The sequence below is a fragment of the Bactrocera neohumeralis genome, chromosome 4 (assembly GCF_024586455.1).
Source record: "Bactrocera neohumeralis isolate Rockhampton chromosome 4, APGP_CSIRO_Bneo_wtdbg2-racon-allhic-juicebox.fasta_v2, whole genome shotgun sequence".
Taxonomy (NCBI): domain Eukaryota; kingdom Metazoa; phylum Arthropoda; class Insecta; order Diptera; family Tephritidae; genus Bactrocera; species Bactrocera neohumeralis.
This window is the reverse complement of record NC_065921.1, coordinates 14446641-14518729: the sequence shown is the minus strand read 5'-3', so window position 1 is coordinate 14518729 and position 72089 is coordinate 14446641. Positions and strand designations below refer to the sequence as shown.

Genomic DNA, 72089 nt, shown 5'->3' with positions numbered 1-72089 from the left:
TATGCTATATTTTCATATATTTTTTGCTGTTGTGGGGGTGGAAAATGTCTTCCGCATCCTGATTGTTCCACAAGTCTGGACCTAGAATGCATCCTTCTGCTGCTCCTGACGTGACCGCTATCTGTCGTGATCCCTTCTTAGTTTGGTGCAGCAGTTGTTCAAGCTTTTTTCGACCGCGTCGATCATATCCACTCATCTAGCGCTGTTGAAGGTATTTCGGACACTTTTCATTATGCCATCTACGCTGTGCGGTTTCTACCCTTTCAATGAGGGATTTTATAGCTCATAGAGTTGATCTGCCGGGTCTAAAGCCGTGTTGTCTGGGGGAGAGTACTCCAGCTTCGTTGATAGCCGCTTCGAGTCTGGGCTTAAGTAGCCTTTCATAGAGCTTTCCCGCTGTGTCCAGCATGGCTAGTGGAAGGTATGCTGATGGCAAGTTGGGATCTGCTTTTCCTTTATTGATTAATACTAGCCGTTGGTTTTTGCAGGGTTCAGGATCAGGTCGCTTTGCAGCGATTCAGAATATTCAGAATTTCTTCTAGGATCCCATCCGGCCCGGGTTATTTGTTGGTCCTGAGCTTGTCAGGTAGTTGCAGCTCGTTTAGGATATTTGCGGGAGTCTTAGGGTATGGTCTGGATCACTATGGAATGAGCTTTTCCGTACATATTTCGTGCTCAGATATTAGTTGGTGCTAGTCTAAGCCTATGGTGGGACTCATTAAGAGTTTTAGCATCCAAATGTAGAAATTTTTTCGTCAATTCTTTTGGTGCCATTATTTTGCACATTTTGTGCTCAAAAATGTATGCTTATTCTAAAACATATTTTCAAAACAAAGTGCTATTACCTGTAGCAGTAATATGTTCAAATTTTATTTGTCATACGCTACGCTTCCGAATATGACATGAAATGAAACTAAAATGAAATTGAACAAAATTGAAAGTAGAACACTTCTGAGTTGCCTTGAACATGCTTCGATTAAATTGACCCCATACAATCCTTGCATGCCGGTGAAATGACGAAGCTTTGTACAATTTTTCATTTTTATTATTTTCTAAATGCAACGGACAGATATTTTACTGTTATTTTTACTGAATTTATGTCAAAGTTTCGAAAGGCAATATTCAATAGCAACGCTTGCAGCAGCAACAGAATTACTTAAACTGACATACAAACATGGAATCACAAAAGCAACCGTGTATTTTGTCATGCATAAAGCATGTGCATGTGTATGCGTGTATGTGTGAGAGAGCACAAAAGTGCATAAGTCGATATTCATTTATAAATTCATTCATTCACAATGTTATGCTCTCCATTGAGCCATTGATATGCCTGCGACACATTGATATCAATTGCCATATAGGCATGCGTGTGTGTGCGTCTGTGTGGCGTATGCTGTGACTGCAATTTGAGTGCAACATGTTGCAATCTTGATGAAAACTTTTACGCAGATCACAAAATTGTTTTGAAACGGAAATTGAAAACAAGCAAAACAACAACATATGCAAAGTACAAACCCGCACAAACACTGGGGGCACACATACATAAGCAATGCATGTTGTAAACACTTATTTACGGTTATGTGCACACAAATATTGCAACGCGTCAGTTTGCTTGCCTTTTCGCTGGAAATATGAGTTTGTAAGGGAAGCACTTCCTTGTGTGTGTGTGTGTAAGTATTAACAAATATGTATGTATATATGTGTGAATGTGTGCGTTTGCTTCTAATACAAGTTGGTCGCCTTTTGCGGGCGTAGAGGCACATGCCACAAATGAATGCAGTTATGAATATGCCGCAAATGAAATGAAGTTTTCCAATTTGCAATTACAAGGTAAGGCAAATGGTTGCTACCCCAGTTGAAATTCGTTTGCGATAAGCCTTTTACAGTTATTGAGTTTCGGTTGATAAGTAAAAAAAAATAAAAGTAAGAACCAAATAAATGTATGGCGCTGTGAAGGAATATAAACAATAGTGAGAGAGAGAAAAGGTGAACATTTTTCCTGAGAATTATTTTTTATTAAAAAATTAGAAAATCTAAGAAAGTTGTCAAAATTAGTGTTAACGAAGTATTAAGTGAAATCTAAGTACCTAAATACTAACCCAATTGTTGGACCAAGTAACTTTTGGTAATTTTAAATAATGTCATGAAAAGCCAAATCTCTAAACATTTATTCAGAAATCTTTACAATAAAATGACCTAAATCCCGATACTCTTAAAACAGCCATAATTTACAGTTGAGTGCATATCAAATCCTCAAATAACCATTTTTTCTTCTGTATTGGCGTGGACACCGCTTACGCGGTTATAACCGTAAATTGGCGCCAAATTGGAAATACCAAGTGTAGCCAGCTCCTACTCCATCTGGTCTTTCCATCGGAGTGGAGGTCTTCCGCCTTTTCTGCTTCCCCGGCGGGTACTGCGTTGAATACTTTCAGAGCTGTAGCGTTTTCATCCATTTGGACGACATGACCTAACTCGCGTAGCCGTTGTTTCATAATTTCGTGAATTAAGTCAATGTCGTCGCATATCTCATGCAGCTCATCGTTCCATCGAATGCGATATTCGCCGTGGCCAACGCGGAATGGACCATAAATCTTCAGCAGAACCTTTCTCTCGAAAACTCGTAACGTCAACTCTTCAGACGCTATCATCATCCATGCCTCTGCACCATATAGCAGGACGGGAATTATGAGCGATTTATAGAGTTTGACTTTTGTTCGTCGAGAGCGGACTTTTACTTCTCAATTGCCTACTCAGTCCGAAGTAGCACTTGTTGGCAACAGTTATTCCGCGTTGGATTTCGAGGCTGACGTTGTTGTTGGTGTTAATGCTGGTTCCAAGAAGGACGAAATTATTTACGACTTCGAATTTATGACTGTCTACAGTGACATGGGAGACAAGTCGCGAGTTCAATACCAGACCCATAAGGTTGGATTCATTATTCATTCTGGAGAAAGCAGAATTAACGGCGCGGTTGTTGAGGCCAATGACATCGATGTCTTCGGGATACGCTAGCAGCCATACACTCTTCTCTATTTAGCACTGCAGCTCGAACTATTTTCTCCATGAGTAGATTGAAGAAGCCGCAATTTGGAAGCCGACTTGTCTGTAACCTGGTTTGGTATCGAACGGCTTGAAGAGGTTCTTCCCGATCCTGACAAAGCTTTTAGTATTGCTCAACGTCAGTTTACACAGCCATATTAGTTTTGCGAGAATACCAAATTCAGACATAGCTTCATATAGGCAGCTCCTTTTCGTGCTGTCAAAAGCAGCTTTGAAATCGACGAAGGTGGTGGGTGGTCTTTTCCAAGATTTGGCGGGTGGTGAATATCTGGTCAGTTGTTCATTTACCAATAATAGGATATTCCCACTTCATTATCATGCGATGTATATGTAGTAAGTTAGGTTAGGTTAGGCAGAGAGATCGACCCTTACATGAGATCTCACTTGGATAGCTTAAAATGACATCCCGTTATATTCCATAAAACTCCTATATATTGATGATAAAGAGCTTCATAATTTGGCAAAGCACATTAGTAATGTCAGTTACAGCTTTGTCTCCTGGTTCGCCGAACATATGACTGCCTAGATGTTTCAACCTCAGTTTTGTAACATCTGGACAATGAAGCAAAAGGGTTTGAATGTTTCTACCTTCCCTTGTTTCATATAACTTTCATAACTTGCGTCTGATAAGATTTTTAGCCTTATCGCAATACCCAGTAAGAACTCCTACACTTTTGCAAAATGAAGGCATGCGAGTTTCATTGGTCCAGTGCTTGAACGAAAGATAACAGCGGAGTTCCAAGGCAATCCCAAGCCAATAAGAGCAGGGCAAGGGTGCCCCTTTTACTATCTCATCAGCTTTGCAGTTTCTAGCGATTCCGTTCAGATCAGGTACACTTATGAGTCTGATAATCAAATTGCTGTTTTTAGTGAGGACAGAGACTACTTGACAAACTGTGAACGTACAGTTATGTACACTAAAGACAACATTAAATTTCTAACTTCAACAGAAAACTGATTTAATTGCTAATAATTTTTGTATATGAGTTTGAGACCTCATGATTAATTTTTGGTCGATGAAGAATTTATTGTTTATTTTATGAGCTTCATTTATAGCAAAGTTTGAAGATTGAAGTCACTTCTTTTAGGTTTCAAGACAATATGTTAAAAGACTGCTCTGAAGGAACCATAAGCTTGACTACGGAAACATCTAGGAAGGTCGTTCTGGATCAGATAGAAAAGGTGCTACGCTCATCTCCGGATGGAAGGAGAATTCAGTAAGGAAGTGATATCGTCACTTCTCAAAAGAAGGAAACGAAAATACATGAAACATAGTGGTGACTTAGACAATGCACGTCTATAACTGTTGAACGCAATATCCAAACTAATCATGCATAGCGTCGTTTTGTACGTTATGTCAAGAGCTTTCAAGGATGTATAGTATTGTCAGATACTAGCCCTGTAGCGCTTTATACATAGCCGCAAAATTCAAAAGGCAAAAAGGCGGAAGGGAGATATTTTCCAACCTAATATATTTAACTGTGGAGTTGGAGAAAATATGTGACCGAATTTTTTTCGTCGAACTCCTCTATAGACAATGTAAAATAACCCTAAAAAACTAACATATTTAATAATTTATAGTGCATAATGATGTCAATATTCGTAGAGATTTCTGTTGGGGAGCTGGGAAAGAAAATTCTGGACTTTTTAATCGCAGTCTTCTTCGCGGAAGAGAGTAATAGTATTGACTTCATCAGCTCGGACAAAAATACTTGAAAACTTTTCACCTTCGCTATGCAACAACTAACCTTTTTCGTGGTGTGTTGGATTAGTTAGGAAACCCTCGCTTCGCAAATAGCCCAACAGATAAAGCTCAATCCGGTGTTTATGCATGCCGCAAATGGTGTAAGTCGTGAGCCACTGCGCGTGTACGTGCCACATTTAGGCAAAAATACGCGTGCACGTACTGGAACAACGCGACTAAAACAACAACAACAACAGTAATAACTTTAGTGCCAGTTACGCGAATATCAATTTTGGTAAATACACACACACATACATACGTATATGTGGCGTAAGTGGTAGCTAGCAACGAGAGCTTGAAGACTTCAATGCACACCTGATCTCTACAGCCGTGTAGCACCACACATACATATATGCACACATGCATAATATATACAAATAAGCGTATTTGCAGTCGCCGTTTGTCTGTCAGCGGCGTGGCACACACTATAATTTGCCGCTGTTGCAAGTGAGTACGTGTTGCCCCAACACTGTTTGAGCATGTTTTGCGGATAAATAATTATCGAAGGATTTTAGCGACGTGCCACACGCACACATACACCCCACACACGGTATGCCACAATTTGGGGCAAACCAAAATGTTGCCGCATGCAGCGGTGCTTGTGTGTTGGAGTGGCTGCGGCAATTATATTGCTGTGGCATACTTTGCTTGTTGCCTTTGTTGTTGCTAATAAGTTTACTAACTAGAAATTTGTTATTGCAACCGGCAGGTAAGGTTGACGCACGCATTGCGGAGCACGCATTTCAATACGAGTATGTGGCTACCACATCTGTATGTGTGTGTGTGTGTATGTATAATTATGATGATACGTGCAACATTGAGTATCCTGTCATGTTGCTGACGTTTGCTGCTGCTGCTGCTGTTGCACGCATTTATCTAATGAATTCGTGTGCGTTGAGTGAGGTTGGCCGAGTTGGGTTGGTGGGTACGTCATGCTCATGTTAGCCTTGTTGTCAGTCAGCTGGGAGGGGTACATGCGTTGTGGCAATCTCGTGTGCGTTTAAGATATAAAAGTTTATGTTTTTACTTGATTATGGCAGTGGTCATAATTATATTGAAATATGAAAGCAACTTTGTATACAACAACACACGGTGGTAATGGCATGCCACAGCACACACACGTCCATAAGTTTCATATATTTGTTGGAAAGCGTTTGTGGCTCGTGGCAGTTAAGTAAACATGCATGCACGTGCAACAAGACAAGCTAACTTTTAATAAGCTTTCTCACACCTTTCCACCATAATTAAATGGTGGGTTTGACGGCAGCACTGGTTGCAGAATTGAGCTGTAAATATTAGAGAAATCGTTGTGTGAGACAAAGTTTAGTAACGCCATATTCAGGGGAGAAGGAGCTCTTAGTCGATTGACAACTAAACTTTTACTCCATAACGTTAAGTGTCTTTATATTTTCAGAGATCGTTGCCTGAATATAAAAAAGTGTTTTAATAGAGGATTAATAGCGTAATTAGTAAATTAAATTAAAAATTAAAAAATGTTTATTTCGGCAGCACCGAAGCTACAGATCCACTTCTTAAATCAACTATATGACTTAGTTTGTTTGAAAGCTACATATATCCTTTAGTGGTTCGACCTGAAGAATTTCTTCGAAAATTGTGCCTTTGTCTTGGGCAATAGTCCCTGCCAAATTTCGTGAAGATGTCTCACCAAATCAAAACATTTTCCGTACAAGAACTCGATTTTGATTGGTCAGTTCGTTTGGCAGCTATATGTATAGTGGTCCGATTTGAATATAATACTCGTAGCTTGTAGCCTTACCTTGGGTAATAATTTGTGCCAAATTTCAGAAAGATATTTTTCAAAATAAAAGGTTTTCGAAACAATGGTTTGATTTAAATCGGTGAGTTTGTATGGCAGCTATGTGTTATATTAATTCGATATTGGCAGTTCTAACACATGAGCAGTTTCCGTGAGATAAAAGCGCATGTATAAAATTTCTGAGCGTTAACTCAAAAATTGAGGGACTAGGCAGTAAAGTGCACATGGCTAAATCGACCCAGCTTACCATTCCGATCATTAGTCCTGAGGTCCTTATCGGCATACCATATTTTACTTCTTATACAAGAGAGAATCCGAAAACAGTTTATCTATCCAAAACCCCAAAAAACATAGTCTCATCATCACAACTTATTTTATAATGAACTTTCTGAACTTTCCAGGCTCAAAAAATATGCTTAGCTAAACAGTGTTGTAATGAATTTTTTCTCTCTCTAAGAGACACTTTGATTCACATCAGATGAATTGTATGAAAGTGCTTATTTCTTTTTTCTGTGAACGCTACTATAAATACATTAAAATATTTGTAGTCTCAGAGTATTTTTGCCTTTTTCAAATCTTAAGAAAAACCTCTCTGATAAGTTCAGACTTAGAAGCAATGAAGATATAATGCTCAAGATTAAGGCCTATTTTGAAGTAAAAGGCAAATCCACTTGAAGTATTTAAAATCATATCCAAAGCTTATGAGAGCGCTATAATCTGTATACAACTTCGATGGTAGCGATGTACAAGGTGCTTTCCAAAGTAAACGGAACGAACGGAACAAATTGTTTTTTCCAAATCAAAGTATTTTATTCAAAATAGTCTCATTCTGCTTCAATACAGCTTTCTGCACGGTCCAAAAGCATGTCGAACGAGTGTTTTAGCTCGTTGGCCGGTATGGCCGCCAGTATGCCGGTGCAAGCCTTTTGAATGGCCTCTACGTCTGCATAACGCTTTCCTTTCATGGGAAAATGCATTTTTCCGAAAAGGAAGAAGTCGCAGGGTGCCATATCAGGTGAATACGGGCAGTGGTTAATGGTTAAAATGTGATTTTTGTTCTCTTTGACCTCTTTAATGATGTCCTTCGAATGTTGGATTCGGAGTAATTTTTGGTCATCAGTCCATTTGTGCGGAACAAACCGTGCACACACCTTTTGTAAGCCCAAATGTTCGGTCAAAATGCGATAAATCGATGTTTTGGAGATGTTCAATTCCATTTCCATGAATTTCAATGATGATTTCGGCTGATTTTTGATGAATTCACGCACAGTTTCGATGGAATTTCTGGTGATCACGGATTTTGATTGGCCCACATGTTGATCGTCATTTATGTTCTCACGACCACTTTGAAAACGTTGAAACCACTCGTGCACTCTGCTACGAGATAGGCAATCATCGCCATAAACTTGTTTCATCAATTGAAACGTTTCGGTAAAAGTTTTACCAATTTTAAAACAAAATTTAATGTTTGCTCTTTGTTCGAAGCTCATTTTCGCACCGATAACACAAACATACAGACACTTAAAACGCAATAACTTCACTTCCAATCGATGAAATGTCGACTGGACAATCGATAAAGATAGCAGATTCTAACGCATCAGTCGACATATAGATTCAAAAGGTCCTGTTTACTTTGGAACACACCTTGTATATAAAGGATTAAAGCCCAGCGTCAACAAACTGATTGAGCCTCGACATGAGCATTTCTGAACCGTTCGATACCAAACGAGGTTTCAGACTTTTCGTTTCGGGTTAGTGGTGAACGAGGGCAAGACGAAATATCGCTTCTCATCAAACAAACCGTCGTCGCACTCGCAACTTGGCCCGCACGTCACTGCTGACATCCATCTTGGAACCTCTGTTAACAGCAAAAGCAATGTTGGTCTCGAAATCCAACGCAGAATAACGCTTGCCAACAGGTGCTACTTCGGACTAAGAAGGTAATTGAGAAGCAAAGTTCTCTCTCGACGAACAAAGGCCAAAGACCGATGACAACATCTGATGAGTCGATGTTAAGAGCTTTCCAGAAAAAGGTTCTGTGGAAGATTTGTGGTCCTTTGCGCACTGGCAACGGCGAATATCGCATTCGATGGGACGATGAGCTGCTGAATTTAATGCACTGTTCAGTATTTCATTAATATTTAAGTACATATGTAAATAATTATATACGAAAATTAAATAATATATTACAAATAACAGAGCCACAATCATCCCCAGCTGAGAGATCTCTCACATTAGGAAAGGCTTCCCCGCCACATTGGCAAATGCAAATTTAATGACCTTTGATCAGGATTTTAATGGCATAAAATAGACGTGTCAATGCAGACCACAAATGCGACCAACATGCATACGCATATATACATATACAGATATAGAATATGTGCAAGGATATACAAATTTAAAGTCCATAAACCATATATGTATGCATGTTTTATATACGAAGGTGTATCGTGTGTTGGTAAACACCCGCTAAAGCTTGGAAGCCGTGTCACGCATCTGCTTATTAATTAAGTTGCACCACAGGGAATAGATTTACATATGTACTTGTATGTGTGTATATATGCGGCTTGGACATGTGTAAAAGCACACTCGTTCATTAATAAATTCATATCACTGCATTTAAGGGGGTGAGAGGGCAAGCGGAAGTGCATGGCAGTATTTTACCTGACAGTCGAGCTACAAACATGCAATAAATACTATACGAGTTTGTATGTATGTGCACATATATAACTGTATAATTCTCTCAGACAGGTTGTCTAGTTCGGCACACTGATAGCCGGTGGGTGATAGTGCCACGCCCCTTATTACAGAGCTTGTAACTGTGAATGCAAATGTCAAAAGGCATGAATGTAGTCTAATACAAGCTCACACATACATACATATACATAAGTAAATGTTTGCGTACTTCAGTGCGTAAACGTAGTATTATTGACCCACGACCCACACACACACACACTTACAATTTTACCCTTTGTTGGCATTCACACATTTCACTATTTAACACATTTGCTTTTTCACCAAAACTGATGACACAAATTAATACAAAACATGCTTTTTGGTTGTTGCAAAATATGCAACACAATGTGCCTTGCAACTGCAACAACTGCCATAAACATGCACTTCAATTGAAATGTGACAAAAGTGCGTTATGTTCGCCATTAATTAAAAAAAACGAACGAACTGTATTACAACAAAGAGGCAGTGCAAAGGTATAAATAAACAAGTGATTTGTGATTTTTGGCGCTCAGCGGAGCAAAGAGCGCGGAGGGTTGTAAAATGCCGCTTGAATGCAGAGATGGTTAATACGGTCGAAGTTTGACAGCTTAGTATTCGATACAGAGCATGAGCGAAAGGAGAGCATAGTAGAATTTCCAGTTGATTTAATTAAATTTATAATATTTAATGGAGTGATTTAATATTCTTTATAAGCAGGCGCAGTTATTTTTGCATGTAATCCACAAACAGCCCGAAAAATAAGAAAATGTTATAGCCTCAGATGGGCAATTCTTTGGATAATACTATTATATTGTTCACTAAGTAATTTCGATTGATGTAAACAATTAGGCTAGCTTTCGCGATGCCCAGCTTCCCAGTAATAGAACTCAAGAAGATACGGGATTCTACCGATAGCGGTTCTAGCGCGCCTTTCCTTGCTAGCTCAACAGCTTTACAGTTTCCTGCGATTCCGCTGTGGCCTGGCACCCATACCAGTCTTATCATAAAGACACTCGATGCTATTGATAGCGAGGTTAGGCACTCCTCAACCAACTCTGAACGCACTGTTAATGAGTTCAAGGCTAGTATCGCCGCTCTGCTAACTGAGTGGATTGTCACTTCTCTGAAGGAGGCTGCACTTCGGAGCAGTAAATCTACTTACCTTAATGGTTGGCACCTCGACCTAGAAAACACTGCAATATTCGGGAAGTCTGAAACTGGAGTTGATAGAGAGCTCTTGACAGTAAACCTTTCCACCAGCCTCGCTGCGACCTCTACAACGGCTTCTTCCCACCCACAACTCCCTCGCCGGAGTTTAGAGAAAGAGCCTCTAGAGTTTGGTTTAGCGAATCCATGATCCTGACGCTTTCGCAGCCATACACTTTCCAGCGATGTCCACGGGCAATATGTGCAAGATGATGAGGGCCGCCCGTTGAATGCTAACGCGTTTCTTTGCAAGTGTGATATTTTCAGAGCCTTTCACAAGATAGAGACTCCATAGAACATAATGGGCTTGACTAAGGTGTCGTAGAACTAGATGACCATTTTCGGTGCGAGATACCAATACCAAAATTGGTTTGCAAAATTTCGTGCCAGCAATTTCAATCTTGAGGATACGTCAAGTCCGGGAAGGACGATGTGGATAAACTAATGTCGTTGGTCGGTGCAAATCATCGATTAAGAACTTGAAAGATTGCTGAAAAGTCATCAAATGTCTAAAAATTAATGAGTTTTTGGAGCGCATTGATACTGGCGATAAAAAGTTGGTTGTTTGCTAAAATGTAAGCCCCAGGAGACTATGGTACATAAAGAATGAAACGGATGAAGTCACTTGGAAAGCCGATAGTCATTAAAAATGGTTATGTTGCCGGTACGGTGGGATTTCAAGGTAATCGTTTACTTGAGCTTTTGCTCGACAATGCCATATCATGATCTGCTGGACAAATTGAGTACAGAATTGATCAATAGAAAAGGTGTTGTGTTAAATCAGGATAATGCCAGATCTCATAAAAGTTTATTGACTCACCCAAAACTTTTGCAGCTTGTATATGATCTGCTATCACACCCATCGAATTCTTCAGACTTGGCACCTTCGAACTATTACTTGTTCCGGTATCTGCAATTGAAAAATCCATTTCAAATTGAAAACGAACGCGCTCATATAAACCAGTTTAATTGCTAATCCACGAACACTAAATGTCATTCTATATCTATTCACCAATTCGCTTAGTAGCCACCACCACCAATAACAACACCATATACGCTCGACTCACGTCATTCTGACACGTAACAAATTACCGAACGCCAATGTCAACCATCAATCAGCCGAACGCAGCAAACAGCTCAAATGCGATGATCAATGTGATCGCAAAATGATCACAGCTGGGGAGAGGTAAAACAGCGCAATCTCAGCGGCAAATGTGACGCGTATCGATTTCAAACGCTAATCATTCAATAAACACGGAATGACGACATTTGACACCACAACAACAAGCAAAAACAAAAAGTGCGGGAATAACAGGAATGCCGAGAGCCTTTATGGAGAGATCGAAAGTTGAAGCGGAACCGCACACATGGATTTATCTAACGTATATAACTAGTATAAATGTATATACATGCATACAAGAGACTATAGTCCATCGATCAGCCGGTGAAATGAGTGGAATGAGTACCCGAACGGCATCGAAGCTGCGCGGCAGTACGCGTGGAATGTTTGCCTCTTGTATGCGACGGTGTTTGTTGGCTTAGACTTGGCTGAGGTGAAGCCGCGTTTTATGACAAGGCAGACTACGTTGAAGTTGGTCGTAAGACAAACCACTGATGAGACAGTTGAGTGACAGTTGGTTAGAGCGTCAATCAGTTGGTAAAAAGGCGGTGACTTCAATCAATCGTCATAACAACAATATTATTGATGGCATATGACGAACTGGCTAGTTACAATGACTACATTTACATATGGCAAAGCCGTCTCTTTGCGAAAGCGGCTTTCGTTTTGTTTTCTCTCCATTTTGTTTGCGTATTTCTTTTGCTAATTTTTCTACTAAAAATTTATTTGCCTTACAACACCTTTCACTAATCAAATGTTGGTCGTTGCAGTGGCGCCACCAACACTCAACTCATTTACATATTTGTTGTTGTGGCACTACCGAGTAGTGTGTGGCATTCAGTTGCATGCAACTACTGTCTGGTAGCAGTGACAGCAGTTGTCAGTTATTTGTAGCTCGACAGGCGACTCACTTGAGTTTTCAACAATTATTTGTGTCTTTTAGCCTTAAAAAGTAGTGACTTATCCATACGACACAAAAAAGGTTGACAATTTTTATTCATCCTTTAATAGGAAATCATTTAAGTTGATTTGATTTGATGAGTGCGTCCAAATGAGATTTTTTAACTAAAATTTTTTCCTTAAGATATCAAATGGCTTTGTATGGTTCATAACTTTGAATATTTCCAATTCGATTGCAAGCTTTGTTCCTCTAGCTTCTCAGTTCTATAAATGTTCGGAGAATTGTTACGATCAAATCGTTTTCTATCATCTGATCAGATTTGACCCGGACTGACAAAAATAAAAAAAATACATTTTCACGAAATTTAAAGCAAGCCTTTACAACTTCCTCTAAAATAAATTACTATAATCTAATCGTTTTTACCATCTGATCAAATTTGACCCGGACTGACAAAAATAAAAAAAAATCCTTTTTTACGAAATTTAAAGCAAGCCTTTACAACTTCCTCTAAAATAAATTACTATAATCTAATCGTTTTTACCATCTGATCAAATTTCACCCGGATTGACAAAAATAAAAACATACATTTTCACCAATTTTAATAAAAGTCTTTATAACATCCTCTAAAATAGGCTCCAAGACAAGCATGGCAACGTTTAATAAAATCTCACTTGCTTTAAGCCTTAGCTGGAATGTTCTTCATCCATCTTATGACTTCAGTGACTTCAACAATTTTAGCGCTTTTTCGCTTTCCTCAAAGTTCTAATGAATTATTTTATAAATTTAGAGTTCTCAGTTGCATTGTCAAACATCTCTAATGCGACCTTTAATCGTTTTTGGTACAAGTCTTGCATCTTTCATATCCAAACCAGTAATCAAAATGCATCTTTCTGATGCCAACACGACGGTTGTTAAACCACGTTTACTTAACTTTTCGGATGTCATTTGCATTAACAGAGTTTGCGATGACTTTTCGACCTTCACTGAATGCTTTCTGCCACTCAAATACTTGTGTTTGGGATTAAAATTACTTCTGCAGCATTTTCAGCGATCGCGATTAGTCGCAAACAGGTTACTGAGAGTTACACACTGATTGACATACTTATGGACATCGAACTTCACTTAGTCATAAAAATTTGTACCAAGCAACGGAAAAAATGTTATCGATTCGGGTTGAGTGCACAGTTTATATGGACCAGTCCGGGCTAAAATTGATCAGATGGTATATCAGACTTTATCGACCTTTTATAGTTTATATTTTCACAACAGTTTCTGGCTTTCCAAAGTAAAAGCCAGGATTGGTGAACGTGTTATCTTACGAAATGGCCCAGTCAATTGGCCGCCTCGAAATCGAGTTCCATACATAATGGCATCGAATGTTCTTTCACAGGAATAAAGAATTTCATTAATATCCCAAACGTTTGTACTAAACTTTTGTAGCGTCCTTATTGAAAACCCTCCTATAAAGGTTTTTAGGTATTTCTCATTAATTTTGAAAATTTTGTGGTATAATTTCTTAATATAGTATAGATCTACGCATATTAACCTGATTCGTTTTTCAAAGTAAAGGCACTTATCTTCTTATGGTTAACAAGGGTATAACTGATTCACCTGCCATTTATGGGATGGTGCAATATAATATGAGTTATGATTCTACCTGAGATTTACATAATGAGGTTAATCATTGTCCAAACTTTTTTGGAGAGTTTCCAAATTCCAGTTAAAGAGTGGTAATTAATTTTTTTTATATTCGAGAGATTTATGTAGGGGTGTCTAAGAATCTATCGCTTACCTCACCGTATTATCTACTCTGCCACCACTGCGATTAATTTATTTTTAAATTGATGCACAATTTTTGATTGTTTGGAGCTATATTAATATTTTTCGCTTTCTAGATATCACATGAGCATAAATTTTCATTTGCCAAAAGCGTAATCTGCCTGCCAATCAAACTATGCAACAACTGTTGCAACCGGAAAATGCAACTCTCTTCAAATCATAAAAATTAGTAGCAACGACAGCTGTACAGTGGCTGCAGGCTGTCATCCGTCCGTCAGCAGCTTGATGATGAGCCAGTGATGCTTTTGATTAGCTCCCATGACTTGCCACTTAACAGAGGAATAGCTTTCTGGTTTCGGTTAGAGCGCTGAGTTAACTACAATTTTTGCCACGCCCATTTTCATCAACTCACTGTACGAGGCAGTTCCTAGTTTTTGGTCTCTTTCCAAATGGGGCGTGAGTATAATTTATTTTATTTTATTTCGATATAGTTGTTAAAAGTTTATTTAAAATTATGTTTATTAAAACTATAAATCCATAACTACACATGCCAAGTAATCTTTCGCTACACTAAAAGCTTACAAAAACTAATCCAGCAATCCGTACGCACCATCATTTGTTATGCCTTCAATTTTGTGGCAGTCAATCTTTTTTCTAACTCAACGTTGATTTGTTTAGTTGCTACAACTATGTCATCATATTGTCACAATCACTACAAATATGGCCACATCTTGTTGCCATATTACCTGCAACTATTAGTCATTCTCACCTGCTTTGCTGACTTGTCTCGGCAGTTGACTTTAGACACTTTGCATCATTTTTCAATGTCGACTTTCAGTTGCGTAAGTGTGTGTATGTGTGTAGGCGAATCTGTTTTGGATTTGATTTGAAGCCACATGCCATGTTGTCCTTGTAGGTTCTAGGAAATGACAGCGATCTTTAAATCAGCACTTAAACTGTGTGTCTTAAAAGCGCAAATTTGATTATGATTGTGGGTTGAAAAGGTTAAGTGGCATAATGTTTTAGTTGACATAAAGTTTCTCAAACTGATTTTACTTAATATTGAATTCAGTTGATATAAAAATCAGTTAATTCTTGAAATCAAATGACATCATTAAAGAAGAAACCGTAATTGAGCCAAAACAATTCAATAAACCTCTAGTTCCGGTCCCGGAAGGAATTGTCTTAAACTAGAATAGTTTTTTCCCCCAGACAGACAGATCTGTCCTCACAGTGCAAATTTGATTAAAGAGCAGTCTTCATCCTAGCGACCATAAAACGGGTGATCCAAGAGAAACACTTTTTTCAACAATCTTCTTTTGTCAGATCACGCGCGAGTAGTGTTAAGCTGTCATATCATTTTTGTTCAGTATTCTTGGCATTTCATCATGGAAAGACTTATCCTGGAACAACGTTAACAAATCGTTTAACTTTGTTAGGAAAATTCATGTTCTGTAAAAAATGTGTTCCCGGGGGCTTCGCTCAACTTAAATCCAAAATAATCGGCCTATTCAGCGAACTACTCGCAATACCATAACCTATCTTGAGACCCAGCATTCATTACTGAATAATATTCGACCAAATAGACCACGACCACCAAGCAGTGAAGAATATATAGCAGCAGTAGCTGAGAGTGTACACGAAGGCCGTGGAGAGTCTATTCGGCACCGTTCACAGCAACTCGGACTGACGTATGGATCGACTTGGTGTGTTTTATGTCGAGATCTTAAATTGAAAGCGTACAAAATGCAGCTTGTGCAAGAACTGAAGACGCTTGACTTTCCCAAACGACATCGTTTCGCTTTATGGGCTCTTGAAAACTTCCAAGAAAATCTGACATTTTCGAGCCAAATTTTATTCACCGAAGAGGCCCATTTCTGGCTCAATGAGTATGTAAACAAAATTGCCGTATTTGGGACGAAGAGCAATTTGAGGAGATGCAAGAGTTGCCATTTCATCGAGAAAATCAACGGTTTGGTGTGATTTGTGGGCCGGTGGAATCATGGGTTCATACTTGATCAAATATGATGCCGTTGAGAACGTAACCGCCAATGGGGACCGTTATCGCGTCATGAAACCAACTATTTGATGCCTGAAACTGAAGCTCGTGATTTCGGCGACATTTGATTTCAACAAAATGGTGCCACTTCCTATACATCGCATCAATCATTGGATTTATTGGGAGAACATTTCGGTGAGCAGATAATTTCACGTTTTGCCGGTCGATTGCCCACCATGATCGTGCTATATCACACCGTTAGACTATTCTCTGTGAGCATATGAACAGTTTAAAGTCAATGCGAACAATTTAGCTTCGATTCAGTCTTTGGAGCAAAACATCACGCGTGTTATTCGGCAGTTATCAGTTGAAATGTTTTAACTAGTCATGGAAGGTTGGACTCAGCGGATGGACTATTTGAGATGTAGCCGCGGCCAACATTTGAAAGAGACAATCTTCAAAAAATACATAAATGCCAACTAATGTCCGTATGAATTATAATAAATATTCGCCATTACATTTGATGTTTCTTTTGTTTTTTCTTTAAAAAAGTATGGAACCTCGAAATGGATCGCCTTTTACTATATAATTCACAAATTTTTGGAAATCGATAACTATTTCAGTATTATTCGTGTTGTTTGCAAAAAAAAATCGATACAAAATCATAATATTCTTCCTTAGTTAGTTCTTTGTGGAGCTTATAGTCTGTATTTCGTGGAAAGTTGGTGTGACAGTCTGTTATGGAACCCTTAACATATACATATATTTTCTGTATGCAACTTTTGGCGCTTTTTGGCGTCTCTTGCAAGCTAGACGTCTGGATCATTTGCTGTTCCTCGAGTTCGTCAATCCATCTTGATCGCGGTCTTCCTTTTCGTTTAGTGGATAATACTGTGGCCTCTACAATTTTTTTCAAAGCTTTCCTGTTGTTCTCTTACGCTAGTGTAGCTTCAAAGATTTTTTTGGAAGCTTTCCTTCAACTTTAGAATGGATCTTAAAAATATTACACCGTGACTTTGAAGAGAACTAAACTTATGTTTTAACGCAGTGTTGGATTTCCAATCTCAGTCAGCCTCAATAGGCAAACAATTCCTACTGCCCTCTCTTCTCACACTTGCCACGAGTAAGTACCGTTAATATTTTAACTGTCACGCACAATATCACTGCTCAAGTGTCTAATTTCATATTCTGCATTTTAGATTTCAATTTTTCAAAACAAATGCTAACAAAAGCAACAACACGGCGTTGCAACAATTGCTTTTTATTGTTGTTACGACTATTTTAGTTAACAAAAACTAAGAACAAACAACGATCGCTTGCTGCAACCAACATGCAACAACAAACACTTTTCCGCTGACATTGAATTATGAGCGATGTGTCGGAAAACACCAGCAACAAAAGCAACATGCAACATTTCTGCGCATAATAAGAGTATCACGCAAGTGTTAAACGCACACGCATGTGGCAAGTGCAGGATTGTAGCACACACAGTGTGGGGTGCGCTTGTTGCAAGTACAGAACCTTTGCTCACCTTGACAGCTAGTTGCAGCTTTTCGTTGGTTGCACGTAGGCAAACAATCACAAGTTGCACGCACACACGCACATACATTTCCTTTCATCTGCCAGGTTGCGGCAACAATGAAGTGTGGCCGTGTTGCACATGCAAATTTTCAACTACCCACATATTTATCTAAGCTTCTTCTTCTTCCGCTACGCTGCATGTTGCAATTTTTCGTGTATTGTTGTTGTTGATGCCACTCCTGCCACAATCGGTTAGCCTACGCACTTGCCGCCTTACATTTGCAACAATAATAGCACTTGCACCAGTTGCCGCTCTATGGAGGCTAACTCGCCACAAGCAGTCAAATTGCAAACCATGTACTGTTAGTTGTTTTTGTTGACGTTGTTGTTGTTGTTGAGTTGTTGTTGTTGAGAGCGGAGTTGGAATTGCGGTTACCAAGTGGCACATCGCTCAAGTTGAGTGTCGCTTGCAACAAGCACAGCGGTGTGGCTGGCTGATGGCGCTGCTGTGGCAGGAAGTTTACTTGCAACATTAGCAACAACAGCAATAATAATAAGAGGAGTGTTTAACAGCACTACACGCAACCCATATTGCCGCTAAAGCTGACCTGAGTTGCGGTTGCCTTGTTTTGTTGCATGATTGCACTTCCAATTGTTGCTGTTGCCGCTGTTGTAGTTGTTTTTGTTGTTGTGCAATATGCGTTATGGCGCAAATTTGTCGTTCGCATTAAACTTATGCCAACATGGCGTTGATGGCGTTAGCGGCATACAAAAGTTCGGAGGTGCTTGCAACACAAACACCTGCAACACTGCCACATGCTGTTGCGATAAGCTGAGGTGTAATTGAATGATCGCAGGCAAGCAAATTTTGTTTGCATAACTACATAGTGAAATTTGTTTTTGTTGTTGTTATTGTTGTTGTAGTTTGACAGTTAACACGCCGTGAGCGCAAATACCTTTGATTGATGACTTACGCTTTACGACTACGAGGCCTCAGGGACCCTCCACTCGCCTGCCCACAATGCCACAAACACTTGTTGCAACAACAAAGTTACTCACTGTGCGTATACCAAATAACCGAAATTCCGCAAGTAACTGTACAGCAATTCAATTGTGCCACAAATCGCCAATTAAACGAAAACTTCGATGAATTTTAATTGTGGCACTTGCAACAACACCCACATTGCACGGTTGCGCATGAATAGTTGTATGTTGCACATAACATTTATTGCCTCCACAGCTATTGTTGCGGCAAGTAATAATTGTACCGCTGGCGTTGTGTGTTGTTGCATGCCACAGCGGCATATTTTAATTTGCAACATTCGCAATGCAAATATCGGCAAGGCAAAGAAATTTTAATGGCCAATTGAAGTTGCCACAATCAATGCGCTAAGCTGCTGCGGGCCGCCACTACTATGGCTTGCTTTATCCACACTGCTGTTGTTGTTGTTGTTTGCGTGGCAATTATTGGCTTGGTGCACAATAATTTAGCAGCGGCAACGATTGTTGCAAGTTGCTTCATTATCGACAGCAAATTGAAACTTGAGATTTGTGTGCTTGCGCCGTGCCACACTGCTCCACACCGCTCCAGACCGCGCCGCATCGGGCGATTTGTGTATTTTGTGGCAATTATAGCGGTAAATTGCATGCAATTGCGGCAAGTTCATTTGTTTGCTTTGCGTTTGTTTATTTGCGCAGCCAACAATGTGGATTAGCCTATCGGCGCAGCAAATGGGGCGTTTACCGGCATGACCAATCTGCCACACACTCACACACGCACTCGCAGTGGCTGGCGCTTGCCGCCAAGTCTAGTATGGCATGCGGCGTTGTGTGATGACTTTAATGAAAGTCGCGGCTAAATTTCTACGTAATGTATGTACACTTCTATGTTTATGTGGCATGTAATGTTTGGGCAAATAATTTTGCATACACACATACGCACACATGTATTTGCATTTGCCTGCGCAAAGTAATTTGCAACTGATTTTTAAAACCAGATTACCGCTGCAGGCATTTAAAAGTTGGCCATTCGCTTTGCATTTGCGAAATTAACCGTTACGCCAATTATCCGCTCGGCCTTCGCAGCCGACAGCAATATGCGCCGTATAGTACAGTCTATTGTGTTGTTGTAAATTTGGCTATGCACGTTTGCATTAAGGAATATGAAGGAAGGAAGGAAATTTAAAATTTTGACTTATAAATTTCAAAGCGAGATTATTATATATCCCCCAGAAGGTTAGTTCATCCATGTCAACACCTCGATAATTTTACCGTTTGGTTTTAGCAACACTAAGCTTAACTAAGGTGGCTTCAAGGCTCAGGGAAGCTGGGTGTATGACTGGGTCCAAGTTGCGATATTCTGAAATTCTCGCCAATTTCAACTGCATCTTGAAAACTTGGATCTCTTTGTCGAAAAGATTTCTCCTGGTGGATTTTCTCTGCTCAATATACCGACAATATTTGGGCGGGACGAAGATGCAAGAGAAATGGCGCAATGAACTTTTGAACGGATAATTTGAAGCTCGGAAATTAAAAATTGAAGAAGTTTCGTCAAACTTAGTTTCAGGCTACTGGATCACTGTAATGATTTTGAGGAAGAAGTGGCTGTCACTAAGATAGCAGTAGCTCGGATCGGAACAGTTTATAAGTGTCTGCCCTCAATGGCATCAAGCCACTTCATTATTAGACTCAATTGAGTACTTAGCCTGAGTGAAATCGCTGAAAACTGAAAAAGCTGGTGAGTTAGTAAGAGGCGACACTTTTATCCTATTTTCATCGGAGTACGAAAGAGTTAGATCTTCTCTGTCCTCTTGCGATTTAGTACTGAATATATGGATTTTATGTGAACTTAGCATGCGCAGGTCGATTACCAAATAAGATGTGACTGCAAGCTGCTTCTGGCCTAGCCTAGAACGCAGAAGACCTATTGTACTACTTGCTCTTAGCAAAGTTCATCTTGCCGCAATCAAAGAAGTTACTGCACATTGTCCAGTAGAACGTGAAATCATTTTATAAACATATCATCAGAAAACTATCCGAATTTGAAGCCCTTGATATTTTAGGATATTCTTAGAGTTAAAGCTTTGCAAGGAGCCACTTATTTCTGTTCTGTGGCATTAAAGTTCTGTAATCAATACAGAAAACTCCAAAGTCAAAGACTTTTGGGGTTGTCGGCAAATCCTTGGTGACTTCTGAAGCAATTATAGTCCTCAATCAATCTTTCCTGTTTCTTTGAACCAGAATCCGGTACTAAACCTCCTTCGTTCCAGAAGTTGACAATGATTGACCATAATTTGAAATATCAAATTAAGTTAAATCCCAATCCTTTGGTCTCTACAAGTTTCACTCTCACTCTGTCAATGGATCAATTTTATACCTTCAAACTCGGAGAGTACGTCATTTTCGTAGTCGATGAGTTATGTTTCATTAAACTGAACTTGATGCAATCGTCATAAGGTTTAAACCATTATGTTTCAGTATACGCGATACTAACCTTTCAAAGAGTATGCAAATCTTTCGTGAGATTTTCTTTGAATATAACGTGTTAGAGCGTTACAAATTAAAAAAAAAAAAAAAATCAGCTTGGGATATCAATGAAATTCTTTATTCCTTTGAAAGTAACAAACGCTAAACCCAATTTACGACGGTTTTCAAGCATAAATGATAATTTCATACGAAGTTAATCAATGGCTAGCTTGTTGGTATAAATCATAGATTTGACATCGCCTCACGGGGAATAGTCTAATGGCGTCAAATCGCTCGACAGAGGCGACCAATTGATTGAGCCATTTCGTGAGATAACACGTTCATCAAACTTGGTTTTCGATAAACTGATTGTGACATTCGCTGTGTGGCTTGTGGCGCCATTTTGTTGGAAACCATATATTGTCCAAGTCCATATCATCCAATTCGGGTTCAAAAATATTCGGTTATCATCGATTTCCACTCACAGTAACGTGCCGGTATTGATTATCACCGAAGAAGTACGGGCCAATGACGCCGCCGGCCCATAAACCGCACCAAACCGTAAGTTGTTGGGGATGCAATGGTGACTCATGAAGTGCGTGTGAATTGCTGCCTGACCAATAACGCATATTTTGCTTATTGACGAAGCCATTCAGTCCGAAATGAGCCTCATCGATGAAGATGATTTTTCGATGAAAATCCAAAGCGGCTTCAGTTCTTGCGTCAATTTGGTCTTGTAGGGATGTAGGCCAAGATCTTTTCTCAAAATTCGCCACAACGACGTCACAGAGATGCCCGACGCTTGAGAACAACGTGTGGAAGACTAACTTGGGTATTCCTCAATAGATGCGCTAGCGGCAGCTTTACTCTCTACACTACGAGCACTTCTTTGTCGCACTGGCACGGGGATATTTTGTATTGTGGTTTCAAATTTTTCCACTAGACGCTAAATTGTTGATCAGACAGGATGATTATGACGACCATAAATTGGACGTCGCGCTCTTAAAGTTGAGGCCACTTCGATTGCAATGGTAGAGTCGGCTGAGACTTATAAAGAATTCTTTCAGAGAGAAAATCTTATCTCTAGGTTAACCACTTAAATCAAAAGAGTGTTGGTTAGCAAGAGGGTTATCGTGTCTATTCCTGTCTATTAACTGCATCGAAGTCAGTTTGTCGATTACAGAAGAAATCTTGTCCTCTATGCAATTGTGTATTATATAAACATTTCAAGTTCCGGTTGAATTTGCTTTTTTTATTATACCACTCTATGCCATCGCGTCTTTAGATCAACACTTATTAATGGTCTTTAGACCTTCAAGCAAATCTTTTCCAAACAAAGTGTCTCTGTTAACTAAGTTTTGGGTCACTATTTATAATTGTTAACCGAGAAACCAATGGAGGAAAATATAATAGTGTTAAATTCAAGATTTACATATTATTAGGTTCTGATCGTACTAAAAACGAGAGAAATGGAACCATTAGCTGTTCAGTTACATATTAGATTTCACATACTTAAGAACCTATAACTGGGAGGAGAATATGGGAAGGTAAAAGAATGTGAGAATATTCTGCTCAATAATCTTTAAAGAGCAAATAATGACGGCCCCGATGTTAGACTAAATATTTTGTAAAGAAATGTATATATTTCATTTAAAAATCACAGCCAAATGCTTACACAAATTGAGGTTAAGGATTTTTTAGGCTCTTTGCGTTTTTTATGCGCTTCTTACCAGTCAATCTGCAACTTTTCGCGCGACCTGTCACTGCGGGCCGCGACCAATTAATCTTCGGAAATAATCACGTTAAATGTTCTGCCAAGGCGGCAATGGACAACAAACGGCCGACGATGAGCTTTAGACAAGGGCCGATGAATGGTTGCGGATACCTACACTTATACTATACTTTGCCCACAGCTCATGGAGTGCGTCGCGTTGTGCGCTGGACAGCGCAAATTAATCGCCTAAGGCGGAGCAGCTGTGTGGGGAGAAAAACCTGCGACACGCAAAAGCGACATAATTCTCCGACGCCGAGCGACGGACGTTTCTGTGTATTGTGCCGTTGAAGAGCCAACAAGAGACATCGCTAATCGGATGTTTTAGCTAAACAAAGCAGAACAAGACACTTGGAGGCAAAAGAAGAGCAGTAAAGGAGGAGGTGTGTAAGCAAAGCAAAGACAAACAGGCAGACTGACGTCTAGTTAACAGAAGAAAATGTGGTGGACAACGCGGAGTAGCGTAACGAAAATAAAAATGTGCCTAATTGAAATGACACACGTCACCGAGGCTTGGCTTGGCTTAGTTTGTCCGCTGCCAGCATGGTCACTCTCCATGCTCCTTGCGACAGTCAGGCTGGGCGCATAGCGCGCTGATGATGACGTTGCCACTTTGTATTGAGCAACAAACCATACATACTCGTGCATTACCGTTCTGCGATGATTAACACTTGACGAGTGCGCCCAACGAATGACCAAAAAAAACTTTCTGTGCGCTTTGTATTTTTGATTTTTTGTTTGAGGGGAAATAGAAAAAAACTGATAAATGTGGCAAGTGTGCAAACAATTCATGGCCTGTAGGCGTGGCTGGCTTTCCATTTAATTTCTGTGGTTGTTTTTTTTTTTTTTTGAACACTACTCCACCCTGTAAATTATTTAGAAGCGTTAATCATTAGCTAAATAGACTTTATACTTGTATTCCAAGTGGATATGCGGCTGAGTGGGTCTGCAGATAATGAAAAGCAATTATTTCGTCACTTTATACTAAGTACATGTTAAGTCATTGTAGCGACTGAAATCTAAACATTGCATATATCTCTGCTTTTTATTATTTTAATTCAGTATTTCTTCTAAGTGATTCAATGAAATGAGTTTCGACTCTATTGTGTTTTCCCATCTCGAATTATCATCATTGATACTCCATATACTTTACGTATTTTTAGTAATTATAATAATTTAAGTCAGTATAAGAAGACTTGAATTATAATGATTTCTAAAAATTCGTGTACTGAAGGCGCAAATCTAAGATCTAGATTCTAGATTCTAGATAGAATATGGGTTAGAAAAGAAACGGGAGGGTCACTTAAGCGAAAATATGCGAAGAAGTGATATATGGAAACAGTTTTGTGCTCCGATATTTCGGACAGAAGTCAAGCGCGAAAAGGGGACCAAACATTGTTTGAATTTATATTGCGGACAGAAATCGAAACGGTCCAGAGACTTCTGTGAAATAAGTACTAAATCGAACTAAGCGGTCTTAAGTGTCGAAAATCATTCTCAACAGTTTATAGGGGAGTCTAAGTGATGACTATAGATCAGCGAATAAATTTGATTTTACTTCAGGATATCGGTTATATTAATGGTCCCAGCAAAGTGTATTCTAAAATCCTCCTCATATAGACTGCATCCCTGTAAATCTGGGCCACGTCTCTCAGTGGGGTATATTTTCATTCCGATAATGCACTCAAAGCTGGTGAAAGAGTATTTCACTTGATTAGTAATAACGTCAGCAACTTCGATGTTAGACCTATTTGAGTGCCTGGTCACAGCGGTGTCTCTGGGTAGTGCAAAGCGGATGAGCTCACAAGAAAGACCAGCACTTACGCAAATTACATCAGGCTGGTAATGAGTCGGTATTATCGTGCCCACTTGCGTTCCTGTATTGAATATCGTCCGAGCTTAGCGTTGGTCAGCTACCAGCACATGTGCAGTTAAGAAATCCATCCAATCAAGAGCGGAACGTTAGACGTTCTTTGAATTATTTGAACGTAGCAAGGCTCATCTCGTCGCAAAGATAGAAGTTCTAACTGGACATTGTGGGGTTCTAGACAAATTGGAGTGAGATGGAAACACCTAGACAGTTTATCTTCCACTATCAAGGCTTAGCTAGAGTAAAGTTGAAGCAGCTTGGTCCCTTCTATGAACCAGGTGGATTGGTTAGAATTGATTACAGTCGCCTCAATAAAATTGTGGTTGGCTAAACACGTGTTATTGATGTGCATCGGACATTTTGTTCCATACTTAAAAGTTCTGGTCATCACAGCGGACCGACGTTTCAAAGTAGAATCATTCGTGGTTCTACGAAAATCAGCTTGATTCTTCTTTAAGGCCGACACATCCGAAGATGTAATTGTCCTTGCTTCCGCACCATATAGTAGGACGGGAATCATGAGGGACTTGTTGAGTTTGGTCTTTGTTCGTCGAGAGGGGACTTTACTTTCAATTTCCTAACCATTCCAAAGTAGCACCTGTTCGCAAGAGTGATTTTGCTTTGGATTCCAAGGCTGATATTATTGTTGGTGTTAATGCTAGTTCCAAGATAGACGAAGTTATCTACGACTTCGAAGTTATGACTGTCAATAGTGATATGCAAGCCAAGTCGCGAATGCAAAGACTATTCGTTTGATGACAAGCGATATTTTGTTTCGTTCACTACCAGACCCATTTGCTTAGCTTCCTTATCGAGTCTGAGAAAGCAGAACTAACGTTGCGGTGTTTGAGGCGTACGCCAGCAGCTATACACTCTTATAGAAGATTGTACCTACTCTATTGAGCTCGGCAGCTCGAATTATTTTGTCCAGCAATAGATTGAAATATCACACGATAGAGAGTCTCCTTTTTTTGATTCCTCGTTTGGTATCGAACGGCTCGGAGAGGTTCTTCTCGAACCGTACTGAGCTTCGTTATTGCTCAACGTCAGTTTACACAGCCGTATTAGTTTTAAGGGGATACCAAGTTCAAACTTATCGGCATAAAGGCTGCTTCTTTTCGCGCTGTCAAAGGCGGCTTTAAAATCGACGTATAGGTGGTGTGCGTCGATCTTCCTTTCACGGGTCTTTTCGCAGATTTGGCGCACGGTGAAAATCTGGTCGATTGTAGATTTTCTAAAGCCATACTGATAACGTTCAATCAGTTTGTTGACGGTGGGTTTCAGTCTTTCACGCACTACGCTAGATTCCCACGGAAGATTGGGCAGAGTACAGTTAGCTTCCAATCGTCTTTAACCTAAGCAATGACTTTCAGTGACAGTAGAAGCTTTTCCAGCTTCTTCCTAAGTACATTTTTCACTAAGCTCCTTGCTTACAATCTTCTCTTAGAATACAGGTTTTCAGCATAAGTGGAACCAATACCAGAACAATATAAGCTTGACAAAAGGTGCTAAAAAACGGTTTGAGAGAAAGCACATAGTGGTCGTAGACTTGAATATGGATTTCTAAGTTCTGAAATCTCTAGAAAATATTTTGTATTCTCAGTTCTTCGTCTTGGAATTTGGAGCAACTATCTGTGCCATGAATGCTATGAATTTATGGCTTGCAGTGAATCGCAAGCTGATTGGTAATTGTGCTATAACATAATTTTCTAAAAAATGACGCAGCAGCTGGTGGACTCGACCCAACATGCGCCTTGTAGGAGCTTAAGCCCTTGGATTTATTGTACAATTTTCTCCTTTCAAATGCACGTGTTGCCTACAAAAGCATGTCCAGATCAGCCGCGAGAAGGCGTTAAGAAAATTGTATTTCAAAGCTGGAACAACGGTCTGTTGCACGTGAGTGACGCATGCTTGTCTACGCACATACAGACACAATGCGTTTGGCAATAACTTGCAACACTGAATGACAATGAGTGCAAATTTCGACATGTAAAACTGCCAGCCCGAGTGACCAGCGGGAGCAGAAGAAGAAGAATGGCTGGAAACAGTTGTTGCAACATTTACAACAAATGGGCACACCCACATCTGCGCGTCAAATGCTGCGTGGGTTAAACGGTCCGTACGGCGTGGCGCAGTGTTGTTAATCCTACGTGCAACATCTTGGCGCAGCAAGGAAGCAAAGAAATGCTGTGTGCTTATGCTTAGGCAGCTGGTGTAGCCACGGATGCAATGGCAGGGACGGCGAATGGTGGCATCTCCACTTTGCGCGCGCTCACTCGCCCGCCTGGCACATTGTCAATCCGCGTCAGCTTTAGTGGCATTTCGAGAAGCGTTTAAGCGCGAGACAGTTTTCACAGCAATAAATCAAAGTGGAAAAATGTGCGCACACACAAAGCCATGTTGCACCACTTTAAATGCGCCATTGTGGGTGCCTAGCAATGTGCGTTTTTGTTGTTGTTGTTTTTGTTTGCTCTGCTAGCTGTACGGCGTTAACAAATTATGGCCATGCGCTTGCAACATCGGGCGATTGATTATTTGCGGGCGTTGTTGCATGTTGCGAGTGACTTTTGTCGCAGACAATTGGCGTGGCGGCAGCACGGAGGACACGAGGTAATTATGACGGCGGAGATTTAAGTAAACGCTGGAAAATCATTGCCGTCAGCTGGCGCACACGCTGTCTGGCTGTCCGCCCGCGCGCAATCAGAGCTAATCGCACTGGGCGGGCGCTAGTTGAGGACGCTTGCGTGCCACACGAGCTTTGACCACCAGCTGGCCGCATGGCAGTGCCCTTCTCTAGTTGACACAGTGGTTGGCATGAAAAGCGCATGCGCAGCTGCCAGTCAGTGTGTTGGCGGCGCGCGTTTTTGGGTGGCATGCAACATGCCACACTTAGCAGTAAATGTCCGCGCGCTATTTGTGTGTACAACGGCATGTTGCATGCCACAACGCCACAGCTGCCAACTGACAAGCGCGAAGTGGACACACTTTTTCGGCGGCGCTGCGGGCTCCGCCAGCAAATAAAAGGGCAGTGATTTTTTATTAATTAAAAAAATAGAAAAAACAACAAATTTTTGTTACAAATAAGTGGCAGCATTTGCACTAGTACATTTGTAACACCACAAACACGCCTTTTTAAGTTTCGAATGGCCGGCGGCGACACTTTTTGTGGTGTTGTGGCGGTTGTTGCAACATGCCCGCCTTGCATTGTCTCTCGCTTTATTTTCGAATATATTTTGGCAAATTCTCGCGTCTTTCGGCGAATTTTTTTCTGTTACTAATAACGAAATCACGATTCACCATCATCGTCGGGCATCGTTAGCCGTCTAACTGTTAGTAATACAGGTAAAAATTGCAGCAACAACAATTGCAACGGCGCAGAAATACGAAAAGTAATGGCAGCGATAAATGTAATTGCCGTGATGTGCAACATTTTCATGCCACAGGCGCTACCTGTCGATCGTTGTTAGCTGATATGTCGCGAGCGCACATTTCTCTTTTTGTGCACACCAAGTTGTTGTTGTTGTTGTAACTTTTCACTCGCCTTACCCGAAAATCTTGGCTTTGTTGCGCTTTTTGGCTTTTACATGCCAGCACAACACACATATTTATTTATCTATGTATACCACTTGACCATTGTTGCATGCCACCGTCTCGCTGTCTCATTATCCGAGTTGGTTGTCTTGTTGTTTTTGCCTGTAAAATCAACAAACTTGTTGCCACATTGCATTTGCATGTTGCAAATCTCTGCGCCTTGACTATTGTTGACTGTTGTTGTAGGCCAGTGAGGTGGGGAGCGAGCGGAGTATTTTTCTACTGTAATTTGTTATTTTATTGCTGTTAAGTTCGTTTACAACTATCATTTTCTGCGCCGCAAATTTTTCACTGGAGAAAGGTAAAAATTTGGCGAAATTAAATTAAGTGGCATGTTGTTGCTATTCTGCGAACTGAGAACCCCGGGTGTTGTAGATTGTATGAGGCAATGTATTTTGATAATTATACGTCGCGTAGCGTGTATTTGTGGTCCTACATATGTATGGTATATACTTATGAGTCTCATGAGTTGCATTTTGTTGTTGTCCTAAACAGCTATGCAGGGATACTTATTGCAGTGACGGTTGACTTATTTACTCAGAAATGGGTATTTTAGATCAGGGTAGGTCATTTTGAGCGCAAAAGAAAAACAAAACCATAGTAATAAGAAACACATTGGAAAAGGAAGATAAAATGACAAAAATGGAAGGAAAAATAACATTTGGGCGATCTGAGCTCAGGAAGACGGAGGGAAGGGTTTTAAAAGGTTTAAAATGGTCCGAAAAAACTAAAAGTCTTATGGAAACAAGGAAAATGCATAGGTAATACAAATATTTAACTTTGAAAAACCGTGGTATTGATCCGTTTTCACACATATTTGGCACAAGAGCATTATGTCAGCAAAAAAAAATTCTTCGCGTATTTCAACTGGAATTCACAGACTGACCGATATGTTCAATAAAAAAGCAGGCATATGACGACAGTGATCCACATAAAGCCACGTCATAGCCGCGCTTCTCTAAGTTAAGAAGAAGCTCAGCACAGAACAGGCGAACTTACTTTTGTGGAAATTCAATTGGAGTACCCTCAGCTCTTGGTTTTGGACCATCAGACTGCTGACTGTGTTTTATCTCCACCTCCACCTCCACATTCTATAGGACAAGTGAAATCACCAAGATCTCTTCTATGCCGAGATGCTTTTCACTTCATCCATCTCCAACGTGTTTTTTTTTTACCGTTCGCGAGGTGGCGCTTCTTGACTTCGCTTCTGTACTTCGCGAGCAGAAAATGCTCTGCTACCTTATTCCTTTGGAGGATGCAACTTTGGCTTCGATTTTTGTTGACTGATAATACCCCCCAGCCGCTAATCGGAAGGTCCGGATTCTGTCGTTGTAAGAGCCGCAGAGCATGTTTCGGGTCCATCACGTGAGGGATAGTTATTTTCGCTTTTTGCACAGCGATGGAATACTGCTGCGATCCACCACCTCCAGTTTTGCTTCTTCCCACTGGTTTGGAGGCGTTCTGATAGCTTCCCTTACCTATGTTAGCGTCAAGCCATCATTTCATTTCAATATTTTGACTCCTAAGCCATCTTGCTCCATAAAATGTCGGCACGGGTGCCCTTGGTGGGGCGTCAATTCTCAAAAAAAGGGCTTCTAATAATTTCATTTCCACTATTTTCCATCGCTTCTTTGACATTTGTCCCAGCGGGTCGCTGTGATCTATGACCGGGACGGCCAAATGCAGTTTCGCAAACTCATTGGTTGCGGCCGCTGCTTTGGACGTCGTCGGTTTGTCGTTCGCGTGCTTAACGTCTAGCTTCCCGGCTACTCTTTGCACTTCCTCTTTTTCGTGGACGCCTTTGGTTCGCGATGAGTATGAGATGGATCCGAGACATTACACCAATTACGAGTGGCGAGGTGTGCCTGGCCGTTCTTCACCTCCTCTCTAGCCCAAGCCAGCCGTTTGACTTCTGCTTCCTTCAGGCTGGACTTGCCTTCGAGGCGGTTGCGTAATCCGATCGCCGAGAATTAGTAGTTTATGAGATTTACTACTGTGATAAAATTGAAAAGTTCATTGAGCAAACTAAAATTTGCTTTACAGCATCAAAATTAATATAATCGTATGTCGATATAAGCGATCTATTGTAGAACTGTAGACTTACAGGCGACCTCAAAAAACACTACCAAGAATAATTGCCAAGAATGTTATAAATACTAATATAAATATTATGTTATTGTCGTATTCATGATACAGTAGAATACAGCACAATAGTTCTAATGAATTGAAAGTACGGCAACTGTCTTTTTAAAGCTTAGAATTTTCGTGGTCTGTATTTGCTTACAAGTAAAATTTTTCTCTTAAACTACAAACATGTACCTACATATACATATAAACGGAAAATTTCTTTCTATAAAACTGAATGATCTTTAGTATAGATCTCTAGACATATATGTAGGTCTTTGCGAGTGAATAATAAAATACTAAATAATATTCTAAAAGAATCCGTTTCCCAAAAATATATGTTCCGGAAATGCTTTGACAGGAGCTTATGAGTTCGCTCTGATAACATCACCTTCGGAAACAGATAATCATTGGACACCGTGGAAACACTTTTTCGAAACGAGACGAGAACTTAGTGCTCAAAACAACTTTGTAACACTTAGTCGTAGGTTTTTCTTTGACTCAAGACATTATGATTAACTCTTTGGTGACTTGTTATCACTTACATTTCTGGAGCGATTAATTACACCAAGAGCGGAGTGCCTAAGTTTAGCGTATATTTATCGCTTTATTTAATAACTATGTAGATTTACATATGTATACGTATGAAGCTATTAAGCTGCACTGAAGGTAAAAAATGGTCTCTTAAATGCAAAAATATCCTTTCTCTGTTTCCAACTTTCCATACAAACTCTTTCGCTACACCACAAATCTCTCTTTCGCTCTCTCTAAGGCTGGTTTTTCTCCATAAGTTCGGCCACCAGCTCCAGTAGTATGGGAAGACTTTTATGCTCGAACGAACCGACCGCACGTTCGAGTTGCTGACGCGACGGTCGCACATTCTCCGTGCCACTTTCCTGTGCGAACATTTCGGCTGTGTAGTGAAAGCCATGCCAATGAAAGTACTCCATGATCAGCTGTTGCATCATCTTCAAACGTGGATCTTGTCGTTGTTCCTGGTCGTCTATCTCACTAGACGCTGGTATACTACTGCTAGCGCTCAGCTTACTTAGGTCGGGTAGTTTGCGTCCCAGTAATGTGGTTTGACCATCATTCTTACCTTTCATCATGGCCACCATTTTGGTTTGCAACATGCAACGCACTTCCTGTAACACGCCATCCTGTTCGAATTTCGTCTTGATTGTGGCATACAACTGATTGATAGCCTCTTCCTTTGAGATATAATTCTTTGACATTTTCCCTGCCGTCCGCTGTACTACTGTTGCTACTGGTAGCCACTTTTCCGGTTCGTCTCCACTTCTCCGATTTGATTGCTGATTTTTATACCGCGTAGGTCCGAATTGAGCTTGGTTTCTTTGGTGGATTGTGGCGTCTTCGATGATTAATTGTTGAGTAGTAGATGTGGGGAAATTATAAAAGCGTGCAAAATGAAATAAAATATAAACACTTTTGACAAGCGCCGACAAATTTCGAAGTCACACAAAAAACATTGAATTTCAATTTACGAAGAATTTTCCGAATATTTTTTTTATTACCTATTTTGTTTTGATCAATTGCTTCGGTTGTTCGGTAAGTACTACTTATTGAAAGGTTAAGTTTATAATTTTTTTTAAAGATAATATTTAATTGCATGGAGAGAAGAACTTCCATATCGTAACTAAAGATAGTGGGGTTGAGTGTTCTCGATGATCCCTATAGACGCCAGAGTGTGAGTTTAATCTATGGATATACATACTATGAAATGTCAAATTCACTAGACTTTTCACTATCACTGCTACTACTGCTTTGTTCTTCCCCCAGCTTAAACCCATGTTATAGGGAGGTCATATGATCCAAGACCCTGGTTTATTTAAACTGCTCGAGCAAAACGAATCCATTAAGAGATTAGTTTAGTACAACCTTTTTTTCTGTTTGTTTGCGTTTGATCTTCATATGTTAGGTTACGTTAGGTTAAAAGTTCGATCCTTAGAGAGCTTAAAACGCCGATCCGTTGTGGTACCCAAAACTTATATAATAGATCATAATATCCTCACAAATCACTTTGAGCCTATCAAAATCTTCTGAGATGAATCAGACAACTCGGCAGTCTTACTTTCCGGGAACCAGGAGACATAGCGCTTCATCGGTTTTGAGGATATTATGATCGATTATATAAGTTTTAGGTAGATTTGGCTGTGTCTCCTGGTTTCGGAAGCTAAGACTGCCAAGATGTCTCAGTCTTTTAAAGGCTGGAAAACGAGTTTACCGCATGAATGCTTATAAAGCAGTGTTCAGTAAGAACTCCTACGATTGCGGCAAAATGAACTTTGTTCAAAGTAAGTAGTTCAAAAGATTTCGCAGACACAATGGAGAGGGTTGTCGACCAAAACCTGCTAAGCGCACGTGAGGTCTATTGGTCTTGTGGCGGAACAAAGGATGGCAGTCCAGCTTTGAGCACACAGTTAACGACTTCAGGGCTAGTATTGTCACTCTGCTGTCGGAGTGAATGCTTATCTCCCTGAATGAGGCTGCATTTTGTAGTCTGAGAAAATACTAAAGTGGTCCAGTAGCCTACAGTTAAGATTGACGGAAAAATCATTACAGGAAACTACCCCTCCCACTTTCACTCCCAGCTTTGACCCTTCCTCACATCCACCTCCACAAAACCTTCGTCGGTATATGAGCAAAGCAAAGACCACTATGAATAGCCTCTGGGACGCAATAAACTAATTTTTTAGGGATGCAATGCAGTTGAGGGAAGAGTGAATTTCAGCGTGTTCTTGTCCGGTCTCTTATAGCTGGAACACACCTCGCAGCAATGCATTTACTAGCAATCTCCATGGTTGTTATAGGCAAAATGGCATTAAGTTTTATTGCTGCTGCAGTTAGCAGTGCACAGGAGATGCCGTTAAGAGCCGCCGTGTATCCTTTTCGAGAGCCTTCCACCAGGCGAATAAACCATAAAACGTCAATGGCCTGACTACGATTGTATAGTGCTGGAACATCGCCATTGTTTAGAGTCCCCACCTTTTCCCTATAACTCTTCTACAGCAATATTAGGCAACCGATGTCTTCCTTACTCAGTTTTTAATATTTGATCTCCATTAAAGACTTATTCTAACTAACAAGACCTGAATTTATGTTGAAACTGTGCAACAATCTAGCGAATTGTTTTATAAAATTGAACGGTAACCTTAAACAGGTTAATGGAAAAATACATAGATGAAGCGATGCGTGCTTGTATTGTTTCAGAGCCTATTTTGAAAGCGAAAATAAAGACTTGTATTACAATAAATTAAAAAAAATTTGTAAGTCCGGGTCAAATTTGATCAAATGGATACAGATCCATAAAACATAAAATTTGTCAGTGAACTCACAAAAAGAATATATTTGTTGTCTAATACAATTCATATGGCATCGCCAAGTTTTGAAATATTTTTATAACAATTTAAATTCAGAAGTCTATATACCATATCAAATACACAAAATATTAGAATAATAAAATGAGCATTAAATTCATAATCAAAGGTAATAGAAATTGATAATATTCTTTTCTCTCAGAAAAGCCACAGAATAGCTTCGTGCGAATTGAAAAATTATCCGACAGCGATGAGAAAATCTGCCAGCATCTTTTGTGTCTGACAGCTGTCAGCTGTCAAAAATTGACCGCCAACTAACATGCAAACAGCTGAGAATGACACGAGGCAAGCGCAGTAGGGCGGCCAATAGAAAGCATAGAAGACGATCGTAAGAAAGCGGACAAATGGGAAGATAAATACAAATAAATATCTGCCAATTGACAACACGGAGGAATAGCTGTGCCAGCTGTTGCCGATTCCCAGCGAATACAACAGCAACAAACACAACGAAAGTAAGTTGCAGCCGAAGACACGCCACGTCACAGCCAAGCAGTTGGCGTGCAACATGTGAATGAGAAAATGTGTTGATGGCGAATTAATGCAGCAACAATGCCACAATATATTGTTGTTAATATTGTTGCTATTGCTATTGACAGCGCTCATTGGCGGCGGCGGCGGCCCGCAAAGGCAGCAACGCGGCGCATATTGTCAATAGCGACGCAAATACGGACTTGCAACATTGCGTATAACAGCGGGTTGTTGTTGTTGCTGCAAGGCGTGCATATGTTTGGCGGATGTATTAATATGCTTGTGAATGTGTGTGTGTGTGTGTCGAGGTATGAACAACTTACTTAATAGCGTTGTGGCATGCAAAAAGCTCATAATCAACTATTTAAAAGGCGGCAACAACGCGCCAACTTCATCTGCAAAATAGTGGCGAGCATACAAAAACAACTGTTAGGATAAGCATGTATGCTTGCAAGCTTATATTTGTCGGCTTTTGTGCGGCCGTTGCAAGAATGTGTGTTGGTTGCGCGTAGCGAATCGCTTTGTTGCCGCTTTCATGCTCCGCTCTGCCGTTGTGTTGCTTGCCTCGCAGGCAATATGCCATTTTGTTGTTGGCCTTGCTTTACACACTTCTTCTGCGCTTTCCTGCTTATCTTCATTTCATTTAATTTTCTGCCAAATAAAGCAAAAAAAACGGGAAAAAACAATTGAATTTTATTGTTGGGTGTGTGCGCGCATCCGATTCAGTTTAGCTAAAGTGTTGTTGTTTTTGTTGCTAGAATATTCTCTCTTGGATTTTTCAACAGTTATCCGATACACGTATACATATGTAAGTTTATTTACATATATACACACATATCAGCTCATGTGTGCTCTCTTTTTGTGCTGCTTATGCGGCCTATAAACGCCTTGTCACATAATTTCGCCTTAATGACCGTGTCGCGCCCCAGTTTTAGTTGTTGTCTGTTCCCTTGAAATATTTTGGCAATCAATAGCTTTGATTTTATTGCCCTCTGTTGTTTTTTGGCGACTTGAAATCGAATTTCGTTCCAGTTGTCTGCTAGTTGTTCGTTATTTATTGCCATTTCGGTTAATAACTGTTATTATATACTGACCAGAGAAGTGTTGGCATTGCGTTTGTGTGTCTAATAGGATAACTTTGATTGCTTATTCGTTAGTTCTTTAGGTCTTGTGATTTAAGTTGAGAATTATTTTAGTGAATTATGGAAGCTTAGTCATCGAAACAGATCTTTATATATTATACATCTGTACATATGTACATTATATTGAACAGGAGGTACAAGAAGGGAGACTATAAAACATCTTCTATGCGAATGTAAGGCTTTGATTCGGAAAATATTCGCAACTTTCAGTCGAAGGTTTCTTGCCGATGTTTCGAAGTTTGATGTTTTGTACTGATGAACTTCTTCAGAACAATACGGTGGTCAGAAAGGAGACAACAGAGCGAAGGAATTTTTGTCCCGCTAGTATCATAACGAGCCTCCTAAAAGTCTGGGTGCGACGTCAGTAAAGCACTCTATTCCCCTACCTATCATACCACTTTGGGGAAGAGCTTCTCACCCTAACAATGAATGAAAATTTTGAAAGAAAATATGGCTTAAATTTTCAATATAATCTCCATTTAGAGTGATGTGTTTATTGTAGTGTCCTCTGTCCAATCCTCAAAAAGGGGGACAACACAATCTGCGCCAAACATCGTGTGATAAATTTCATTAATAATAATATTAATAAGACCTTTTTTATAGCAGGGTGAAGTATCGAAAGCCGGAGTGCGGAACTTTGATCTGATAAAACCTATCACACTCCCAACCATTGGCTAAGTATCACATCGTGGACCATTTCTAGGGTAATATGTGAAAGACTGAAGCCCCTCGTCATTAAACTGATTGAAACCTATCAATATGGCTTTAGATCTTGAAAATAAAGTATCGACAATATTTTCGCAATACGCCAAATCTTGGAAAAGACCCGTGAAAGGAAGATCGACACATACCACCTCTTCGTCGATTTTAAAACAGCTTTCGTAAAAACGAAAAGGAGCTGCCTCTATGTCGCTATGTCTGAACTTGGTATCCCTGCAAAGTTAATACGGCAGTGTAAACTGATGTTGAGCAATACCAAAAACTCTGTAACGATCGGGAAGGACCTCTCCGAGCTCCTTGATACCAGGCGAGGTTTCAGAGAAGGAGACTCCCTACTGGAGAAAATAATTCGAGCTGCAGAACTTAATCGAGTAGGTACAATCTTTTATAAGATATTGATATCATTGGCCTCAACACCCGCGCCATTAGTTCTGCCTTCTCCATAATGGATAAGGAAGCGAAGCAAATGGGTCTGGTGGTGAACGAGGACAAGACGAAAAATCTTCTGTTATCGCATTCGCAACTTGGCTTGCACGTCACTGTTGGCAGTCATAACTTCGAAGTCGTAGATAATTTCGTCTATCTTGGAACCAGCATCAACACCAACAACAACGGCAATTGAGAAGTAAAGTCCTCTCTCGACGAACAAATTCCAAGCTCTACAAGTCCCTCATCATTCCCATCCTGCTATATAGTGCGGAGGAATGGACGATGATAACTTTTGATGAGTCTGCGCTACGAGTTTTCGAGAGAAAGGTTCTGCAGAAATTTTATGGAGCTTTGCGCTTTGGGCACGGCGAATATCGCATTCGATGGAACGATGAGCTATATGAGATATACGGCGACATTTACATAGTTCAGCGAATCAGAATTAAGGCGGCTACGGTGGCTAAGTCATATTGTGCGGAAGGAAAAGAACACTGCAGCTTTGAAGGTTTTTGCTTCAGTACTCGCCGATGGAAGCAGAGGAAGAGGAAGACCTTCATTTCGTTGGAAAGACCAGGTAGAAAAGGAGCTGGCAACACTTGGTATCTCAAACTGGCGCCAATTAGCGAAAAGAAGAAATCGCGTAATCGGTGTCTACGCCAGTAAATAAGAAGAAGTTTGTTGTAGCGGACCTTCAACGTTACGATATTGGTTAGAAAGTGTGAAGCTACGTTTGTTTTCATTTTGACTTCACCATTATCAGTGAAATTTATTTTCCGAATTACTTTCTACGTCTGGGAAAGAGAAAATAATCGTTGAGAGCCAAATCTGACGAATACGGTGGGTGTGGACTAGTTCATAAGGTAATTATTTTAAATTATAATATAATTATTTGTTATATCAGCAGCTGTAGGATCGACTATATTCAAGAAACCGGGCAATTATTGCACGCATCCCTTTTTTGTTTCTAGAATGAATTGATTCATTTTTATCTAACACAATTTCAAGATTTTTCGGTATGTTTTTAGCTTTGCCGAATCTTATGATGTTTCTTAATTGGGTGCATCATGTCCGATGGTATCGCTGCAGCTAATTTCAGAAACCACTACTTAATTTCGTTTAATATGCTGGCGCAGATTTTCCGCAATACCTAACAAGACAGGGAACCATGTTTTATCAGATAACGAAATTCACTTTTTCGATTGCAAAGCCGAAGTAAGTGTCACTAAGAGACCAATAAGTTGAAATCAGTTGCATGTAGTGTGATGATTTTTTGACAGTTTTTTTGTTCAGGCTACAATTTTTCATTCTGATTCTGATACAGGAATTTCCTTTGGACATCTTTAAACGCCGATCCGTTGTGATACCTAAAGCCCTTTGATCATAAAGACTCTTATACATTTGTTATGGCAGCTAATATAAGTTTTGCCTGTATCTCATAGATCGCTGAAAGTACGTAGATACTCTGATAAAAAGTATTGTTTTTTTTTTAATTGGCGTTCGTTAAGTCCATCGGTAGTGTAGACAATTGTATCCACGACTTTGCTCGGTCTAAATCAAAAGGCATTTATAATTATACATAGCTATGATAAGTACTAAAAACTATTATAATATCTCTAAATTAAATAAAACATGACATATGTATGCTTATGCATTTTTCGCTCACAAAAATTAATTATGCAAAGTCCCAGCTATAAGCATAATTTTTAATTTGACAAAAACATAAAAGTTTTGAAAGCAACTGTCATCAACGCAAGCGCTTTTTCTTTTTTATTTCCATTATTTACATTTTAATTGAATACTAAAATTATTAAAAATGCTGAAAAGCAGTTAGAGCCACTATATGCAGCCGCACTAACACACACACACACACACACATATATTGACGCACACATTTACACACAGATGCATATCTGCAACTTAACTAGCTGCCGGCAAACAAGATTGCACAAATCAGTTGGCTGTCAGCGCCGCTTAAATGAAAAGTGTTAAAAAGCTTAAGTATTGTTGCAAGCTCATATGCTTACACATATGTATATATATATATGTATGTATGCATGTGTTAGTATTTAGAAATTAATGTATGTAAATACAGTGGCCAACCCAAAAAGTGTTGTTTTCACGCCAACTGCCAAACGGCGATTGTAATTTGACTTAATGCGATTATTCGAGGTGGAAAAGAGTGAGAAAAAACAATCGACAACGGCAAACTTTTAAATTAATGAAAATGTATTTGTGTTTAATTATACGGCAAGCAGTTGAACGCATTCGTTGCGGCCGATTAGTTAGCGCAACTTACTTACTCACCAGCTGCCGAGCAAATCGGTGAGGTGTTAAGATGGACGGCGTTGGGTTTGAGGTGAATGGGTGCATGTATGCATTGTATTTTTAGTATACAGTGGCGTTGAAATTAATAGTACAAAGGCAAGAAACGCTATTCATATTTCAAATAGAAAAGATTTTCTTACAAGAACTTGCTTTTGATCGGTCAGTTTGTATGGCAGCTATATGTTATAGTGGTCTGACAATGACAGCTTTGTAAAAAAATTAGTACCCACTTGGGGAGAAAAGAACATCTGCAAAATTTCAGATCGGTCTCTAAAAAACTGTGGGACTATTTCGCGTATGTAGAGACGAACGGATATGACAAAATCGACTCAGCTCATCACACTGATCTTGAAAAACTAGTAAGACTTTGTCCACAATTTTAAAATTCTCAATTTATTCCTCAAAATCTATATCCGTCTCTTCAAAGTTGTCCCCCTTGGCCCTAATACCCTTGCGCCAAAATTTCTTTCAATTCTCGAAACAGTTGTTAAAATCAATTTCCGGAATAGCCTTCAATGCCTGTAGCGACTCAGTTTAATGTCTTCAAGTCACACGGTGTCAAATCAGGAGAATATGGTATATGCCGAAAACTCTCGAAGAACCAATGCACACAAGAACCGGTGCTTTACATGGTGCAAAAATCAAGGGTTGTCGGCCCTTAATTCCGGCCTCTCTTTAAAAAATGCTTCGCGCAAACGACGCATAACACTAAAATAATATTCCTTGTTGACAGTTTGGCCAGTCGGAAGGAATTCAGAGTGCACCACACCTCGATAGTGAAAGAAAACTGCCACATAACCTTTATTTTTGACGTGTTTTTTTCGGCTTCGGCTCACCTTTGCCACGATATTCGGTGATTGGAAGTTTGTTTCTGGGACGTAAGCACAGATCCCAGATACGTCGCCTGTAATAATAGCTTTCATGACAATCGGCAATAATTGTTCCGCAGACGTAAACACGACAGAGTTTTTCGAAAATATTGAGTGATTTTAAAATTTATTGGCTTTAACTTTCCTTATACCCAAAATGGCTTTACCTTACCCTTCCCATATTTCAACGATGCCAGTATCTTTATCTTTTTTTTCGTTACTCAACCTTCAATTCCTCAAAATTCTCCCGAGAATTCGGAAATAATCTGTATCAAGTAAAGCTCTCATAGTAGCAGTTCTAGTATGAATTACTTTCTGTACCTCTGACCTCAAATTCTCAGTCGGTTTGGGATCTGTCTGCGGAACACGGTAAACTATTATATCGACGGAAGGATTACCGAACTTGAATTGCGTCAGTTTTCTACTGGATATGGTTTTAAAAATTTTCCATTTCGGTGATACTGAAGAGTCTTAACATGTGCATTGATATAGAGCTTCATTTCAAGTTCAGGGACGCGCTAAACTTTTGTTTCAAGAAATGTTAAAGAAATATAATTTTTAAAGAAAATCTAAATCTGTTTCAAATTCAGGAAAGCGAACTTTTTTACTTGCATTTTTTAACAGAATAAGTTAGGAAAATCATAACTTTTCTTCAAGATAAAAAAAACAAAGACAAGAAGTAATCACTGTGCTATGTTTTTTGTCAACACTGTAAAGGCAAACATATGTTTATGGTGGCAGAAAACTAAAAAAAAATATTAGAAATTGCGATGTTTAAAAACAAATTAATTATTAATTTTCGATTTAATTTATTTTGTCTTTCATCGACCACTGACTTATTTTTGTTGAAGTTTCAAAAGCAGCTACTTATTTTTTTGAATCAAGCGATTCTTCTAGCAACCAAATTTGCATTCAAATTCGAAATGAATTCGTCAGCGGCAAATTGAAATTTCAATTCGATCTGTTTTCACGGCCTATAACTGTTGAAGCGGATATGCGCGTAAGCCACTTGCAACACATACATAAATATTCCTGGTATGCATGTGTGTATTTAATTTTTTATTTTATTTTTACCTTCGCATTTAATTACAAAACAAATTGGTGACAGCTCAGTGAATTTGAACAAATTAGGGAAAGCCATTGATTACTCCGAAAAGAGAGGTGTGTCATTCGAAGCAACGCTGCAGTGCCCAAGTGACAAGAGGCTTGTTCTAAAGAGGTGTGAGATTGCATTTTAATGCTTACTTATATGCCTCATTACGTAACTGGGTAATGTCAACACGTTTGTTAGAACTTTTTAGGGGGGATGCATATGTGGGATGTGTTAGAGGTTTTTTCTTAAGCTGCACTTACTTAATTTTTATAATGAGTTGGATGCAATTGAGCGCTTTATTGTAATCATATTTGGTTCAAAAGTTTTCCTCAGTTCAAATATATGAGAACGGACAGTTCGGCAGGAATATGATGTAATATATATTTGAAGATCTCTGTATGATTGCCCACATTTTTCTTATTTGCAGCAACAGAAGGCTGTCGCAGAAGACTTATCACAGAAGATATGTAGCTCAGTTTTTCATATTATTAATAACTCTGCACATCTAAGGTCTAAAATACGGGAGGTCCAAGTTGAGATACTTTTTCAATAGCTTTTTTTGACAGATCACGGGTGAAACGTGTCAAGCTGTCATGGATTTTTTTGGGTATTGTTTGACATTTTATCATGGAAAGACTTATGCCTGAACAATGTGGGCAAATCGTTCAACTTCATTACGAAAATTCACGTTCTTTGGAGAATGTGTTTCGTGCGCTTCGCTCAACTTATGGTTAACACAATCAGCCTACTGAGCGTATTATTCGAAACACTATCACCCATCTTGAGGTCCAGCATTCATTATTAGATAAAATTTGACCGAATAGACCACGTCCAGACGCAGTGAAGAATATACTATAGCAGTCGTGTCTGAAAGTGTACACGAAGACCGTGGTGCGTCGATTTAGCGCCGTTCGCAGCACCTAGGGCTGAATTATGGAACGACTTGGCGCATTTTACGTCGAGATCTAAAATTTAAAGCGTACAAAATACACAATCACTCGACCTTCCCAAGCGACATTGCTTCACTCTATGGGCTCTTTGAAAAGTTCCAAGAGGATCCGACGTTTTCGAGCCAAATTTTGTTCAGTGATGAGGTCCATTTCTGGTTCAATGCGTATGCAAACAAGCAAAATTGTCACATTTGAAAAGAAGAGAAACCTGAAAAGATTCAAAAGCTGTAATTTTATCAAAAAAAAAACAACAGTTTCGTATGGTTTGTGGGCTGGTGGAATCTCCATTCCATATTTCTTCAAAAATGATGCCGGTGAAAACGTAACCGTCAATGGCGACCGTCATCGCGCCATGATAACCGACTATTTGTTGCCTGAAATTGAAGCTCGTGATCTCGGTGACATTTATTTCAACGAGACGGCGCCACTTCTCAAACATCGCATCATTCAATGAATTTATTGAGAGAACACTTTGGTGAGCAGATAATTTCACGTTTTGGGACGGTCGCTTGGTTACCAAGAACGTGTCATTTCACATCGTTAGACTGTTTTCCTGATGGGATATGTAAAGTCTAAAGTCTGTGCGAACAATCCCGCTTCGATCCAGGCTTACTTGTTTTAACAGCTCTTAAGTTTTTACTGCCTTTGACAGCATCTAGCATGGCATAGTGCTCGCCTCCCTCATTAATTTGCTTATTATGCGCCGGTGGAAATATTTAAATGCTATAAAAAAAATCTGAATCGCTAGACTTCGACTTTTTAGTTGTTAGTTCGCTGCTCTCGCGTTTTCGAGTAAAAATTTTGATTAATTTGACTATTAATAATAGACTATAAATATATATAATACGGCTAAATTAATATCCCTTTAGTTTCTCAGTCTCATTTAACTCCCGAACCATTACATTTTGTCATGTGCAATAGTCAGAAAACACATAAAGATGTCTACATTTGGGCGCAATGGTAAAATAAAATAATTTCCCCTACCTCTCGGTAAGCATCCATCAAAGCCCCACATCTAAGTTTGAGTTTACTTTATTACGATCCCAAGTATTTCAGTAGCACAAGGCATGCAGTGAAGGTCGTGAAGTCATCGAAACTTGCTTCATGTGAGTCGTCCATCCACCTCTGTTAAAGAGGATAACATTAAAACTGTTAAAGAAATAGTGATTGAAAACCATCGTGTTGGCATCAGAGAGAGAATAGAGGATCTCAACATCACTCATGAATCCCCTAAATACATTTTAGTTAATGTTTTGGTTATGAAGCCCGTCAATGCTGGACTTCAGTCTTTCGGTACCTGCACGTCGTAGTTTCAAAAAAAAAAAGCAGTGTTCAACAATATAATGAATAACTCTTCAAAAATTAACTGAAATCGAAGCAGTTTCCTGAAGTTACTGAAGTTATTATCACAGCCGATACTGAGTTTTATCTGTCCGAGTCAAACTTGATCAGCAAATCATTAAGGTCATGTCAGCCGAGACTCATTGACCTGAAAATGGCGTGCTTGACTTGGTTCAAAAAAAGAGCCTATTTTAAAAGCAATGGTAGGAATTTGTTAAGAAATGTGGTGAAAAAGCTGGTTTTTGTCTATCCGGGTCAAATTTGATCAGCAAGTTATTAAGTACTTTGTAGAAACTATGACTGTTGAATGGAAATATTTTTTTAAGAGCTTTTACTAAAGGATTAAGGATCTCTAAAATTTAATGAATATGAAGTATGAAAGATTTTGTTTTCAATTTTTATATAAAACGGAAAGAGTTAACGAATAAATTTAAGCTTTAATAAAAAAGATGGTGTCATTTTATTTTACAAACATTTATTTTTTCCTTTCACAAAAAAAAAATTCATAAAAATATTTCTACTACTTTAGCAAGCATGAAGTTTTATTAGCTTTGCTGACTATCCAATTGTGTTCATCAGCGTTAGCTCCAAAGAGAAAGCAGATATAGTACACACACACTTCATTACTTTCTTATGTATGTATATGTGAGTTAAACAGAAAATTACAAAATGCAAATTTCTCGCCTACTTTAATACAAGTATCGCTTTTGTTACAGCTTGTTGGCATTTAACGCGATGCGGCTACTGATTGGCTGTCGCTGATAAGTCGCTCGGCCATTAAAGTAAGCAAGTAAGCGCTTGTATATAAGTAGACATTTAAGCACGATGCTTTGAGCGGTTTCAATTTCACACTTCATTGTTGTACGCTATTTTTTATTTGCTTCACTTTTTTTTATTGTTTTTTGGTTGACTTTCGTTCATAATTTACTATACTTTTGTTCGCTACTGTATGCCACACAAGTCCATGCAACATTCCAATTATGTCTAACTGAACTGAGAGTGCCGCAAGTTTTGACTTGACGGCGCGTTGTATTTGTTGTAGCGTTCAAGTGTAGCCTCCACTCAACTTTCTCGAGCTTAGTTGTGGTTTTGTGGTCGCCTTCACTTGCTACATCCCTTTTTGAGTTGACATCATAAGGACTTGCCACAACCCTTTTTCATGTAATTTATTTGCTTGCAACATTGCTGCTTGCGGTTTTGGGTTTTTGTAACCCATATTTGTCATTGATATCGTTTGAACGTATATACTATATACATACATACATAGGTATGTATATATCTTCATTCAAAGTTTTTTGTTTGTAAATTTTTTGTGCTCGAAAGTTTCTTGCCAAAGTCTTGGCGATAGTTTCGTAAGTTTTTGCTTGTTCTTGCGTTAATTGCGGTGTGATCCGAAACCTCGTGTTTTGACATAATGAATGAAGAGACAAATTACAACAGTGTATGCTTATATTCACTTCCCTACATCACTTTGTCTGTGTATGTGTGCGTGCGGTAAGCCCTGAGTGTCCCACACGTGCTTTGAGGAGCTTTTGAGGCATAGCTGACAACCCTTTGTCAAGTGATGCGTGCTAAGTTGTCTTAATTGCTTAACTGGCTTAGGTCTTTAAGTCACCGCCGAAGAGTGTGCCCACCTTTGCTTTGCATAAATTATTGTTTTATTTATGATATAAATAATTTGGTACGAACAAAAGGTTAAACAATTTATTTTGCATATTTATTGGCATTTGAAGTTGTGTTGAGACTTTGAAAGGAAGTTTAAATTTCATGATATTAGCACTTCATCGTTAGTAAAGATGCATATGTATTAATTAGAGTGCCACTACTGTTAGAATAATTGCGTTTGAGGAGATAATTTTAATTAAAATTTTACTCAAATAAAAAGATCGATTTCAATGGCAGATATTCCACAATTGACAATTGAGGGCATTAAACGTAGGATTGTTGCCAACTTAGAATAATAGATTTTTCTGGTATTTTTCAGGTATATAAGGCTTGTTAGTTATATGGGGTCTAGGCAATTTTATAAATTTTAAGCATAGAAATGCACCGGGGAGAAATTCGCTCTTTCAATTTTATTAAGATAACCGACATGTTTGCCGACATATCCGGTTTAAAGTCACCTGCTAGTCCGAAAATCTTAGGCATATGGGCGTCCATCGTCCCATTTCTAGTTAACCTCCTATAAAGTCTGCTCAAATCATCTCGGGTTAAAATCTAACGCCTCTGGGGTATTTAGTTATTGATTTATCATGCTTTTAATAGTTTTTAACAGTACCGTTATATGGGGAGTGGGCGTTTTTATCATCCGAGTTCATGCATTTTCTCACTGTCGGTAGGTTAGGTTAAGTGGCTAATCGAAGATCGCACGTGAACTGCTATATATAGTCCTTTGTGAATCCATAGAAAAGAAACCAAAGAAGAACTCTTGTGTTCGAACTTATAAGTTAGCAAAACGCTTAGTAGCCCATACAAATTTGCACAGACATTTAATTTCCATTCTCGCCAGTTCGGTGGTATGTCTGAAGGTATGCGCTCCCAAGTGTTTAAGTCTTGATCTCCAAAACGCGGGACAGTCTATCTCTATTCATACAGCTTCTTCAGATGGCGTCTGGTAGGATTTCCAGCCTTACTGCGTGGACGCCAATAGGATTTTGACCCCACAACTAAAGAAAGGCTAGCCTTATGAGGACAAAGAGATGACTGGATCTCTTGCAATCGATGTTGGACCTAAATTCTTTTGCAAGAGCACATGTACCGATGGTGGTCCAGCGCTGACCAAGCTTCCACCAAGCGCAGCTATCTAAAAGTACTTATCATCGACCTGCTCCCATTCTTCCAATAGCGGTTTTAGGGTGACTTTTCTTGCTACATAGCTCAATAGCGTTACGATTTCCTGCGATTCCGCTGTGCCTGGCATCCATACCAGTCCTATCACAAAGACACTCGGTGCTATTGACAACGGAGTTAGGCACTCCTTGACCAGCCTTGAACGCACTTTTTCCGGCGAAGCAAAATTGCTGCGTATTTCTGGATGATTCTCCCGTTTGCTTCACTTTCCAGCATGACAACCATAAAATATGGTTCACGTTTATTGAGCCAACTAAGTCTAAAACTACGGCAGTGCGTTCTCGTTGCCATCGTACATATTTAAAGGGTGGGTATTCTACGTCATCTTTTGGCGCGTCGTTGTACAGGCTCTTCGACTTTTCCCATTCTATGCAGGTACTATCTGAAATATCTATGGTAAGATAGCAGCTGTGTAGTGTAGCAGTCGACTTCTCAAAATTTACGATTTGTTCATAAGTTTAAATCTATTATTAGTCTGGCCGGCGATCTAACGCGACTCTGATTCTTCCATCTTCGTTGCTATGCGAATATAGTGTCTTTCTTATATAGCTTTTTTCTTTCGTGCGCTAGAAGGTCAATAGGGGCATTACTACTTATGACTAATATTGCATCACCTGACATAGTTCGGTAAGCTGCTGCAACTCGGAGGTCTGCGATGCGGTGCCCTCTGGCCAATATTTTACGCCGGTTTTCCTTTTTTACCATATCTGCCCAAATTTCTGCTCCGTATAGTAATGCGCTGGTGATTGTTGACATTAAGAACTTTCTTTTTTTTTGTATAGACCTATGTTGGCCATTACTTTGCTAAGATAGGAGGAGATTTTCGCTGCTTTCCTGCGGCGTGCTGGATTTGTGCCCAGAAGGTTAATCTGGGGTTCAGTCTTACGCCTGGGTAATTTACTATTTTTTGTGTCCTTAGAATATTCTTAGTCGTTTCCATGCTTATTTCGAGAGGATGGTGCTTGTTCGTCAGCAATTATAGCTCTTTTTTTCTGTAGCGAGTTGGAGATTACATGAGTCAAGCCATGTTTGCGTCCGTTTTATGACCTGATTCTGCTTTCTTCGCACTTCCTCTGTGTCTCGGGCTGTGGTAACTGCTGCTTTGTCGTCCGCGCAGCTGATTAAATAAGATTCTTTTGACTATTATAGTTATATATAGGTAATATTGAGGTATTATATTATATTCTGACCGAAAATCAAGATAAAGATCTTTTTATATTTTATAAGAAATGCACCTTTCTTCCTTTCTTCTTGGTCTTCTTCTTCTTATTATTATTATATTTTTATATATTCCGTCTACAATCTTGTATATTCAATCACGCTCTCTTGATCTTGCTTCATTTTTCACAAAATCATTATCATAATAACTTTTCACCGTTATAACATTAATAACTGAAATTCTCATCTCGCACATGAAAAACCCCAAATTCCAATTTTGTTTATTTGTGCGCCTCTGTTCGTCTGGGAATTGAGTAATTGCGAAATTAATGTCGGCAGCGCAGCGTGCGCCAAATAAAATTATTACACATACATATTGTATATATGAAATGTGTGTATTCCTCGCGTCTATCAATGCATAATAATTTCCGCATACATTCACCCTAAACATACACACACACACACGTCTACACATAACTGAATTCATACATATGAATAAAGCCATGAAACAACTTCGATTAGTCGCTGCCACCGCCGCTTTACGTACCTAACGGTGCATTCTAGCGCACACCTCTGCTTCAAGAAGATATCAACTCATTGCCTATTGACTTCCGTAAATATTGTGTACATACGTACGCGTCATTCTGATTTATGTTTGTGTGTGTGCTTTTTATGAATGACCTGTAACCCACGCATATCATACATAAAATGCGCATAAGTTCTGCGAAAACACACACACATACACATTTTTACACTCATATGCATGTTTACCCTTACTTGGCGAGTAGTGGCCAAGAAAATTGCTGCCGCCTTTTAGGCGTACGAGCCATAAAGCGCAAAAACCAATACTAAAACTTTAGTACAGACCGTTATACAGGCCTGCACGTTCGCCAACTAAACCGGCAAACTCAATATTATGCTTGCTCCATTAGTTTTTGTTGTTGTTTATGAGTACGTTATGATTTTGCGCTTGTGTATGTGTGTGTGGTACCAATTGAGTGCGGGCAGAGTGATTGGCTCGGCTACTTTGCGAACTGATTGGAATCTATGTTGTAGTCATTTCATTTTAACGAGTGTACCGTTGTATGTGTTCACCATACACATACATATATAAGTGTATGTGGATTGTTGCTAGTGCCAGACCGTTAAGGTAGTCTTTTATGGCTTAGAAGTGTTGCGAGCTGAGAGGAGGTGGCATATTTTATTGGCTTAGTATGGAACAAACGGAGCGGCTAAGCGTTTCGACCGTTAGCCTTAAACATAGATACAAGTATGTGTAAGTATATGTATATATTTATATACATATGTATACGCGTGTATGTGTTGCTGGTATGTAATGTATGTATATATGGACTTACAAGCTGTTGCTGCCACATTGGCAAATATTTGATTTTCCTGAATTATTAACAAAATGCTAATTTCTGCTAAATGTGATTGGTATTAGCAGACGCACAGACATATACACACACAAAAACACACACATACATATAAACATTTATGTTTGCAGACAGCGCAGGCTTGCGGCTAATTAAGATGAAAGCCCTCAGGTGCAATGAACGTTTGAGCGCTGTACTTCTGCATATTTATTTGTTATTGGCAACACCAACACACAGACATTTATCACACATCTCATATACACCTGTGTTTGTTTCTTGGCCTTTTAACGTCTTTGCTTCGTCTCTTATGACCCATTTCGTAAATGCAAATGAACTATTGAGTCGGTTCAATCGCTGCTGAAATTCAATTTGCTGCTTCATTTCAGCTAAGTTCAAGCGAAGAGTTACGAATACCTAACTAACCTTTGGTGGCGCCACAAAGAGGCCGTCCACATACACATACAGCCACGGAGCCTTAAATGCAAAGCAGCACTTCCCTAAAAGTCTGTCGAACGCACTTGAGGTTCAGAAGATAGGTCACTTAGAGAGTCGGCAGTAACAGCAAAAGCAACAACAATATATGGTATAACAACAACAAGAAGAAAGCTGTAATACCCTTCACTGATAAAGCAGTCTCCATACAGAAAATTGATAATATTCGGTTAGTTTGTATGGCAGCTATATGCTATAATAGGCCGATCCAAAAATTTTTGTTTGAAGATTGTAGCATTGCCTTGGACAATGATATGTACCAAATTTCGTGAACATATCTTGTAAACTAAAAAAGTTTTCCACACAGGAACTTAATTTGAATCGTTCAGTTTGTATGGCAGCTATATGCTATAGTGTTCCGATATCAGCGATTTCCGGAAAAGAGCAGCTTTTTGACGAAAAAAAGACGTTTATAAAATTTCATATTGATATCTCAAAAACTAAGGGACTTCCTGTATATGTAGACTAATGGACAGTCAGATCAGTCAAAGCAAAATCGATCCAGCTAGTCACGCTGATCTTTTATATATATTTTTTATAAAACTGCCGAAGTTTCCTTCTGGTTGTTGCAAACTTTGTGGCAAACTTACAATACCTTGATCAGGGTATAACAAAAACAACAAAAATAACTTAAAAGGCAAAAAATCGCATTCGAGTGCAATGACTGTTGCCGCAAGCCTACCACAGCAACTTCTTTAAATACACATAAACCGTGCAACATACGCTTACACACACACATATGTACATACATACATATATATATATGTATATGGTCACTCACAAGCACAACCAGGCACAGTTGCACTGAAACGGGTCGAGTGGTTGCCGAAAATGGCAAAAGGCCGAATAGACCAGAGCAATAACAACCTGCCAAGCACATGAGTGCCGCACAAACACATATGTATGTACATATATGTATATTTAACAAAACAACAATACAACAACACATCAACAATCGATACATATGCATGCATGTAGATATGTTTGTGCTCGCGCCCATATATAGCATTTGCCACATAAACTAGGCGACTAAAGAATTGCGGAACGTTGCAATTAGAGGCACGCGCCAAATGCAGGAGACCTCGACTTACCAAGCGACAGCAGCAACACCAACAGCAGCCTAGCCGTGGCTCTAACACGGGCTCTGACTGTGCCTAATAAGGTGTGCGGCTGTGGATGCTATTTCCTTGGATTCCACAAAACCCATTAGATAAATGAGCATTTATAGCTGGAGAGCACAACAAAAGAGTAAGCTCGTATGATAAGGAGCGTAAAATATTGAGAGCGAAGAGCGCCAGTCAGTGCTGCATTTCGTTTTCCAATGCGTTTGCGTTGCAAGCACTCGTGTGTGTTATGTTTGTTTGGCATTTTCGCCGATATGCAGGTAGGTCTGAGTAATTCGGTGTTGTTGATAAGAAAGCCGGCAATACGAAGTGCTAATTGCATCGTTTACGTCGGGTAGTCATAAAATTGAAAGGAAGTGCATTATAAAATAAATCGGACATTGATATAATGCTATTAGTGGGCGAAATAAAACATTTACTTTATTAGCTAAAGTAATAAAAATCAAAAGCAGAGAAGTATATGCCAGTACTTTTTTACTCTACTAGAAACTGATCTGGAGAATCGAAAGTTAAAATTATATTCGAAAATGTAATTTGGATTCTTGCTGTTGCTAATGAATCATATATGACGAATTGAGGAAAGTATAAAATGGGATGAGCCTACAGATTGCTTCGAATGCTTGGTAGGTTCACAAAAATGTGGCACTGTCGCCCAAAATTTAGATATTGTTTTAACCTATAATATGATAAAGGGTGATTTCGAGGTTCTTCACTTTTTTAAAGAAAAAAAAACAAAAGCTTCACATTTAAAGGGAAATATTTATTATCATTCGAAAGAACAATTTTGGCATTTATTTTTTTGAAAATTATCTCTTTCAAATGTTGGCCGCGGCTACGTCTCAGATAGTCCATCCGTTCAGTCCAATTTTCGATAGCTCGTTTATATTTTTGTTTTAATCATAATATTGGTAGTTCCAGCAGCCAAAGACTCACAAGTTCTTCAGTAATTGTTCACATTTTTACGTGGTCAAATAAAAATCGATATTGGTCTGATAGATTTAAATGTCATTAGAGACTATATTCCTATTCCTGGTACTATCCTTAGGAAATTTATTGGCAAAGCACCCATTCGATGAGTTCGCGGATTCCGTGTTTTAAGAAATCGATTTCTATTTATTCCTCAAAATCTTATCCTATCAACTCAAACATCCGCATTTGCTCTACATTGACTCATATGATCTATAGTCTTCTATAGTACTTCTGCCTGCTTCTTTTCAACTATTTGTTAATCTGAATTGTATTCGCCTGAAAAACATTTCTAGCGGACGTGGCTGTACTCAAAGTATTATATAACAGTTTGTCTCAGATTCCGTGATCAAAGCAGCCATAAATATGACTTGGAGTTATTAAACCAGTCTGAAGGTTGAAAAGTAATGTTTTAAGGGTTCAGTTTTCACTTGCAATAGAAGAAATTAATGTTCCTTAAAAATACTATATTTACAATGATTTTGTCTGAAGTTTTGTTTCAAAAGATATGATTCACTATCCATCCTTATTGCTAATTACCGATACAAATGTCCGGTCCCGGGTCCGTTCCAGTTACGTAGACCCGCCTGTCGTGGGAACGGCTTCTTTCTTCTTCTTATAACTTCCGACGGTGATTTCCACTACTACTAGCTTCACCGGCTCTGTTCACTTATAAATTACCATTTTAACCTTAACGCTCTTATCACTTCCTATGGCGACCATCTCAACTGTGCGCACTAACAACATTTTTATTGACAAGCTAAAATTTTCATATTAAAATTAACTCATCGGTATAACAACAACGTCTTAGCTCTCAATTAGCAGTGATTATATGCAATTTGAAGACCCGGACGCCCATACAGATATACAGACATATGTATGTACATACATAACTCAACGAACATACTTACTCGTATGCATACCATACATACATATGTATATCATCGTTATTTGTTTACATTCGCAAACTATTATATTTTTTGCTCCCTTTTGCTTCGTTGTTTGTTGCTTTGGAAATCAGCTGCGAGACGCCAACGAACAGAACAAAAACAAAACAGGGCAAAACTGGAATTTCTAGCAGTTCGAGCAGTTCTGCCCAGTGCTCTGGCAAAATCAAAACATTCATTTCCGAGAGAGAGAGAGCGGGAGAGTGAGAGATTTATTATTTACTTTTATTTTTGTTTTCGTATTTTATTTCTTGCAGATAACCATGAATACGTTCCACAAGCAAGTTCTTCCGTGGTATTGGCAGTTCAACCGAGATTATGCGGCTACTCCAGCGCTGTGCTTGGTCCACTTGCTGAGCTTAGCAGCGCATACATACATATTTACATGTGTGTATGTAACTGCCAGAGCGGAAGTTGCCGCCACTTCGTTCAGCATTGGAGTTGTGCATTTGCTGCGCTGCTTTATCTGCTGCCACTCCAATTGCTCTCACGCGTTTGCTGTACGCTTGTGTGCGTGTGTTTATGCGCCGTGCGTTGCATTTCCGTCGGCCGACCATTGTAACATTACGCTTCGTGCTCGTGCATTCGCACTTCCTCGCCGACTTGAACACCAACTTCGCTGGCGTTTCTTGTAGTTTGGCTGCGCGCTCTCTCGCTTTCTCGCGTGCAGCTACCAACTGGGTAGGCCAATCAGTTTGTCGCAGATACTGTCCCGGTGCGGTTATAGTGTACGGACAAAATACGGCGCGTTTGTCAGCGTACGAATTGGACGCGTTACTGAAAATTATTCTCCAACAAATAGCAAAGTGATTTGGTGCAAGAAGTACAACTATCGAGTTGAAGTGAATTTATAAGCGTTTTATGCATTCTAAAGTGTACTAGTGAGCTAACGGAAATAGCGTGTGCTACAAAAATTTCATTGAAAAATCAAAATTTAAAGTTCTAACTAAAATTGTAGTAAGGTGTTTGAGGTTAATCAAAAATTTGCAAAAATCGTGCGGCAACGCACTTCCTCGCCTCGAACGTTCGCAACCTGTGACGCGCAACATAGCAACAGCAGCAGCGCGTTTCTGCTTACAACACGGTTGGTAGTTATTACAAGAAAAATATTCTTTTAATTCCTTGTGGATGCGGCAGCAGCATCGGCGGCGTTGGCGTTGGCGTTGCGCCCAGCAGACAACGCGCTCGACAACACGGGAATCACACAGCTAACCAACGCGGCGCGACCTGACACACCGCCTCGCAATCAATATCGCGTTTGTTTGCAAGTGTTTGTATGGCAACAAATACGTGTAGGTGTGTGTGCGCGCATCTCTTCTGCGTCGTCTGCGCCACCTTCGCCAGGCGTTTGCCAGCAAAATATGAAAATTTATTTAGGAACAAAATATTTTCAACGGTTATGTGCAAGGTTGTGTGGAAAATTAGAAAACAACCCCAAGTAGGAAGCGAGCGCTGCGGCTGGTTGAGCAGAAGATGTAGTATACATACATATAGACATCCATAGATTACATGGGCAGGCAGTAAGGGCAGGCTGGCTCTTTAAATATACAGCTATATTTACAAGCGCAAGCAGACATAAAATTAAGGAAGAATATATTTACATTTGTATGTGTGTGTGTGTAGGGAACACCAGGCAGACACTTGAGCGGGCGGTAGATACTCGTAAACAGACTGACAAATAGACCAAACGACTGACAGACAAAGCAGCCGTTGTGCTTGTGTTTGTTGTATATGTTTGTGGTAGAGTCATAATTTGGATTAAATTGTTGTTTTTGTTTTTCTGTTTTTTTTTTACTGGTCATTTGGGTTTCGAATCCTGCTTGCAAGATTTCTTTTCTGCCGCTACTTTTTATCGCTTGAGTTTTTTTGTTTTTATTTTTTTGAGCTGGTACTGCAGCGTAGTTGTAGTTGTACGATTGAAATGAATTCAAGGAAGCAAAGAGGAGCAAATTGTAGGCGTAGACCAGCGCAGGAAGAGCGTTAAATTAGAAATGAGTTTTGGTGTAGCAAACAAAAAAAGAACAGAGTAGACCTAGGAAGACAGAAAGATATTAAGGCTACAAGGCAGAATTGTTTAGCTCATAGAAATACAAAATCTTATATATAAATACGAAAAAGGAAGTAAGGCAACTAAAAGTAAGAGATGCGCAACACATTTCGTTCTATTTTTTGTTTCGGTAATTTTCGAAATGCGCGTCTATATTTGAAATGCTCGGTTTTTTCGTTTGTTTGTCGGTTGCTCACCCTCAAATTGGTTGATTAAGTGGAAAAATGTATGCAAATGTTTTAAAAATTAATGGCTGTATAATTGAAAAAACTTAAATAAATTAAATTGTGCTAAAGCGCTAAAGTCAAAGTCCTTGCCAGCTGTTTGTTGAGCAAAAAATGTGGTTGGAAATATTTTTTATTTTTGTGTGCAAGTGAAATGTATTGGAAAAATATAATTGGCAATAAAAAATTTATTGAAATGTTTGTGTTAATAAAATAATATTGAAAAAATTAAATAATTAAGAAAACTAAAATTATCATAAAAAACTAAGCAATAAAAATAACCTGAAAAAATAAATTGAAAACAATAAAAATAAGTTTAAACAATAAATGTTAAATAATTAACAAAGTAAACAGCAGTAACATAAATTTTAAGTATATTGTGGAAAAATTAACAAATAATAATTAAAAAGTTGCTATTCGACATTAAACCATAAAAAATCTGGTAAAATTTTGACAAAAAGTAAGTAAATAAAACTAGTAAAAACGAGACCAAATAACAAATAAATTGGTTAAAAGCGTAAATACTTATTCAAAAAAATTCAGTTAGCAAAATAATTTATTTTTTCATCTTATAAATTAATAATATTTGCAAGCTAATAAAAAAACAACGTTTATTGAAATAAACAATGAAGAAAAATTCGAAAAAAATGTGAATAAACTGTTTTATTTGTGGCAAAATATCTAAACATTAATATGTCAGGTACAAAATGGTTGCAAAATAAAATAAAAAACTAACTAATATAAAAAATAATCTGAACAAAGAAAATACTTAGAAAACAAAAATATAACTTGAAAAGTAAAAACATAATTTGATTGCGAAAATATCATATTTTTAATACAATTATGTTGTGAAAAGGACAAAAACTATTAACAGAAATTGCTGTTTTAATAAAAAAAATGGTGCTTAAAATACCTACAAACAAATTACAACAAAACCAAAAACTTGATAAGACCATGAGCTCAATAAATATAAAGATTCATTATTTTTTTAATCAAAAAGTACCAAAATAAGTTTCAAAAATATCTTGAAACAATACAGAGAGACAAAATAATTAAACAAATTGTTATAAAAAGTTTCTCTTAATTGGTGTCAAAGCAAATCTGTTGAAAAATAAAAAAATAATGTCACCAAAATATATTTGGTTGGAAAACTTTATAAAAACAATTTTGTAAAAGAATTTTTATATGAACAAAAAACACGAAACTGTTAAGAATAAAAAATCATAAACTTTATTAACGTATTCCACATTGAAATAAAAAATAAATGCGTGAAAAATAATTAAACATAAAACAAGTGAAAACCTTTCACAAACTTTATTAACGTATTTAATAAAAATTTAATAAAGTATATTCCACAATGAAATAATTAATAAAAACAAATACGTGAAAAAAAGACATATATAAAGCAAATAAATAAAAAAAATTCGCAAATTTTATTGACGCAAGTTTTAAAAACAGTATGCATACTACAAAAGTCAATATTTTAACAAATTCGTAAAAATTCATTTAAAAAAAATAATAATATATTACAAAAGTAAAACAAATATAAATACGTGAAAAGTGGGTAAATATTAATTTCAACTAATACCTACTAAAAAAACTCTAAACCAAATTTGGCCCCTAACCTCAAAAATAATAACGAGTATTCATTTCATTTCACCACTATCATAATCAAATTAATTTAATGGACTGAACTGAAAGTTGTGGCATAAAATCAAATTTGCCACAATAAACTGGTTTACCATTAACAGCGCCATTAATGTCATTTCGCAGTAAAGTGTCTTAAACTGTGGCAAATGTGTATAATTAAGCACGTAATTGCACTTTTAGGAGAATAAGTGAAATAATAAAAAAATTATAAAAATAAATTAAAAGCAAATTAATTGGTTTAGCCAAACTATAAATTAAAATCGTGCTAATAAAAATCATAAAGCTCAACTCTGACAACAAAAAGTCAAAGCAAAGTAATAAAACGGCGAATTAAACTAAACGACTAATAAACAAATAATTAGTGCAAGCAAATCACTCAGTAGCTGAACTAAAACACAGTTATAAATTACAAAAATAAATACAAGTAAATACAAATGTGCATAAATCAGCAAAGTGAATGCAACAGTGTCCAAGTAATAGTAATAAAATGCTAAATTAGCAATAAATAAATCACTGCAATGAAGTGCTACAAATATCTACAAGTGATTAATTGGCATTAAATTAAAAGTAATGCAAATAAATTAAATTGTGAGTAATTTACAAAAACAAATATATGTAAACACATGAAAATACAGCTGGTTAGCACATAACATATGCTTGCCACAAACTGTCAATAATAATCAATACTGGTTTTTATTCTAATTTGTAATACTAATAAACATATCGCAGCTTCGTTGGATCGTAATGTCTTCACGCTGAACATTATTAGCTGAACACTAGCAGCTAGCGCTGGAAATTCAATATCTAAAAGGTTGGTCACATTTTTTCATATTTTGCTAAAGTATTTGGAATATATTAATTATGAGATTTATAGAGGCACTAAGCAGTATTAATGTTGTTGATTAATGTAAACATAATAACAATACTGGTTGGACATGGCTTTAAGATTTATATTTTGTACTTTGTGGAAAGAATAAAAGTTTAAATAATTTCATGCAAATGGCAATACTTAAATTTTACTAAGTCAAAATTAAAAGAGCGAAAAATTTTCAACTAAATATGTGTAAATATTTTTTGCAGATAATTTTAAGTATAAATAAATATGTAATTATTGTCCAAAAATTTGTTGGGGTCGGAAAGTAGTGAAAAAGTAATCTTGAAAGTATTATAAAAATGATTGGTGCCGCACATGACACCAGAAAAATACTATAACAAATAATAAAAAAAAATTAAAATAATTAATCAAAATATTTTTTTTTTGATAAACTATTTTAGAAACTTTTATTATTCGCTATTAATTAGACGAATGTATAAAAGTTTCTCAAATATCTTAAAATCCTGGATTTTAAAATTAATAAACAGTTGTACTAAATTTTTGGATTTCTAGATAGATTTTTTTTTAATAACTCGGGTATAAATACATATATCCTTTTATGAACCACATTGCTATTTTGATTTTGACATTATTCATTCAATTTTCTATTGGATTCAAATCTGGGCTTTGCGCAGGCCAATCCAATAATTAATTTTAACATGATACTTCCACCGCCGTGCTTAATAGTTTTTTTGGTATACCTAGGGTTAAAGGCCTGACCTTGTGGACAAAGTACAAATGTTTTTCCATCTGGACCCTTCCTAATTATCTTGGTTTCATCGCTCCAAAGCACGTTCCTTCAAAATTTTGCAGGTTTGTCTTTTTGAAAATGCCAGTAGAATTTTGATGTGGCGCTTTGAAAGGAGTGATTTCTTCGTGCTACTTCGTCCGAAAAGTTGAGCTTAGTTGAGTCGATTTTCTAGAGACTTTTTGAATACGTTCACAACATATTCGTCAATAATTTCGATCATAATTTTACTGGCTGCCTAAAAATCGTCCGGCTTTCTTGATATCTTTTTGTTGAAACACGATGGATCTTTTTTTTTGTTGCATAATGAAAATTTCGCGACATATACTTCTTTCCGGCTCGGCAGTTCTCGGGAAATCTTGCCAACCGACTTCAAAAACACAGTTTCGAGAAAAACGCGTTTAAAAACGGTGTACTTAGCTTCGCTTTCATCGAGCGCAAAAGTTCTCAAGGCTGTATCTCCGAAACTATTACTCAAATCAACAAAATTTTGAACAATATTCTGGAGGTGTTATAGGATTTAATAAGACAATAAAAAATCGATTTTTTGAAACCCGTAAACCGTTGTAATTCCTTAAAACAAATACTACTATGATCAATTTGAAAAGTAAATTTTTAATTTATACTTTGCGTATTTTTCGTCAAAAACTCTTTAGTAAGTTGTTAACACTGTTTGTGACATTTATGCTAAATTCCAGTCAAAATATTTATTGATTTTTACTATGTCTGATTTATTGAACAAAGAAGTGCGATAATGGACCATCTCATACTGCATTGGTTATGCGTGATCATTTCGCCACATTTTCAACTAATATCGTGCTGCAACTACCGCATTCGCCTGATTTACCTTCATGTAACTTCTGGCTATTCAGAAAATTCACATGACCACTCCGAGGACACCGTTTTGACTCAATTGAGGATATAAAAGCTGAATCGAAGAAGGCTCTGATGGCCATTACGACGGAGGATTTTTCCAGGTGCTATGATGACTGGAAAATTCGTTGACATAAGTGTATGTATAGCAGCGGGAGGGTATTACTTTGAAGGAGGTGAAATGGACAAGGTCTCCTTTCAATTTGATCACAGTACTAGAAAAGCTGTCGATTCTACGCCTTGAGACAACCAAAAATATATATAACCAAACGAATTTCGCAGGAAAACTTTGCTTTCATATTTAAATTTTATTCTATAGTAAAATATTATTATTTTCTTAATTTTTCTTCGATAAATCGTTTACATATCCCTTATTTTAAATTCACAAATATTAAAAACATATTCCGATTTTTTCTTCTATAACATAAATATAAACAAAAATTAACCACAACTGAACCAAAAACTTCACGCGTGAATTAACTAATAATTGTTTGTCGCACTTTAAAGTCCGCAAAAAATAACTATGCGCAAAAAAATGGCAACAAAAAGCAAGGAAATTTATGCAAATATATCCCCAATGACTGGTTGTCCACAACAATGGCAGGTAATTATTGCAATTGACATGAATTGTGACAGCGTCAAAGGCCAGCAGATGACAGCAGCTGCAAAAAATTGCAAAATGAAGAGACACTCGTTTATAAACAGTTATAGAAATACACAGTAGATATTGTGATATTTTCTGTTGTTGTTGCGGTGCATTGAAATGCAAAACGCTTTGTTCACTCATCGCCGGTAATTCTCAACCACTTAATGGTCTAACCAGCTGTTCTGCACTCCGCACCCAGAGGAAGAAAAGAAGTGGACTAAAGAGTCTACAAGCGAGACTAATGACCGCCCGCTCTTTGAAAACGGCAATGACTGAATGCATTGACATCTCACATTCGACGTTCGCATTGAAAACGGTAAATGGGAATTTGCTAATTGAAATGCAAATTATGCGACTAATTTCCGCAATTTTGGTGGCGAATATGTGTGGGTATGTACATATATGTCTGTATTCTGTGTGGAGTTGTCTCTATTTAAAATTCGCCCAGTGCTCCCTCATTGAAACTTCATTTCCAGCAACGATTTGTTGTTGCAGTTCAAACTCAAATGCTGAAAAATCAAAAATTCCAATTTGTTCGCGTATTTTTCGGCTTATCTGCATGTCTGTCTGTCTGCGTATGTGTGTGCGCGCGTCCTTTGTGCGCTGATTTAATTAATCATTTTTGACTTTTCCAACTCATTACGCACGTGTAGCGACAGCAGCAGCAGCGTTCGGCACACACTCCCCGCTCACCTTCCGTCACCCTTTCGCACCGTTTGCCATTGTTGCTCTTCCGCTTTGCTGTTGTTATTGTATGCCGATGCTGATAGCTTTTAGTTAAGGGTTGCAAACTGTAGCAAATCGGTCGTCAGACAACTGCTACTACCGCCGTTGTTGTTGTTGTTGCTGCTGCTGCTCTTTACCGGGCGGTTGACTTTCGTAAAAAAGGGTAATTTGATGCAGACAGCGAAAGTTAACTGCCGTAATATTTTTGTGGTGTGTGATAACAGTAATTTAGCAACAACAAAAGTTGTCTGAGATTATAGCGTGCTATTTTTTAATGCTTTTCGTAAATATTTCATGCTGTAGTTGGTGGTAACAGCAACAAAGTGTAGGTGTGACTGACTTTTTGTGGTTATTAAACTCTTTGCTTGCTGCTGTTGTTGTGTTTTCTCAAAAGTTTTAAGTTAAATAAATAGGCAGCATTAACAGAAGGGGTTGGTGAATTAGCTGAGTAAATAGTTACGCTTCATTAAGCAAGAAATTTGGAGGCCTTAAGCTAAAATGTATTACTATATATGCATATATTTTATATACACTAAGTATATGTTTTCATAAAATGTATTTGATTGTGTTCAAAAATAAATTTTACAAATAAAAACAACTAATTGTTGAGCTAAACATGTGTATATTCTCAAGAAATTTATTTGTGTATATAAAAAAAATCTTAAAAATAAGAGAATTAATTTTAAAAAAATTAAAATTATTGAAATTTTTTTAAATTAATTCTTTTTAATTAACTTTTTTTACATTAATTTTCGAATTTTTTTAAATTTTCTGATTGTACTTAAATATTTTTAAAAATTAATTTTAGCTTAAGAAAATGCGAATAAATACTAACTTTTCGCCAGAAATAGAAAAACTACGAAAAAAATTTAAAAATTGATTAGAATCTTGAATTTATAAACAGATTGTTCTTGTCTTACTTCGAACTGTACACATGTTAAATGTTATATACTAAAATTTTAATAAATATTTTTGTAAAAGGTGTAGCAATATAGAGCCCTAAAAATGCCGAACTTTGACATTTTAAATGTAAGAAAAGAAAATCGAATTTCAAACATTCAGCGTTTAGTGTAAGACTTTATTCATATTTTTAAAATTCTTAATTTATATTTCGATATCTATGTCGTCCTCATTAAAGTAATCTCTCTTGGCCCCAATACACTTGTGCTAACGTTTTTTTCCAATCTTCGAAGCAAATTTCCGGAATAGCCTTCAATACGCTTGGCAATTCACGTTTAATATACTCACTTGACTCAAAATGGTTTCCCCGTAGCTGTTGATTGTCTTCGCTGAATGGCCAAAAGTCACATGGAGCTCAATCAGGCGAATACGGTGATTGTGGCACGAAATTGTTGAAAATTTGGCGAAAAACTCACCTAAAATCAATGCAGTATGTGACGGTGCATTATTGCGGTGACAAAATCAAGAGTTGTCGGTCTATAATTCCTGCCTCTTTTTACGAAAAGCTTCGCGCAAACGACGTATAACACTCAAATAGTAAATCTTGTTGACAGTTTGGCCAGTCGGAAGGAATTCGAACCACACTTCGATAATCGAAGAAAACTGTCAACAAAACCTTGATTTTTGACCTGATTTGAAATTTTTTTCGACTTGGTTTCACCTTTGCGGCGGATTGATCGTCTGTTTCTGGTCGTAATCATAGATCCAAGACTCAACGCCAGTTATAGTACTTTTGATAAAATCTTGGTAGTCGGAAAGCATTGTTACACAGATGTTAACGCGACTGGGTACTTTTGGAACCAAACGTGCTTTCATTTTTCTTAGGTTTCTGATATTTCTGTTGGTCCGACAATGCTATTAAGATCTCGGATTGCTAATCCTCGATTCTCATTCACCAATTCCATTATTTTATTGAAGAAATGGTTTTGATAGTTGAGTTTGTATGATGATGTATGCAATTGTAGTTCGATATCGGCGATTTCGACAAATGAGGTGCTTCTTGACGATAAAAAGTCGATAAAATTCAACTCGCTATCTCTACTGAGCTAAACGCTTCGATACCACAGCAGTTTCGATTGCGTTTTTCACTATTTTTACTAAATTTTACTGATAAGTGTACTTTAAGCCCAACAAATATTTCTAATTTTGTTTGAAAAAGCGAGACTCGCCTGATTCCTTAAAATATTTACTTTATTTTTATAAAATTTTTCATTAAAACTTTTTTTCAAGAATTTTTGCATTTTAAATTCTAAAATCATCAATTAATCATGATATGTTCCTTGATAGAAGTAACCCAACAATTAAAATTTCCACATCACCCATTTTCCTCAATTCGAATTATTTATTTGAGGTTAAGAGCTCTATCGAAAATATTCTGTACTAATGAATTTTCTTATTGTAATTACGCTGCCCACGCGGCGTACACACGCAATTAAGCTAACTGCCCCAAAGGGTTGCAAGAACATATATACAGGCATGAAAACTTGTGTTTTGTGGCGAGTAAACAACATAAATATTGCAAGGGTTGCTTGCTGCTAACAGTACTAAGTATAGTAAAGTTAAAGGTATGTTAAGTTGTTGTTGTGGACACACGCGCCGTTGGCTATATAAGAAAAAACCTACCTCAGGAGAATAACTAAAGAAAACGTATACAACTCTTTTGTCAATAGTCGCGCATAATTTGTGTAAATAAATATTACTGATTGTTGAGGAGAAGTTGGGGAAGACAAAAAAAATTTTATGCAACAATCTTAAATCAAACAGAAGTTGTAAGATTTGGCTAATTAAGCGAGTGCAAGTGATTTAAGGTGAGGCGATAGCAAAGAGGGCTGCTGGAGGGTGAAGCAGGCAGCAGATTTACTAAACAAATCATTGATAAAGTTTGGAAACGGATTTTATGACGTTAGGAAATAAATTTTATATGACGAACAGGTAAAAGAGGGGGTAAAAGTTAACCGCTGTTTTTGTTGTTTCCAACAAATTGTTGCTTAAAAAGTTAGTTGACTGATGTGGCTCAGGCTCAAGAAGTAGCCATTTTTAAGGTAAGCTTGCTGCCTATCTATTCAAGAAGCATATTCCACATTTATCGGCTGAAGGTTATGCCTTGCCTTGCAACATAAGATCAACTTAGCGACCGCAAACAGAGAAACGCTTTAAGCAATGAACATGAAAAGTTTTCAATGATTTAAGTAACAAAAATTCTAACACACAACGAAGGGGTGGCCGGCATAATTAAGCTGGGGCGGAGAAGTCAGTGGGAGTTGCCGAAACTTAACTTTCTTGAACGCTGACAGCTTCAACGGTTTAAACGCAGGTTCACAAGAAGCACTGAGACCTACAAAGCCTACAAACACACCCACACATGTACACATAAAATATTCATGCTCTCTACAGTGATATATTTATAGGAATAAAGAGCTCAAGTGTTTCTATTCGGAGTTGCCTCGACGCGGCCTGAAGTTGATGTAATCATTACCGCGTTGAATGCGTCAACACTTTGATTCTACATACACACGCACACACACACACACTTCCATCTACATTTATAGCAACGCATAATGAGTAACAGACTTGTTGTTGCTGTTGCTATTATTATCCAACTTTTCCGTGCTTTCGCTGCCACTCACCCTGTCGCCGCCGTCTTTGTGGGTGTTCAGCGCTTTATCATTAAGAAATTAAATATTACAGCTGTTTGGTGACGAAAATGTGCGCTGTGCTGAAATTTGCTTTGTTACAATAGGCTTGCAACCCTTAATGCAGCGGCAAACCCTGGCAAAGGCCTTACTACAACAATGCTCAAGGATATGTGTGTATTTATAGACATAAATGCGCATTATTCAAAGCTTTTATATAAATACCTTGCATATGAATATATACCTTTATAAATACCTATTTGCTTCTACCGTTATTATTTTTGTACCTTGGTGTGGGTGTGATTCTATGCTAAGGTGTTCATGAAGGTGTGTGGAAATTCCTGAATGAAAAATGCATGTTTCATGGTTCAGAAGTGTTAAAGAGTGGTGTGGCAGCAAGGCAGACTTAACCAGCTTAAAATATGGAAATATGCAAATATAATATATACAAACATTTGTGAAAATAATAATTAATTGTATGAGTGTGTGCTAATATTAGCACAAATACAGCATGAATATATACTCAAATTGTTGATGTATCCGCATATTTATGTGTTGCTGTACACAAACAATAATAAAATAATTTTAATTGAAAACAACCTTTACTTTTATGAAAAATAAAAGCAATTAATGCATAAAACGTAGATAAATGCATTTTAAAGTATGTTTTTCTTACAGAATTGTGAAGATAAATAGTATGCTTAACTGGTTCAATGGAGAAAATTTATAACTTGCTTCTAAAATTTTATATTTTTAAGACACGATGTTCTTTGATAATTCTATATCGCTGGACGAAGACATGTTAAACAATTTTATACTTAATTATTCATTATTTTTTACATATTATATAACCTATTCATTTGATGCTCTCAAAAGTAAAATCAGAAACAATTACGACAATTTTAGTGGGTTTTGAGTTTCCAGTTTCCAGGTGCTTAGTCTTTCAGTATAATCTAGTTATTTTGCAGAAATAAAACAAGCTAGTCACACAAATAATAAATTATCACCCATTTTTTTACCAGAAAGTGATGTTAAGATCTATGTTATCGACCGAAGAATTAATGCAGGTTATAGGTTAGGTTATCGGTTTGGTTACCAATGTTTTACTTCTATTATTAATGAGAGTTTCTAAAGATCTTTTAATATGTATACGCTTTAGGTCTTCAAAAATCTCTTTTCGAAGTTTCCTTGAGCAAAATGACTGGTAGATTAACATAAATCAAAAATCAAAAATTTCCAAAAAAATTTAAGATATTGGCTTACATTTTTTTGTATGTTTTCAAAAAGTGTACCATAAAGAAATATGAAAAAAATATAATTTTCTCAAAATTTCATTATATGTACATAGGTGCGCCTTTTAAAGGAATTTATCTGAGAGTATTGGTTAGAGATTTCGGTTACTCGTAGTTCTATTTTGAGTTTTTAGGTTTCAAAAATGCTTTTATATAAATGTTAAGATGTCCTGCCCCTTCAGTAAGGCCTCGTTGTGTTTTTTCATGATAACAAAATTTTCAAAAAATACTTTTTTTAATCGAAAAGACGAAAAAATATCGATAAATAACACATTGATATTTTTCTGCTGACTTAAAAATATAGAATAAGTAGTATAGAAGTGGCTTAAGTTACTTTGCAGTTTTATAAATTTTTTTGTACTTATTATTTCTCCAATTTTTTTCACAGAATTAAGCAATATTTGATTTTTTTGATTAAAAGATATTTTCTCGATATAGATAGATAAATGAGAATTTGAGCTTAAAATCTTTGAATATTGTTTGAAGCGAAAAAAGAAAAATTATATGACAAATGCTTTGAAAAACTTTCGCGATGCATTTTTTGATGCATCGTAAACTTGAAAATGTCAATATTTTTACATGAGAAGTACTTTGTTAAAACTTTTTCGATATATTTTTCGATAATTTATAAAATATCTATAACGAATATAATGCCGATATTTCCATATGAAAAGTACTTCAGAAAACTTCTTTGACACATATTTGATAACTTATGAAATGCTGATACTTATATATGAGAATAACTTCAAAAACTGTTTCGATATATTTTTCGATAATTTTTATACATGGATATATCGATGACTTAAAAAATGTCAATATTTCTGTATGAAACGTACATCTAAAAACTTCTTCTATTTACTTTTCGATAATTTATAAAATATCGTTTTATCGATAACTCAAAAAAGTCGATATTTATACATGAAAAGTACTTGAAAAAACTTCTTCAGTATATTATTTGATTATTTTTAAAATATTGGTATTTCGATATGAAAACTACTTAAAACTTTTTCGATTCAATTTTCGATAACTTCTAGAATATCGATATTTCGATATAAGAAATACATCTAAAAGCTTTTTACATCAAATTTCCGATAACCTAAAAATTATCGATATCTCGATAATTAATTTATTTAAAAAATTCCACAGTATAAATAAAATATCGATATTTCATTATAAAAAATAGTTCTAATAACTTTATCAATAAAAATTTCTGTAACTTATAAAATATCGATAATTCTTTAATTAATTTGTTCTGGAATTTTCCACAGCTGAAATGAGGTTGATGCAGTTTAAGGACTAAAATAAACTGACTTTAGAAATTTTCTTAATTTGCTAGTATTTTTTACAATATTTAACGTCAAAATCGATCAAAACGTGATAACAGCTAAAAATAGATGAAAAGGGTTTACTTCTGCAATTTGAGGTGAAGTACTACAGCGTGTATATAATAAATTAAACTTAATAAATTAATATGTGTACAGGTATGTGCATAAAAATATTTCTCTTTAATCTCATAAGAACGCCTTAAGATAGCAAAAGCCTTTATCGCATATCTTTACTGTACAATTATCAAAAACATTAGTCTCTTGTAAGGTTGCCAAGCAGCCACATACAACAAATAATCATAGAAAGATCTGAAAGGGTTACTTTTTGCAAAGCTTCGACAATATATTTAATTATATGTATGTCAGACCTTTGTAGATACCTCCTAGGCAACATATTTGCATGTGGCACAACCAATGTTTGTGTAAAATAATTTCAAAGAAATTCCGTGCCACACTTTGCACCCCAAATAATAACACCCGCTGGCATTCAACAAACCGGGTAAATGATAACCGCAAGCTAAGTAACAAATAAATTCTTTAGCTTACCACACACGTGCACATACACATACATACAAATGTATAGATATGCATTTAAGCCCAAAAACGCTTCATTTCCGCCTGCGCTGCTGTCAAAAACTTGCCTCACCACCTTGTTGGCTTACCGATTGCCACATTCGACTGCGCAGCATAACCGAAAACATCAAGTCGAAAAGTAAATTTTATCAGCTAAGCAATAAATACAGGCACACTTTGAGGAAGCACACACACACACACATACATACTCAAACGAATAAACATTATTATAGCCACGACAACCCTTTAGCGTTAGGTTGGTGGCAAGGTGGATTAATATTAAGCCTTTTGTCAAATGAGTTATAATACACACACACATACTCATATGCATGTTTGTATTTGGCATGTTGCTGTTAGATGCTTGCAACATACATATATTGCCTGCCTGCTTCAACTATATGAATGCCTTTTGAAAATATTGCAACAAATGAAATTCACATTAACAGTCAAGCCAAAAAGTATGCAGCACACACACATATATGCATACATACATACAAACACAAATATGTCTACACAACCTTTGCTGGCACATTCAACTGCTGTCGGCCTCAGGACATGCTGCTCCGACTATTGTATTTATTGTAATGTTTTTCTTGTTGTTGTTGTTGGCTGTGCGCCAAAAAACTTTCATTAAATACCACGCCAAGTAATTAAGTATTTTATCTCTACCTCTTACTTCCGCCTCGTCTTACTGCGGCAATGCCTTACAAATACAAACACAAAAACAAAAAAGTACAACAATTTTCCTTTCTTTTGGCGCTTCTTTCTTGCAGCCATTTCCCCCCGTACAGCTTTTTTGTACGCAAATTATTCACATTCGTTGCACAATTTTACATTTTCATTTGCGAGCTGATCCGTTAACCATATAATATATATGTATGTACATATATATACATAAGTAAGAGTACATATATATTCATTATTGCCGCTGGTAAGCAAATAAGTAGTAGAGGCTCTTAAGTAATAAGGATATTCATATGCGCATATGTCTCTCTGTCTATTTGTCTGTGTGTGTGTTTGTGCTCTGTGTTCTACTATATTTCATTTGCTTGCATTAATTTCCTTGGCTTACATTTCCTTCTCATTCTTTCATTTCAATTTCTGCTCTGCAAAATATTTGATAATTAAGGCGCAAAATGGCTGCCTTCATCGCCGTTGTTGTTGTTGCTGTTGGAAAATGTAAATTGAGATAAATACTTTGGCCATTTATTTAAGTAAACGAAGGTTAATTCGCAATAAATGCAATTTTTTATAATAAATACTGTAACAAGTTCGTTGCTGGCATATTTCTGCGCTTTTATCTCGTCTCTTAATTACATTTTCTGCCATTGAAATTTGATAAATTTTGTGTAGTAGGATGAAAAAAAAGCATATGTACTTGGAATTTCATGCAGAGTACAGTGAGTCAATGGGATGAAAAAAATCTTGTTTTTAATAAAATTGTGCAGATTTCTAACAATGCTTTTACAAATCTCAGGTATAGTACTTTCTTTGAAGCTTTATCAGTTATAGTATAGTATAATTAGCATAGAAGGCTCTTATCATTTTTTCTCCACTTTTCAAGAAGTTTTACTGTTTTTCAGTTCCGAATACCTTATCATAAAATATCTGGTCTTTGAGTGCTTAAGAAAGCATTTTACAGTCGTCTAAAGTAGTTCTTCTAACAACCATATCTATTCTATATATCTATGTATATATCCAAACCAAATCTGAAAATCATCTTCTCACTGATTTTATCTGTAGGGTATATAACTATATTTTATACGTTTTTCTTTTCTTTTTATAAATTCGAACATTTATTTAAGAAAAATAAGTAAACTTTTCAAATTATTGTCCATCAGAAGCTATAAAGTATTCCTATCTTTCTGGCAATTTATGGATTTCATCACAAAAGAACTGCGCCGAATAAAATTGCATTCGGCAACGTTTCTCATTAATGATTTCACCCGAATTTAGAGATACAGCATACTCTTCTGATGGCAATACTAACTGGTCATTGTCTGGTGGCGACACGCCCGCAGGATGGGGCTGACAGATCATGAAGACTGAAGGAAATGTCTAGAGCAGGGCATCAGAGAAACAATGTAGCATCGGTTGTGCACTTGTTCCGCATTGGCAAGACTATGCTATAAGCAACTGAGATCCCCACAGTTTGACACACCGGAGGATTTATCGACAGTGAGGCCGCAGAGTCTGCTAAAATTCACGTCGTAAACGATGACGACTCCTCTGGACTTAGCAAGTGAACGTATCCTTCTGATCCCACTAAATACAAAGCATTACGTTAGCGATTAGGATATTCCGCTTCGCCATTGATTTGGCTGTTGGCCAGGTTTCCCATGGAAACTTTTCGCATTAAGGGTTGTCGTAATGGATCCATTTTTGATAACCAGTCACAATAAACAACATGATGTAAGATCTAGTGTAAATGACAAAGTAGTCTTTTAACGTCGATTCGCTTCAATTCAAAGAGCATCCCTTTTCCTAGCTTTTTATTGTATTCGACTGCTTTTGAAATGGCTAATTGAGTTGACCATAGATTATGTGAGCTCTTCTTGTGTTTGGTAACAATTTTCATCGAGTGATGCTTCCAAATCCTCATCTTAAATATTTTTGGCGTACTGGTCTTCAAAGCCAAAATAGTCACTTTGAACTCGGGCAAATCACTTTTGGCTCGTTCGCTCAACGAAAGCATGTTCGTCTTAAACTTTCACAAAAATACGACGACTTTCATTAGAGTTCTCCGCAAAATCACTAGGAGGCTTATCTCACGGTAGTTTGCGCAGATTGTAGGGTCCTCTATTCTTTAACAACACTTTTTTGGTATACATATCAGCCAAGAATCAGGTAAAATAGAAACTTTCGGATCTGTAGGAATCATAAATTAACTCTCAAAAATACATATATTGAGGTTATGCAGCAATGACTACGCGACTATCCTTGCTTTCAGTTTTCGTAATTTGTTTTTTTTTTTAATATCTTAGAATCGTGAAGTCAGGGTCCTTAAAATATATGTAGGTGTATAATTATGTTATTTTAGGTTTTGATTCTTTAGTCTTCAGAAGCTATCATTTTTTAAGATCTATAGTTATTTGGTTTCATATTTATTTCTATAATTTTGGTCTCACTAATCATGGCTGTAGCGATACAAATTAATCATAATTTCAGCCTTCTCTAGAAGTAAAAAGCCGCCGAATAGTGATAAGCCTTCAGACAAACATAAACATATTCAAAATCCTATGTGTAAAGCATAGCGTATTCTAAAATTATTAAAAAGAAAATCTATAAAATATATAGTCCAACTAACCTTATGAGGTCTAGAATGAAATATATAATCCATAAGGTTTCTCTGTGTCTATTTTCATTACAATGATCAGAAACTTATGTCTTTCCTCTTTCCAAACAAGCTCAGACATAATCCATAAAATGTCGCTTAGCGATTACGATCACTAAAATACAAGCATCGATCGCTGCGCTAGAAAGGCTAAATACTATATACATATTTATTATTTTATTAGTAACATAACAACAACATATCAAAGAATCCTCTGATCCAACAATTATTTATTTCTTCCTAAGCACTCACTAGATCACTGATCTCTTTTTGTTTAATAACACCTCATACATATACTATCTCTATAAACCATATGTACCTTCATACATTTATCCACTATGCCACGCGCCATTCACACTCCCCACTTCTACCAAGCCACAACAAAAACAACAATAGTCTCACTGATCTCGCTGAGCGTGTCAAAATATGCTGATTAGCGACTTCAAAATACACCAATAAAATGCATAAATTCACAAATGTCACGGCAATCGCCAGAGACACCAGCGAACGGGCAAAATACTACAAGTTTTCACACAAAAAAGCCAAGCCAGAATTGCCAGCGAGCAGGTAGAAGATCGTGTTTAGCGCTGCTTAAATGGAAAACGGTGGATAAGTTGAGCGACGCTGGCGCCAGCGCTTGACAACCACGTTAATTCAAAATATTTTTAATAGCTTTTCAAAACGACAGTTGCGCTCAACGCTGGACGAGAGGCCGAGCGCCACGGGGCGGCGCTTGTTGTAAATTAATTAACAACAATTTATTGCATTTTATTGCGATTTTGTGGTGCAGTTGTTTAGCAGCTTGATAGCTTTATGCGAAAATAGTTTGGAAAAGCTGGGATTAAATACACATAGGAGTGTGTGTGTTTGTTGCTATGTTGGGTATGTTAATTTGTGTGGGTTGTTGTAATAATTATTATTTTTTTTTCATAAGTGAGTTATTATCCTTGTATAGATATTAATATTCAGTATGAAAATTCTAAAAAATATCCAAAAGCAAGCAAAAATAATAATTTTTTTAATAGAGGGTGTAGAAAATTTTTAATTATAGCTTGTTGAAAATGTATAACAACGTGGAAATTTATGTCCATTAAATGCTGAAAATTTTGTAAATTTATTTAGTGGTTTGTTTTTGCACCAAGCGTGTGTGTAAATATTGCTGAACAATTATGAAAAACAATAAAAAAAAATACAAATACAAAAATAAAGACAAAAACAAAAACAAATAAAACAGCTAAATTAGGCGTGAAGTAATTTGTAGTATGTACATTTTTTTGGTAAACAAGTACTTTCAAAGCAAAAAAATAAAAATAAAATTAGTCTAAAAAATGGAAAACAACATAAACAGTTAACTTCAGCTGCACCAAAACTATAATATCCCACACAGGTGCATTTTTTTTTAAACATAAAAAGGTATACTAAAATTCATATGTTGAGTTTGATCTATCAGTTTGTATGACAGCTATATGCTATAGTGGCCCGATCTGAACAATTTCTTCGGAGATTGTAGCGATGTCTAAGGTAATAATTCAAGCCGAATTTCATGAAGATATCTCGTCAAATAAAAAAGTTTGGTCTACAAGGACTTGAGTTCGATCGGTCACTTTGTATGACAGCTATATGATATAGTTATTCGATCTACATAATTTCTCCGGAAATTATAGTAATATCTAAGATAATAAGCCTTGCCAAATTTCCTGAAAATTCCGCCGGAAATAAAAAAGGTTTGCATACAGGGACTTGAGTTCAATTGGTCACTTTGTATGGCAGATATATGCAAAAGTTATCCGACCTAAACAATTTCTTCGTAGTTTGTAGCAATACTTTGGATATTAATCTGCGTAAAATTTCTTGAAGATATCTTGTAAAATAAAAAATTTTTCAATACAA

The 72089-nt window shown here is 37.5% G+C and overlaps 1 protein-coding gene across 1 annotated transcript; it reads right to left on the bottom strand.

The window, feature by feature from the left end:
- Positions 1-31413: 31413 nt before the first annotated feature.
- On the bottom strand, positions 31414-32099 carry LOC126756417 (uncharacterized). Its single transcript, XM_050469479.1, has one exon. The coding sequence runs from the start codon at positions 31879-31881 to the stop codon at positions 31414-31416; it is 468 nt and encodes a 155-aa protein (XP_050325436.1). The 5' UTR covers positions 31882-32099.
- Between the last annotated feature and the right edge of the window lie 39990 nt (positions 32100-72089).

Bases quoted from the DNA above. Each gene is read 5' to 3' on its own strand.
- LOC126756417 (XM_050469479.1), bottom strand. From the start codon at position 31,881: ATGTCAAAGAATTATATCTCAAAGGAAGAGGCTATCAATCAGTTGTAT.